At 42.7% G+C, this 66,353-nt stretch overlaps 2 protein-coding genes and 1 pseudogene across 4 annotated transcripts; all 3 read left to right on the top strand.

The window, feature by feature from the left end:
- Positions 1–31,968: 31,968 nt before the first annotated feature.
- Positions 31,969–64,187, top strand: LOC311625322 (glutathione S-transferase A2-like; the record flags this gene model as incomplete). Of its 2 annotated transcripts, XM_084889476.1 has the most annotated exons (7): positions 48,717–48,765; positions 51,662–51,766; positions 54,680–54,731; positions 56,831–56,963; positions 59,485–59,626; positions 62,915–63,046; positions 63,914–64,187. In XM_084889476.1, 6 exons carry the CDS (start codon positions 51,680–51,682, stop codon positions 64,034–64,036), a joined length of 669 nt encoding a protein of 222 aa, XP_084745602.1. In that variant the 3' UTR covers positions 64,037–64,187. The 2 variants fall into 2 exon arrangements, with proteins under 2 accessions (XP_084745603.1, XP_084745602.1); XM_084889477.1 differs by lacking the exons at positions 48,717–48,765; positions 51,662–51,766 and adding an exon at positions 31,969–32,055.
- Positions 36,186–40,797, top strand: LOC311625325 (glutathione S-transferase A2-like). The gene is made up of 4 exons (XM_084889480.1): positions 36,186–36,310; positions 36,914–37,055; positions 39,522–39,653; positions 40,526–40,797. Exons 1-4 carry the CDS (start codon positions 36,189–36,191, stop codon positions 40,646–40,648), a joined length of 519 nt encoding a protein of 172 aa, XP_084745606.1. The 5' UTR covers positions 36,186–36,188; the 3' UTR covers positions 40,649–40,797.
- LOC311625249 (cytochrome c oxidase subunit 5B, mitochondrial-like) lies at positions 50,542–51,035 on the top strand (annotated as a pseudogene). Its single transcript has one exon. The product of its transcript is annotated as a cytochrome c oxidase subunit 5B, mitochondrial-like (transcript).
- Positions 64,188–66,353: the final 2,166 nt, after the last annotated feature.

The following is a 66,353-nucleotide window of genomic DNA, read 5'->3' as shown; positions in this document are numbered from 1 at the left end:
GATGGAGGCTGGGGCCCTAGAGGCCTGGGGCCTCTCTGCCATGAGACCCTGGGATGCAGAGCCTGACCAGCTTGCCCTCCCATGTTGGGACTTGAGCACTCCAGCTAGTGAGCATTTCTTTTCTATAGATTATAACGTTATAGACTATAACACTCCCATTTAAGTTAAAGCCTGTGTGTGTGTGTGTGTGTGTGTGTGTGTGTGTGTGTGTGTGTACACAAATAGTTAAAACCTGGGCAGTGGCCTCATAATGACCCCTCCTAACTTGATGGGGCTCATGAATCCTCCCTTTAGACTCCAAACCCGCGATTGCATGAGTTTCTGGGCACAGGCTAAAGGGAGAAAGGGAAGACAGGGTCAGAGATGTTTGTTCCCACTGATCACAAGCCCTGAGTAAAGTTAGGAGCCAGAGATTTGGTTTTGGTTTTGGCCTTTGAATTGGGGGTGGGGCTGTGATTGGTGATGATAGTTGTTGCTTTATGCTGGGGCATCACCCTCTCATGGGGTTAGTGATAAAAAAGTCTTGTCAAGTGTCAAACAAGAAGACTGGAAGAGATGCTGGAGTTAATTGAATCCCATGACATGCCCAGAGACATATCTCTTCATGGGGAGAGATCCTCCCAGTCCCTCTCGCTGTGGCCCCAGACCAGCCGCATGCACAGCAGCTGGGAGTGTGTTAGAAATGCAAGGCCACAGGCCCTGCCCCAGAACTACTGAGTCAGAATCTGCGTTCTAACAAGATCCCCTGTGACCTGTGCGCCTGTTGAAGTTTTCAACATGGCTTTGTATTATTACTCAGCTTTCCAAGCAAACTCAGGCGTGACTCTCCACGTTGAAAGCCATCCTCCCCATGTGTGAAAATGTTCTATTTCCTTCCTGCTGGAAAACGAATCAGTTTCACTAAAAAGAGATGTTGACAGGAAGCCAGGAAGGCTGGTCAACAACCTTAATTGCTCTAACCACTCACCCTTTAGTTGAGACATTGTTAGCTGAAGCAGCCTCCACCTTGTTTGTCCCGTGTAAGTTTCTGTTATATCCTGCCTAAGGCCTACATGTAAATTTCTGTTTATGTTGCCTAAGATGTTTTCCCCAAAGCCTCAATAAAAGGGATGGCAGGGCCAGGGCAGGAGAAGTTCTCCCACTAGAGTTGGACTACCGCCTGGCCCCCCATATCGCCAAGTTGAATTTCTTCAAGTATCAAGTCTCTTCATTTGTGTGCGGCCCTTCTCCAGAACCAGAAATCTGAATTGGAACTCTTTCCACGCGGGCCGTGAAAGAGATTCCTATACCTTCCATCTCCTACTTGCTGTCTGTACAACGGACTCTGTCAAACATTTACTTTCAGGGGAAACTTCAAGGCCCTGCCTCCAACTCAAAGCAATCAGATACAAAAGGCACTCAAGAATAGGGTTGCTAGATTTAGCAAAAATTAAAAAATAAAAATAAATAATCAAATTAGCATTTCAGATAAGCAATAAATAGTTTTTAGTATAAGTAGGTCCCAAATGTTGCATGTATCCTGTATTTTATCTACGCAGGAGCCAAAGTCCTGGGTTGCCCTTTCCATCTCCTCTCCCCTCAATCTCTTCCTGCTTAATGTTTAAGACCCTTACATATGTGTTTCCAATGTGGTGGCTTGGGCTCATTCTTCCTTCAAGCCCCATATCAGACTTTGCTTTCTCTTTTGTACTGTAAGTGAGAGGCAGGTGGTGAAGACAGCTGAGACTTTGGCCTGGGATCTGGCCAGCGAGGTGAGTGGGCAAGTTTAATCATTCTGAATCTGATTCTTTATCTGTAAAACAAGGGTACTGGTAAAGCCATATATTGATAGATAGTGCCTGGCACAGAGCACATCTGGCTGCCCTTGTTATCTCTTGGTAACTGGATCCTCAGGCAGCCCTGGCGGTTGTTGTCTTGGGTCCATATCCTTGTCCAGTATTAACTCCAGAGATCTGGAGCCGAACAGCACTTAATGATACGAGTCAGTACTGTCCTTCCATAGCATCTGTTACTGTTTGACCACGAACTCAGCTCCAATTTAGACAATTCCTGAGTTGCAAATTTAAAGTGAGAGCCTTATTCAAGTTGCTTCAAAGCAGAGTGCGGTAACGATATATATGGTGGTTATTTTTGCAACGATAGCTGCGTTTGGTTTGAAAGGAAACGGTGTTTCACCGTCACCAAGCAATGAGTTCTCCTTCAGGTGGTCTAAATTACGTTGCTAACTAAAACATATTTGGGGGTACTGTAAATGTCATGCCTTCCACAAAGAGCACGTACATTCCCCCTCTTTGGTCCTTTAAATCACTACTTTGACACCACTAGAGGTCAGCAGAGACAAGAAGGTACATTTTATTCAAATGATAGGACATGGCATTTTTCTGTAGTATATTTTTTCCCCTCCAAATTGAGGAAGGGAGTGGGAGGGGGGAGTGAAATTGATGTACATATTTAATTTTTATTTTCCTTAGGCTTATTATATAAGTTGTATATACATTTGAAAATTGAGGTGGATGTCTTCTTGAGGGGATTTTGAAATCCATCTTAATACTTGAGGACTCTGATTCATTTTAAAATAAAAGTGTGGATTAATAAGTGGAGTCTTAAAAATAAAAACTAAGAAGAGACTGAAACAAAAAGATTGATTACTCTGCTAATAAGCAAAGGGGAGGGGTGGCATTAAATGATAAAAGAACTCTAAGAACTTTCTGTAGATCCAGGATTGCAAAGTCACAAAGCTTCAGGGTGCCTGTGAGTGCCTGTGGAAGTGCCTTTGCTCAGGAAGTTTTGTGGGTGGCGACAGGCAGTGGACAGGGCTCAGGGCCTTTACCAGATGGTGGTCACTGCTCTGCTCCAGCCCACAGCTGACGTGTCTGAGCATGCCCAATTGTTCCAGTTTCTCTGAAGTTTTACAAAAGAAACTGGATATCTAGATGTTTATGTGAAATCACCTCATTTTCAGTGTTGGCTTCAATGTTCAGAAAATAATGGGCAAGTCAAATAGATGTGTACCCATGGATTACCATTTAAGAGTCTATCTCTTATACTAAAGAGTCTAATTTTTTACTAAAACTGGAAGATAGATTAATGGGTCCTAGGGTAGACTCAAATTTTGAACTTCCTAAGCCCAGGTTTCTTGCCTGTAGAGTGAGGAGGAGGTTGGTTAGTATCAATATCAAAGGAGGGTTGTTAGTATTAAATGGGACGCCATAAAAAAGCAATTAGCACCATCCCTGGCACAAAATCAGTTACTTAATAAGTCTTAATTAGTATAAATATTTTTTAACATTTATTCATTCATTGAAGAAATAGTTTTTAAATGGTGCTACTATGGTGAATGCTGGGCTGACTATCCAATGGAAACTAAGGTAGACACGGTCCTTAACCTCATGATGCTTATAGTCTAACAGGGAAGATAATCAAAGGATTGATGATGATGATGATGATGATAGGGACAGAACAGGTTCTTATGGGGATTTATAACTGGAGCTGGCAACCCAAAGGGCATTGGGAAGTCATAGCATTTAAGCCAAGCATGTCAAACTCAAAGACTAACATGAGCCAAATAAACAAGATTTAAGTTTATGTGGGTCGCAAAAAAAAAAAAAAAAAAGCTTCCATTTTCATAGAAACATAAGTTTATTTCTATAGAGACATGCTGAATAGAAAGGGCCAAAATAAATGAGTAATCATTAACATAAAATAATGGAATATTTTAATAAACATTAATATTTTTATTGAACATTAACTTAGTAGGCACTGAATAATTGAATAAATAAGCATAACACAAATAAACCAATTTTTCTTGTTCTCTGAAAGCAAAGTATTTCCTGTTGTATATCACCAAACAAGTCAGTACAAAACTAATGATGTGGCAATCAGCTACTAAAATATTTGCTGCTAGTATTAGTGGAGAGAAATGGTTCACCTGTGCCTAAGGTGCATATGGGAAATGAATGCAACACAATTATAGTGATCAGTCATTAGCAAATGTTGTAGTTCATTATTAATAATTATTTATAACAGAATATTTTAAAAATTAAGTTACAAAATTTTTATTAGAACATTTCTTACATACCTGTGGTTGGCAAACTGCGGCTCTTTAGCCACATAAGTGTGGCTCTTCCACAAAATACCATGGCCTGGGCGAGTCTATTTTGAAGAAGTGGCATTAGAAGAAGTTTAATTTTAAAAAATTTGGATCTTAAAAGAAATTTCAATAGTTGTACTGTTGATATTTGGCTCTGTTGACTGAGTTAGTTTGCCAACCACTGTTACATACCATTATATTGGCTGGGCCACAAAAAATTTGTTGTGGAATGCATGTGGCCACAAGTTTGATATGCTTGATCTAAGCCCCGATTGGCTATATATTCAGGTTTTCAACTAGAGATTAACAGGCTTTTTCTAATGTTTTGTATTATTCCCTCTACACCTACAACTATACCATCATTATAACTTTTCGTAACCCTAGAGATAGACGCGAAAATCTCTTCTTGTAGCCTGTACAAAAGGTTTAAGAACTAGGAGAAAGCCTAGCCAATTACCTAAATATTTGCTAAGCTTGGGAGATTGACTGATTACTAGCAAAGTTTGCCTAAGATGTTTTCCCTTAGGGTCAGAATGGTATGAAAACTAGCTGGCCCAGTTGAGGCTGACCAGACACTTAGATGGCCTCTGTGTTAACTTTTCTCACTAAATTCTAAAATCTTTCCCAAAGTGGGGTTTATCTGCCATTTCCTTTTCATGTGATGTAAGTATAGCCATGTCTGTTTACTGGGCATGCTCATCTCCAACATACATCAACATGCTATGATGTAGGCAACTAGCCCTATAAGACTAAGTGGTCTTTTGTACTCAGGGAGGTACTGCTCAGGGAAGGATCCTCCAGTGTACTCATTGATCACTGGCTTGCAATAAATTTCCTACTAACAAAATAAACTTAGAGTGTTCTTTTGCCTGACACCTACCAAGTGGCCAGACCCCGTTTTGGGTTGGTAATAATCTTATAAGGGCTGTACTGTCATTGCCTAAAACTCCATTTGACCAAATCTTAACCCCATAAAACTTAATTCCCACCCAACTGTACTTCTGCTCAACTTTCTTCCATCATCTTGAACTCCTTCCTCTCTTTTATTCTGTTGTTGCAACTGGTTCATCAATCAAAATGTTTTAAATTATTGAAAGCTCACTTTATGCCAGCCAGCATCATGGAAGGCATTGGGAACTACATCGATTAATAAGATAATACACATTGTCTCAATGAGCTTATGTTTAGCAGAGGGAAGACTCATTACATTAAGAGGCAACTACTAAGATAGTCTGCAATAGTGTTATAAGAGTAAGGTGATGTAAAACACATTTAACAGTGGGTTTGGGGAAGGGTAGAGACCAACTAAAATGGATACCCAATCAATCAGAATGGTACGCAGCCCTACACAACCACTGAGGTGGTTTCTGCACTGGATAGATAATAGCCTGGAATAGGACTTTAATGAGTGATATTTAGCCCAATCTTGGGTAAAAGGGGAGAGTATCTCTTCCAGGTGGGTCTTGTCAGTGTTAGCATGAGAATAAAGGAGTAGGAGTGCTGGCATGGGCTGATTGGTTGATATTGTGTAAAAGTATCTTGAAGTTTTGTATTCATGAAGTAGGAGGCTTAAGTTATGCGGAGCTCCTGAAGGGCTCTAATATGGAATAGGTCAGATTTGCGTTATAGGGGTGAATTTTGTGCAGAGGGGGTTGGTAAGGAAGGTGAGGGATAGCAGGCACAGTTGGTTGCCCATTTCAACAGTTTTGCTGGGGCATCACCCTCTCCTGGGTTAGAGAAACTGGCCCCGTCTCAGTCCCACCAGTGAATTTTCATTAAGACAATGTGGTCAAGTGTTTATGCGTCGGCATGGCATGCAACCTTGACTAAGGACCCAAAACAGGAGTCAGCCAAAGAGCTGAGGAGACGAAGGTTGTGGCAGTCATTGTGAGGCCAAGGTCATGACCCTGATAAGTAGCCAGCATACTTGCAGAGTCCTTGATGACATTGTTGTGTTGCAAAGTCAATCACATCATCTCTAGAGGTGCTTCTAGATTTCTTACTGAGATATATTACTTGCTACTAAGATGCTTTTGTTTGAATTTTCTCTTGCTTGAAGCTTAAAGCATCTTTAATAGGTAGACAGAAAGAGGGGGCAGGGAATCTGGGCAGGAGCTTCTGTAAGGACCCAGCTGAGTGATGATGCGGCCAATACTACGGCAGAAAGATGTAAAGACAGAGACGAGGAGATAGATTCAAAAACATTGAAGAAAACCAGCAAACTTAGTGTATAATTGGGTGGGAGTGAGGAAGACAGGGGAAGCCCAGGACTGCCAGTCAGCCTCTGACGTCTTTCTTCCACAAAATACCAGTTGTCATAGGAGGAGTCAGGAATGCTGGCAAATTTCCATTTTGCACAAACTGAAGCTCACTAGATTGTTTTGTAGGTTCGTAGCTGCTTTGTCTCTGTTTTTATGACATTTTGTTGGCATACTGAGTCCTTGGTCAGTAATAAAACGTACACATATGACACAGTTCCCAGAGGAAAATATGCTCTGATTTATGTGCTTTAGAATATAGTTTCTAGAACCACATTCTTATGAAAATGTGCCTCCAGTGTCTGACAGCAGTCTGTCCCTTTAAGGGCCGGGCCCCAGAAGCTGCACTTTTTAAAAAAATACATATTTTATTGATTTTTTACAGAGAGGAAGGGAGAGAGAGATAGAGAGCTAGAAACATCGATGAGAGAGAATCACCAACCAGCTGCCTCTTGCACACCCCCTACGGGGGATGTGCCCGCAACCAATGTACATACCCTTGACGGGAATCGAACCTGGGACCTTTCAGTCTGCAGACCCACGCTCTACTGTTCAGCCAAACCGGTTTTGGCAGAAGCTGCATTTTTAAGTCTAGCAATATTGACTGACCTCCCCACAATGGAATCGTTGTTTATCAGCCTAAATGATCTCTAGTTTTGTGCTTATTTATGTTTCCTTTGGCTCAGAACTTGCTTTAGATTGTACTTCCGATAACCGAATCTTTGTTTCGGCCCAGACTCTCCTTTTTGTGAAATTCCACCTGCAAAGTCTCTCTTAGCATTTCAAACACTCCCCATCTATCACCAGCTTCCCACCACCACCACTTCAACCTCACAAGATGAGATTCCTGCAGTTGGGGCCCTGCTAGCACATATAGCTCCTCTCTATCCATACAAAATTGCACACACATGATGATGATGATGATGAAGAAGATGATTATTTTGAGTAATTATATGTCACTATTTTAGACACATTTTGACCGCACAATAATCTATTGAGGTAAGTATTACTATCTCTATTCTACTGATGAAGAATTAGGCTCTAAGATGTTAAGAAACTTACCAAGTTTGGGAGTTGGTAAGTGGTTCAGCTGGGTTTTGAACCCGATTTCGAAAGCCCACGTTCTTCCTGTAAGGTACTATAATTGATGTGATGCAAGAAGGCACTAAAACTTAAAGCTTATGCCAGGCTGGGCCATGCCAATGCAGGTTCTGCTAAACACTCGTACTCTCCAGTGTGATCCAGTGCAATGCTGTGCCATATCACGTAGTGCTGTCAACCTAAATAAATAGTGCTGTCAACTTAAATGAATTTTGCTCTCTTTCTTCCTTTTATTCCTCCCTCCCTCTTTCTGCTTTATAGGGGAAGTTCCCTTTTGCTTCATATCTGTTCTCCTGATTTTAATTAATTTAATTTCTTAAAAAATGATATTACATTAAAATTCTAGTATGTTATTTAATTGAATTTATTGGGGGTGAATTAATTAGTAAAATTATGTAACTTTCAGGTGTACAATTGTATATTGTATTGTGTGTTCACCCTCCAGCCAGGTCTCCTGCCACCATCATTTATCCCCCACTTTACCCTCTTCAACCTCCCTCCTCTTTCCCTCTAGTAAATGACCAAGCTGTTGTATATCTATGAGGTATTTTTTGCTTAGTCCCTTCAACTTTTTCTATTTTGTTTGTTAGTTTATTTTGTTCATTAGATTCCACAAATAAGTGAAACTGTGTGGTATTTGTCTTTTCTCTGACTGGCATATTTCACTTAGCATAATACTATCCAGGTCCATCCTTCTTTTTATGGCCAAATAATATTCCATTGTGTAAATGTACCATTGCTTTTTATCCACTCAGCAACTGATGGGCACTTGGGCTGCTTCCAAATCTTGGCTAATGTAAATAATGCTGCAGTAAACAGAGAGGGGCATATATTCTTTTTTTCCTTTTGAGTTAATGTTTTCGGTTTCTTTGGATATATTTTCAGAAATGGAATCACTGGGTCATATGGAAGTTTCTTATTTATTTATTTATTTATTTATTTATTTATTTATTTATTTATTTACTATTGTCCATTCTTTTTATTAAGTCTTCCTTAAACAATGCAGAGATTTTACTACAACAAAGAGCATAACATTTAATGGTTTTTATTTAGTCCTTCAATGAGAACTTTGGGATAAAGGAAGTATAATTTCAAAGTAGTCAAGCCAACTCTGGCAGTTCCATTTTTAATTTTTGAGTAAACTCCTTACTGCTTTCCACAGTGGGTGCATCAATCTGCATTCCCATCAATAGTGCATGAGGGTTCCTTTTTTTCCACATCCTCATTAATTTTTGTTGTTTGTTGATTTGTTGATGGTAGCCATTTTGGCAGGTGTGAAGTAATATCTCATTATGGTTTTAATTTGCATTCCTCTGATGAATATTAATGTTTAGCTTCCTTTCATATGTCTCTTGCCCATCTGTATAGCCTTTTTGGAGAAATGTGTATTCAGGTCCTTTGCTCATTTTTTAATTGGATTGTTTGAATTTTATAAGTTTTTTAATAAATTTTGGATATTAACCCTTTATCAGATATATCATTGGTGAACATGTTCTCTCATTCAGTGGTTTGTCTTTTCATTTTGTTGATGGTTTCCTTTGCTGTGCAAAACCTTTTTAGTTGCATATAATCTCATTTGTTTATTCTTTCTTTTGTTTCCCTTGCTCAAGGAGATATATCAGAAAAAAATACTGCTATAAGAAATGTTTGAGTTTTTACTCCCTATGTCTCCTTCTAGGATTTTTATGGTTTCAAGTCCAACATTGAAGTCTTTAATCTATTTTGAATTTATTCTTGTGTATAGTATAAGAAATTGGTCTAGTTTCATATTTTTTGCACATATCTGTCCAACTTCCTGAGCACCATTTATTGAACAAGTTATCTTTATCCCATTGTATGTTCTTGCCCCCTTTCTCAATTATTAATTGACCCTAAAGGTGTGAGTTTATTTCTGGCCTCTCTATTCTGATTCATTGACTTATATGTCTGTTTTTATATCAGCATCATGTGTTTTTTTTTTATTGCTATGTCCTTGTAGTATATTTGATACCAGGTAGCATGATTCCTTCAAATTTGTTCTTCTGTTTCAAGATTGCTCTGGCTATTAGGGGTATTTTTTGGTTCCATATAAATTTTTGCACTATTTGTTTTAGTTATGTGAAATATGCTAGTGGTATCTTGATAGGAATTGCATTGAATCTATAGATTGCTTTGGACAGTTTGGACATTTTACTGTGTTAATTCTTTATATCCAAACATAAACATGGTATATGTTTCCATTTATTTGTATCTTCAGTATATGTTATAAATTTTTTTAGTACAGTGATTTTTTAGTACATCAAAGGTTAAATTTATTCTTAGGTATTTTATATTTCTGAGGCAGTTATAAATGGGATCATTTTCTTAGCTTCCCTTTCTGATAGTTCATTATTGGTGTATAGAAATGCAACTAATTTCTGGATATTTATTTTGTATTCTACCACTTTAATGAATTCATTTATCAGTTCTAGTACATTTTTTTTGGTGGAATCTTTAGGATTCTCTGAATATAGTATAATGTCATCTGCAAATAACTCTAAGATCTACCTCTGCCAAAGAAGTTTTACTTCTTTTCCAGTTTGGATGCCTTTTATTTTGTATTCTCGTTTGATTGCTGTGGCTAAAACTTCCTGTATTGTGTTGAATAAAAGCTGTGAAAATGGACATCCCTGTCTTGTTCTCAATCTTAGGACGGATGCTCATAGTTTTTGCCCATTAAATATGGATGATGTTAGCTGTGAGTTTGTCATATATGGCCTTTATTATGTTGAGGTATGTTCCCTCTATTCCCACTTTGCTGAGGGCTTTTATCATAAACAGGTGTTGGATTTTATCAAATGTTGTTTTGTTTTTTTTTTCCTGTATCTATTCACATGATCAAGTGATTTTTATTCTTTGTTTTCTCTTTTTAAATTTTATTTTATTGTTTAAAGTATTACACATAGTAGTAGATATATCTTCTTTTTCCCCCTATTGACCTTCCCCCGATTTCCCTTACCCTTTGTCACATGCCTCATTTCCTCCACCCCCCACCAGTGTCTGTGTCCATTGGTTGCACTTATATGCATGCAAACAAGTCCTTTGGTTGATCTCTTCCCCACCCCCCCCCAACCTCCCAACATTTCCCAGCCTTCCCGCTGTAATTTGACAGTTTGTTCGATGCTTTACTGCTTTTGTATCTATCTTTTTGTTCATCAGGTTATATCTTTGTTTTCTTAATGAGGTGTATCACATTTATTGATTTGGGGATATTGTACCAACTTGGCATCCCCAGAATAAATCCCACTTGACAACGGTGTGTGATCTTTTTAATGTATTGCTGGATCCACTTTTCAAATATTTTGTTGAGGATTTTAGCATCTATGTTCATCAGAGATATTGGCCTATAACATTCTTTCTTTGTAGTGTCTTTACCTGGTTTTGGAATTAGGGTAATGCTGGCCTCATAAAATAAGTTTGAAATTCCTTCCTCCTCTTGAATCTTTTGGAATAGTTTGAGAAAAATAGATGTTAGTTATTTTTTATTTATTTATTTATTTATTTATTTATTTTTTAATTTTATTTTTTTATTTATTTATTTTTTTAAATCAATCTTTATTGTTCATATTATTACAAAGGTTCCTCATTTCTTCCTCCCTCCACCAGGTTCCCACCCCACCCTCTGCCCCCTCCCCATCCCCCATTGTCCTCATCCATAGGTGCACAGTTTATGTTCAGTCTCTTCCTCCCTCCCTTTCCCCGATAGTAAATCCCTTTTCAGATAGTAAATCTGTTACTTAGCATTTTCTCATATCAATAATACCTCCACATGCCCAATGATACACTTCACACAAAAGACATTTTCAAATAGGTCAACCAGCCTCATCCAGGCCCCACCCAAGGCACTCACAGATCAACACCCCAGCGCTATACTAACTCAACACATCCAGATCTAAGCCTTCATCACTTGATTCAGCAGACCCTCAAGTTCCCGCAAAAGTTTCCAGCCATGTCTGAGAGGCAGCCGTGGGCAGGTACAGGTGAGGAGCAAGCTGTTTCGGGCCTGGCTGCTCCGGGCCTGGCCTCTGTTGCTCTGGTTCGTTCCACAACCAGCTGCTCCGGGTCTGGTCACTGCCACTCCCGACCTAGTTGCTCTGGACTTGGCTGTTGCTGCTACAGGCCTGGCCGCACCCGACCCGGCTGCTCTGGGACCGGTTGCTCCAGTCCCGGCCGCTCCGGGCCTGGCCGCTCCCAGCCTGTCAGCCGCTGCTCCGGGCCTGGCTGCTCCCAGCCTGGCAGCCACTGCTCCTGGCCTGGCCGCACCAGACCTGGCTGCTCCGGGCCTGGCCGCTCCCAGCCTGGCAGCCGCTGCTCCGGGCCTGGCCGCTCCCAGCCTGGCAGCCGCTGCTCCTGGCCTGGCCGCACCAGACCCGGCTGCTCCGGGCCTGGCCGCTCCCAGCCTGGCAGCTGCTGCTCCGGGCCTGGCCGCTCCCAGCCTGGCAGCCGCTGCTCCTGGCCTGGCCGCACCAGACCCGGCTGCTCTGGGCCTGGCCGCTCCCAGCCTGGCAGCTGCTGCTCCGGGCCTGGCCGCTCCCAGCCTGGCAGCCGCTGCTCCTGGCCTGGCCGCACCAGACCCGGCTGCTCCCGGCCTGGCCGCTCCCAGCCTGGCAGCCGCTGCTCCGGGCCTGGCCGCACCAGACCCGGCTGCTCCGGGCCTGGCCGCTCCCAGCCTGGCAGCCGCTGCTCCTGGCCTGGCCGCACCAGACCCGGCTGCTCCCGGCCTGGCCGCTCCCAGCCTGGCAGCCGCTGCTCCGGGCCTGGCCGCACCAGACCCGGCTGCTCCGGGCCTGGCCGCTCCCAGCCTGGCAGCCGCTGCTCCTGGCCTGGCCGCACCAGACCCGGCTGCTCCGGGCCTGGCCGCTCCCAGCCTGGCAGCCGCTTCTCCAGGCCTGGCCACTCCCAGCCTGGCAGCTGCTTCTCCAGGCCTGGCCACTCCCAGCCTGGCAGCCACTGCTCCGGGCCTGGCCGCACCAGACCCGGCTGCTCCGGGCCTGGCCGCTCCCAGCCTGGCAGCCGCTGCTCCGGGCCTGGCCGCTCCCAGCCTGGCAGCCACTGCTCCTGGCCTGGCCGCACCAGACCCGGCTGCTCCGGGCCTGGCCGCTCCCAGCCTGGCAGCTGCTGCTCCGGACCTGGCCGCTCCCAGCCTGGCAGCCGCTGCTCCTGGCCTGGCCGCACCAGACCCGGCTGCTCCGGGCCTGGCCGCTCCCAGCCTGGCAGCTGCTGCTCCGGGCCTGGCCGCACCAGACCCGGCTGCTCCGGGCCTGGCCGCTCCCAGCCTGGCAGTCGCTGCTCCGGGCCTGGCCGCTCCCAGCCTGGCAGTCGCTGCTCCGGGCCTGGCCGCACCAGACCCAGCTGCTCCGGGCCTGGCCGCTCCCAGCCTGGCCGCCGCTGCTCCGGGCCTGGCTGCACCCGACCCAGCTGCTCCGAGCCTGGCCGCTCCCAGCCTGGATGCTCTGTGCTTGGCTACTGCTGTTCTGGGCCTGGCTGCTCCCAACCCGGCTGCTCTGGACCGGGCTTCTCCGGGCCCAGCCACTCCGTGTCTGGGTGTTCCTGGACTGGCCACCCTGGGCTTGGCCGCCTCTGCCTCAGGCCTGGCTGCCACTGCCCCAGGTCTGGCTGCTCCAGTGCTGGCCATTGATGCTCTTATTCTGGCTGCTGCTGCTCTGGGGCCTGGCCACTGCTGCTCCGGGCCCAGCTGCCACTGCCTTGTGCCTGGCCACTCTAGGCCTGGTCGCCGCTGTTCCAACATTCTGTCCCTTTTTTCTCCTTTTTTTTTTCTTTTTTTAAAAAAAAACAAAACGCATTTATGTTGCAATGTTGGCTGGTGCGTTGAGTTCTGACTTAGTCTTTGATTTTTCAAGATCTTCTTTGTATTCTTTCTTAAGTAATTTTACTATCATTTGCTCTCACTTGATTTCTTCACATTGAGAACTTCTTTGGTTTCTTCCTCCTTGTCCTGGGAGCTCAGCAGGTTGGCCTGTGGCACCCCTTTGTTCTCCGTGGGCTCCCGCGCTGCTCCAGCCTGTTGCCGGGGTCGGCGCCGCCCAGGAAGCAGCCCCCGTCCTTGGCTCCGTTGCCAGCGCTCAGCAGTCGAAGGCTCAGGGGCACCCCCCCCACTGGGGGCCCCGTCGCCCGGCTCCTTGCTGGCGCCCGGCTGGCCGGTGTCCGGCAGGGGCTCCTGCTCCTCGTGGCGTTCCTCCAGTCTGGAGCTTTCTTTCTCCCTCCCACTAGGGGAATCCAGGATCAAAGTCAACAGACTGTCCTCTGCACACAGTGTGCGCGACTCCGGGGGCTCGGCCTTTCGCCGCGCTCCCAGGACTCCACCTCACAGCCCCGTCTCCCCCTGCCCGAGCCTGGGTCCCCAGGGACTGGCCCAGACCTGGAGTTCGGGGCGGTCTGGACTGAGGCTCAGAGCTGCCGCCGGAGGCTTTGTTTCTTCCGGCTAGGGTAATCCAGCATCAGAGTCAACATTCAGTCCTCTGCGCGCCATGTGCGCGCGACTCCGGGGGCCCCGCATTTCGCCGTCCCCCGGGATTGTCTCCCCCTGCCGGAGTCTGGGTCCCCAGGGTCTGGCACATAACTTGGGGCTCAGCGCTGCCGGTTCGGGGGTTCAGCCCAGGCTGGGGGTTCTATTTCCTTCCTGCTAGGGAACGCCAGGCAGCACCCAGCCCTCTCCTCCTCTCCGGCTGCGACCTCTCCGCGCGCGCGTGCGTGCGAGCGCGCAGCATGTCTCTGTACCTTAGGCTTTTTTTCAGCTCCTCTGATTTTCCTTCTGGTTTTCTCCCTCCTTCCTATTGTAGAGTTTTCAGTCAGTCGACTACCTGTAGCTCTGGGCAATGTCCACTCTACATTTTAGTTGTATTCCCTTGAAATTGTTGTGAGCTGCTGCGGCTAGGTGTATACCCGAGCAGCCATCTTGGATCCTCTCCCCGATGTTAGTTATTTTTTGATGGTTTGATAAAATTCTCTTGTGAAGCCATCTGGTCCAAAACTTTTGTGTGTTGGGAGTTTGCTTGTTTTTTCTATTTTTTTTTTAAAATCACTGCTTTAGTTTCATTAGTTGTAATCTGTCTATTCAAATTCTCTGATTCTTCCTAATTCATCTTTGGAAGATTGTATGTTTCTAGGAATTTACCCATTTCTTCCAGGTTATACAATTTTTTGTCTTATAGTTGTTTGTAATATTTTATTACAATCCCGTGTATTTGGTGTCAGTTGTTACTTCTCTTTCACGTCTGATTTTATTATTTTGAATCCTCTCTCTTTTTTCCTCGATGAGGCTGGTTAAAGGTTTGTCAATCTTGTTTCAATTTTCAAAGAACCAGCTCCCTTGTGTGGGTCCTCCTGCTGTAACGGAGGCTTGATTGCTGTTGGCCTGCTTATGCATGGGGTCCAGGCTGGCTGACTGTGAGGATCAACCCTGACCACAGTGTATGAACTGTGTTGGTGCTGACCACATGGAGTAGAATTCGCCTCAGTGGGTCTTGTGCCTGCTTAGATCTCCCTTTGGATATACTGCTTGTAAAGCTCATTGGATCCTGCTCTGATGTTGTCTGAAGCTGGCCACTGGGTGTGTTGGTCCTGGGACCTCTTGGGAGGGACTCTGGTGCAGCCATTGTCAGACACTATGTGTGACTAGCCCTGTGCTTCTGCTGGGCCTGGGTGTGTGCAGGAAGGATCAAGCTGTGCACCAAAGCTGGCTTTTATTAGCACTAAGCATGGGAGTAGATTAGCAAAAATCCCAATAAACTCTGAGATCTGCCTCTGCCTGCCTCTGTCTTCAAGCTGCCTGTTAGGCTCAGTCACTGAAAGAACTTCTGGCAATTCTCCAGTTGCAAGAGGTATGTTCTCAGCAAGTCACTAGGTAGCAGTGAGTGGTGTTCACAAGATCAATACAGGTTCAGACTTGGTGCCGGTGCTGAGCCTGAGGCCACTCAGTAAATAGCCCAGGGTATACTGGTTAATCTGCCACCTGCAAGGCGCTTACATACCTTTGTGGTGGAGCAGGGTCTCAGGGAGTCACCAGGGTGAGACTAGCAGAATTTGTCAGGCCCAAACAGACCATGATTGCCCTATGAAGGGAGGCTCTGCACCATTTGGGCCTACAAGGGAAAAACCTTCTTCCTCCTAGAGCCACACAACCCAATCTGTTCCAGATTCTGCCAGGAGCCCAACTTCAACAAAGCAGAGCCTCATGGAGTCAGGAGAGGGAGAGATGCCAGCTAGGATTAGGAAAAGGTGTGTGTGTGGGGTAACTCCTGCCCCAGAGCCACACAACTCAGTCTGACCCATATTCTGCCAGACTTTGGCAGGTTAAAGCCACCAGGAGTAGGGAAGGTAGGGCCTCTGGAAGTCCAAAAAGTGGGGCTAGCAGATTTCCCATGAGGGAGGCACCGGTCAGGTTCAAGGAAAAGCAGGGGGAATGGCCCCTGCCCCAAAGTTGCAACACTCAGTCACTGACACCCCATGAATCTGCTCAGAACTCTACAGCCCTGCCAGGCAGTTGATTCCGCAGTAGGATTGAACTCTGAAGCATGGGCAACAGGAAGTCCAAAGGGTGGGGCTATTGCATTCCCCCAGGCTGATGTTGTATAAGACCCAAGAAAGATGACATCTATGGTATGGGAGGGGGACTCAGCACAGGGATCTTGGCAGCTGTTTCTTCAGCTCTCTCCCTGGAGCCACAAACCCCAGTCTCTCCTCATAGGACTCTAGTCCACTCTGCCCTCCCTCCACTGGAGCCCAGGGTGAGTGCCTGCAAAAGAGATTTTGTGGGTTGCCCCTTTAAAAGGGCACCTGTGCTTTTAGCAGACTGCTTCTCTCCCTTGAGGACAGAATCCCCGCTGATTTTCAGAACCAGATGTTGTGTGGGTGCCTCTTCCAGGAGCTCTGGGCTGAGAGCCTGGTGTGGGGTTTGACCCCATGCTCCTCAGGAAGAACCTCAGCAACTGAGATATCACTCCAGAACATCAGGTGCCATCTGTGCGAGTGAGGCCAGCCTTTTAAAATTGTCTTGTTAATCCTCACCTGAGGATATTTTTTCCATTGAATTTTTAGAGAGGGTGAAAGAGAGGGAGGTAGAGGGAGAGACATCAATTGGAGAGAGACACACCAATTGGTTGCCTCCAGCTGCTCAGTGCCTTTTGGCAGTGTGGGAAGGCGGAAAGGCAGCTCTGGGCCTGAGTGGAAAGGTGGCTCTGGCCAGCGCGAAGGTGGTGCTGGCATTCAGCGGAAGGAAGGCCCATTCTTGCATGAATTTTCATGCATCGGTCCTCTAGTTTACAATAACCAAGACATGGAAGCAACCTGAATGTCTGTTGATAGATGAATGGATAAAGATAATGTGGTGCATACATACAATGGACTAGTACTCAGCCATAGAAAAGAATGAAATCTTACCATTTGCAACAACAGAGATAGACCTAGAGGGTATTATGTTAAGTGAAATAAATCAAGTCAGGCAGAGTAAGACATACGATGTGACTTCATTTGTTTGTGGAATTTGAAAAACAAAACAAATGAACAGACAAAAAAGAAACAAACTCTTAGACACAGAACATATTGATGGTTGTCAGATGGGAATGGACCAGATGGGTGAAAAAATTAGAAATACAAATTTCCAGTTACAAAAAATAGTCACGGGAATGTAAAGGACAGCATAGGGGATATAATCAATAATGCTGTCATTATGTTATGGTGTCAGATGGGGTAGCAGACTTATGGCGTGATCACTTCATAAATTATATAACTGTGTAATCACTATATTATACACCTGAAACTAATACATACTATGGCATATAAACTCTAATTGAAAAGTAAAATTTAAAAAGAAGCATAGATATAAATAGAAATAAATTAAAAAAATCTCTTTTACAAAGTAACCTCATCTTGGGTCATGTCCATACCTGATCCACTCATTATAAGAAGTTTCCTTGAAGATATGGTTCTAATCTCTTGGACTAGATAACTGAGGACAAGATAGCAGTTTGGTTGTTAGGTTAATTTAACAATCCCTGCTTTGGGAGAGGGCCATGGCAAAACTGCAACAAAATAAACAGGAGGCTCCCAAGTGAGATTGCATGTGAAAGATTATCTGGGCAGACACAGACACTGCAAGTGTAAGATGTAATCATGCTTGACACAGGAACCAGGAGAACATAAACTACAAAACACCCTTAAGCCTGACAGTCCCTGGCTAGGTGGTAAATAACGTGAGGCCTTTTAGAATGGCCTTTCTTAGGACAAGGCACAGAATGCAGCACAGTGTAACACTGGCAGAATTGCTGCTGCAGAAAAGACAATCAAAATCCTGGAGACAGCCTTGGACACCTGGACACCTAGGAAAGCATGTGCAAGACTCCAGAAGAAAGCAAGAGCTTGGGCTGTAGGGAGACTGCGTGTGGTTGCCTCCTGCATGCATCCCAATTGGGAGTGGGGATCAAACCTGCAACCCAGGTGCATGCCTTTTGGTGCATAGACCAACACTCTAACCATTGAACACACCATTGAACACACCAGCCAGGGCAGGGGGCAGCCCTTTTTGCATCTCTGTCCATCCCAGTCTCAATGTGGCTTCTTTTGTAACTCCTTGGTTATAAGGCCAGACGTTGGCAGGTTTGGTTATTCAGGTTGATAGCTCTATATTTTAGTTATAATTCCAGTTTGTTCTGGGAGGAAGTGAGTGTAACATTTACCTACTCCACGGTCACCTTGGATCCTCAGTCCCAGAACATGTGACAAGAAAACATATTAACCCACAATCTCGGAACTCCAATGCACATTATTTTTCTTTACTTTTGTTCTTTTCATTTTTCCACATACACATAAATCTTATATATTTGCAACCATAGTGTAAAAATAACTGAGTATTCTGATTCTTTTAATTAACCTATCTAAAATATTATATTAAACTAGAGGCCCAGTGCACAAAATTCGTGCATAGGGGCAGGGTCCCTCAGCCCAGCCTGCACCCTCTCCAATCTGAGACCCCTTGAGGGATGTCCGACTGCCCGTTTAGGCCCGATCCTAATGGGATCGGGCCTAAACGGGCAGTTGGAAATTTCTCTCACAATCCGGGATTGCTGACTCCCAACTACTCACCTGCCTTCCTTCCTGATTGCCCCTAACCACTTCTGCCTGCCAGCCTGATCACGCCCTAACCATTCCCATGCCAGCCTGATTGATGTCTAACTGCTCCCCTGCAAGCCTGGTTGCCACCAACTTCCCTCCTCTGCTGGCCTGGTCACCCCTAACTGCCCTCCCCTGCAGGGTTGATCGCCCCCAACTGCCGTCCCTTGCAAGCCTGGTGCCTCCCAACTGCCCTCCCTTGCTGGCCATCTTGTGGTGGCCATCTTGTGTCCACATGGGAGCAGTATCTTTGACCACATGGGGGCAGCCATCTTGTGTGTTGGAGATATGGTCAATCTGCATATTACTCTTTTATTAAATAGGATTTTTCTAGATTTCAAACATAGTACAGGCTTAATGCACAAAACCTGTGAAAGACAAAATACAGGTGTCCCCCCTCACATCACTCATTTCGTAATACAAAGATAACTATTGTAATCATTAAATGTATGTGATTTCATATTTTCTTGTGTACATCCTGCAATCTAATGGGATTTAAAGGTGAAATTAGGAAGCATTGTGACAAGGGGCAGAAATGTGATGATTAGAGCTCTTTTATTATCAGGCCCCGACCTAAGCACTTTACATTTAACCCTCACAATATGTTGTACTCCAGAAACTAACATAACTTATGAGGTTGGTAGTATAGTCTTATTTTGAAGTTGGGGAAACTTGAAGCCCCAAAAGGGGAAACCATTCACCCCAAGTCACACAGTTTCAGGTGCCAGAGCCATGATTCACACCAACCCAAGCTCGTACCCAGCCCTGGTCTGTGGGACTATGTCAGGGGAAGCTTCTAGCAGCAGCGACACTCCAACTTGTCTACAAGGCAAGGAGGAAGTAGCCAGGAGAAGTGGGGAGGCTGAAGGCAGATAGGAGGAAGGGTGTGGGAACAAATACATATGAACAAACACTCTCTGTGAATGCCGGAGGCAAAGAGGTGGAAAGGAAGTTCTGAAGGGAGGAAGAGTGGCAGAAACAAGGCTGGGCTAGAGTGTGGGAATGTGGAGGGCTTTATCATTTCAGTGCAAGAGTCTGAACAGCAAAAATCGCTAATTCAGCAGTTTTAAAGCAGCAGAAGGTGACAGGCTTAAATGTGCTTCTTAGACAAACCCATTTGAGGGCATTATGTTAAATGAAATAAGTAAGGCCGAAAAAGACAAATACCGTAGAGTTCATATTTGGAATCTAAAAACAAATTGCTGGATGCTAGCAGTGGAAGTGAGCAACATGGGTGAAGGGAATCAAATGTACAAACTTCTAGTTACAAAATAAATAAATTCTGGAATGTCATTATGTACAGTGACTACAGTTAATCTGCATATTATATTTGCAAACTTTTAAGAGAGTAGATCTAAATAAATCTCATCACAAGAAACCACATTTGCAACTATGTGTGATCATGGATGTTGACTTGACTTATTGTGGTCATCATTTCACAATATATACATACATATGTTGAATTAATATGTTGTACTCCAGAAACTAATATAATGCTGAAGGTCAATTATATCTCAAAAAGAAGAGAAAAGACAAACCACTTTGGCTGCCACATGGAAGTTAGAATACTGCACCACAGGGACCAAGTCTGGACACAGAGTCTGGAATGCAGGGTTCTATGGAAATTGCATGAGAGATGACAGCAGCCTGCACTGGAAGAAGGGTCAGTGTGGAGAGAACCAGCTGGGTTGGAGGAGAGTGAAGGGGAAATGGAGATTTGCAGGGAGAGAGCAGGTTATGGATATGGCAGGCTTCCAGTCTGGGCAATGGTGAGGGCCAGCAGGGCCAATCTCAGAATGGAAACACGATTTCTGTTTGGGGTTTGGTTACTTTGAGTTGCCTGAAGGGCAGCTGGATGGATGTGTCCAGAAGGCAGAGGTACACTGGTCATGTGCCAGGAGAAAGGTCTGGGAAGAACTCCCCCTGAATCAGTTCAGTTGCTGATTTCACCGGACCCTACTGGTCCCCTGTGAGGGAGCTGCCTGCTCTTGGTCTGCTTCTGGGTGAAGGGGGCATGATGTCCCAGGGAAGGAGGATGTGAGCTGCCTCCAAGTTGACAGGAACTTATCCCATGTTATGAGTAAGATGGACCTGTATTACAGGATCTTTCCTTCTCCCTCTGGGAGACCTCAGGGCTTCCTTCTCCTCTGTTGACCGAGGGAAAGCATGCTCCAAGCTGGGTACACAGCCCTGCCCCTGCCTCTCCTCCCTCCCGATGGTTACCTTATTTCATGCAGTTCAGAAGCCACAGGGTTTTGCTCCTGACAGCCACAGCTCATCTCCAGCATCTTATTCCTCAATCCCATCAAACTCAGCTTCTTAGAAACCAGACTCAGAGTCTGCTCCACAGGCTCCTCCTCGTCCTCTCTGTTTCCTCCCTGGAGCCAGAGCAGCGCTGCCAGCCCCTCTGAGGTGTCCACACAGCAGCTTTGCCTCTCCTTGCCCACCCCCTGGATGAGACAGAACCATGGCCATGCAACTCCCAACTGCCATGCACAGCTCTCTCTTCCATTGCCTGAGATGAGGCCTCATGATTTCTCACCTCCATCACTACAATAACCTCCCCAACTGCAGCTCCACTCCTCTGATCTGCTCTCTACTTGCAACCAGAGGGGTTTGTAACCATGCAGAAACTTCATTTCTTTCCCTTTGATTCAAACTGGCCTTATCCAGCACCCTGGCTCACCCACCTCTTTCTCCCCTGCATGTCCATTCCCCTAATCAGTAAGTCCACCAAACAATGAGGTTCTGGTTGGAATCAAACCATCTTAGGAACAAAGCCTCTCCTGACCACAGAGACAGTGTCAGCCAAACTAGAGATGACATCTAGGTCTCAGTTGGGATTCAGCTCCAGACCCAGAAAGCAGAACCAACCCACCAACCACTCCCTAGTGAAAGCAGACAGAGCAATACTGCAGGGTTTTGCCCCTGACAGCCTACAGATCATCTCCAGCATCTTCTTCCTTGATCCCCTAAATTGGGGTAGAGGAAACACAAGATAACCTGAAACATCTTTGGGACAGAAAATTATGGAATTACCCATAAAGGGAGGAAACTTGTTTTAAAGGACATAGGAGCTGACATCAGGACCAGATGCATTGATAAATACCCTAGCATCGACCAATCATTAGAACCATGACTATGACCACAACCCTAACTCGCTTATTCATCATGATTAATGATTTCTTCCCCTTCATAATGTTTCATTAGAAGCCATCAGGAGCCAGGTCTTTGAGCATTTGCTCACCTGTGGCTCTGGGCTTGGCGCCATTTCCTCAATTAATAAACCTGCTGCATTTGATTGGGCTTTGATGCACACAGGCAAATGAATGTCTTTAGTTCACTAACAGTTTTCCTAAGATGCAAATCCGATGATCACCTTCTTCTTTAAAAAAAAAAATATATATATATATATTTTATTGATTTTTTTACAAAGAGGAAGGTAGAGGGATAGAGAGTTAGAAACATCGATGAGAGAGAATCATCGACCAGCTGCCTCTTGCACACCCCCTAGTGGGGATATGCCCGCAACCAAGGTACATATCCTTGACCAGAATCGAACATGGGACCTTTCAGTCAACAGGCAGACACTCTATCCACTGAGCCAAACCAGTTTTGGCACCTTCTTTATATACATAAACTGAACAATAAAGATTTATTTATATATATTAAAATTACAGGTGTTTATTACAGGTCTTCCTCTTTTTTGCCAGTGTCTTCATCCATAGGTGTAAGATTTTTGTCCAGTCTTTTTCCCACACTCCTCACACCCCCTTCCCCCTGAGAATTGTTAGTCAGCTCCCTTTCTTTGTCCCTGATTCTATTATTATATTCATCAGTCCATTCTGTTCATCAGATTTTTTTATTCACTTGATTTTTAGATTCACTTGTTGGTAGGTATCTATTTGCTATCTTTTTGTTGTTCATAGTTTTTACCTTTATCTTTTTCTTCTTCTTCCTCTTCTTAAAGAATACCCTTCAGCATTTCATGTAATCTTGGTTTGGTGCTGATGAACTCCTTTAGCTTTTTCTTGTCTGTGAAGCTCTTTATCTGACCTTCAATTCTGAATGATAGCTTTGCTGGGTAGAGTAAGCTTGCTGTTCATCACTTTGAATATTTCTTGTTTCTCCCTATATGTGTCTTGGTCCTGCAGAGTCATGCCAAAAACTGGAGTTCAGAGCAAGCAGGAGCTTATATCTTATTCCCGATTAAAAGAGCATCACATCCAGGTGCCAGCACTTTCTGCGCTTCCACACCTCTTACCAGTCTCAATGTGCTTTATTCACCTCTCTAGTTGTGGAACTTGCACTCAGCCAGCTTTCCCGTGGTTCTCCATGGTAGTTGTTCTGCCTTTTAGTTGTAATTTTTATGTGGTTGTGAGAGGCAGCAAGTATAGATGTTTACCTGTGCCACCATCTTGGTTCTTCAAGATAGCTCTTTCTTACAAGAGAATTTCAATTACTCACTGTAGAAGGAATGAGGAAAATCACCATTAAGCAAACACTATGGTAACATTTGCTCTAGGCAAGATCCATAATGAAGGTTAAAGTTGCCAGGTGAAAGCTCATTTAGAAACAGAATATTTGCATAGTCACAAACTACTTCCCCATAAAATAAATTTTAATTCCAAATAGGAACATTATAGCTGACAAGACTGGCAGACACTACTTGCATCAAAGGATCAAGATTAGCTTCATCATTAATAAGACATATTTTGTCTTGGGTATGATGATATGTCTGGAAGTGATCCCTCAGGATAGGAACAGCATAACTTCCATGATATTCTTGCAAAAAATATATATATAACTTCAATCAAGCCATGAGGAAACGTCAGGCAGAGCCATATTAAGGGACATTAGACCAGTGCTTTCCGAAAGACCCAAGGTTGGCAATTAGGGAAAGACTGAGGAATTGTCATGGATTGGAGTAGACTATGGCAACTAATCGGTGTGAAATCCAGGACTGGAAAACAGACACTGGTCGAAAAACTGCTGAAACCCATGTAAAATCTGGAGTTTTGTTAATAATATCAATATAAAATTCCTAGTTTGATCATTTTACTATGGTTGTGTAAGATATTCATAATAGGCAAAACTTGGGGAAGTGTATTTGGAAACTCTGTACCACTTGCAATTTTTCTGTAACATAATTTCACCAACGTTTAAAAGATATATGTTAAATTATTTATTGAAGCAATACAATGGAATTTGCTTCAAAACATTGTTGACAATTATTGTGGTAATCTAATGGGTACATTAAGACCCACTATATTTGTCATTCTGCATTTATATCTGTTAGAAAATTTTCATTAGAAAAAGATACATTATACATATTTATATGTATTTATTTTTGCTTATGAAGTCTCTTCCATGTGATGCCAGGCACTATAGTCAGTCATGGGCACTGGGCAGGTCTCAGTTAATGAGGGTATGGGGTGAAGAAAGACACACAGATATTAAACAGATAAGGTCATAATTACTTGACTGAGGAAGCACAGGATGCCTGACAGTACAACAGGAGAGTGTTCCAATCAAAAGAAACAGCACATGCAAGGGTCCTGAGGCTAGAGAGAAATGCTGAAGTGTAGTCACTAAGGAAGGGGTCTAACATGGCCCAGGTAAGGCAGCTGAGTTTCTCCTGCCCACTACCAGGAAATTCAGACAGATTCTTTGGGTCTAGAGTAGGGGTGTCGAACTCAATCAGAGAAGGGGCCAAAATCTAAAATCCAGCCTAAATCGCGGGCCGAATGGTTTACTGAACAGTCATAAACTGACAATGTCATAAACTGACAGCGGAGTGCAGTGATGACAGCACGGTGCGGGCCACATTGCAAGGCCTGGCGGGCTGGATTTGGCCCGCGGGCCTTGTGTTTGACACATGTGGTCTAGAGAATTTGGGTTGCAACAGTATTCATCATTCAGTCCTTTTTACGAATTTAGATTGCCATCTCCCTTTGTTTTCTATCTAATCTTCTTTTCTGACACTACCCTCCTATGATACATTTTCCCAGAAGACTTTTCCATTTTTACAGCAAATATCATTAAATCCTACATAAGCAGCAGTGTTAATAGAACCTGTTGGGCAACCAAATAAACCTGAAATCCATTCTTTGTGCATTTATGGATAATCTTGGAATGAAACATTGCTAAGCTGTCGTTTGCTTTCATGTCTAGTATTGAACTCTGTGGAGGCTGGAGGCTGTGGGAGTGACTGCTCCTTATTGTACCCCACCCCCTTAGGAGGGAGAGGTTTGTCAAGATATTTAAGCATCTAACACAGATATTAGGCAGTGACCTTGAGGAGCTGAGCAGAGAGACAGCGTGAACTTAATAGGTTAGTACTGAACTTACACATCTTTATAAATTTTCTTGTGTCTGTTTCACTCAGAAAAATTTTATTTTTTAATTTATTTTATATATATATATATTTTATTTTATTTTATTTATTTTTAAAAATAAATCTATTGTTCATATTATTACAAACGTTCCTCATTTTTTCCCCCTCCACCAGGTTCCCACCCCACCCTCTGTCCTTTCCCCACCCCCCGTTGTCCTCATCCATAGGTGCACAGTTTATGTTCAGTCTCTTCCCTCACCCCCCTCTTCTCTTTTCCCCGAGAATTATGAGTCCACTCCCTTTCTGTACCTCTGATTCTATTATATTCAATGGTTAATATTATTCATCAAGTTTTTTAATTCCCTTGGTTTTTAGATTCACTTGTTGATAGTTACATATTTGTTGTTTATAATTTTTATCTTTATTTTCTTCCTCTTCCTAAAGAACCCCCTTCAGCAATTCATATAATTCTGGTTTGGCGGTGATGAACTCCTTTAGCTTTTTTTTATTTGTGAAGCTCTTTATCTGGCCTTCAATTCTGAGTGATAGCTTTGCTGGGTAGAGTATTTTTGGCTATAGGTTCTTGTTATTCATTACCTTGAATATTTCTTGCCATTCCCGTCTGGCCTGCATGGTTTCTGTTGAGAAATCAGCTGATAATCGTATGGGTGCTCCTTTATGTAACTACCTGCTTTGCTCTTGCTGCTTTTAATATTCTCTCTTTGTCTTTTGCTCTTGGAATTTTAATTATGATATGTCTCGGTGTGGTCCTCTTTGGATTCCTTTTGTTTGGGGTTCTGTGTGCTTCCTGGACTTGTAAGTCTATTTCTTTCCCCAGGTGGGGGAAATTTTCTGTCACTATTTCTTTCAATATGTTTTTGGTATTTTGCTCTCTGTCATCTTCTGGGACGCCCATAATTCTGATGTTGGTTTGCTTGAAGTTGTCCCAGAGGTTTCTTACACTATCTTCAATTTTCTGGATTCTCTTGTCTTCTTGCTTCTGTGGAGGAGTGTCCTCTGGCTTTTTGTGTTCCAAGTCTTTGACTTGATTCTTGCAATCTTCCATTCTGTTTTTAGGACTCTGTATAATATTTTTTATTTCAGAGAAAGTATTCTTTATTTCTTGTTGATCCCTTATTATTTCTAGTTGATCCTTTATTATTTATTATTATTGATCCCTTTTCATATCTTCATTAGGTCTTGTTTATTTTATCGGCCTTTTCTAGGAGATTCTTGAAAAACCTAATAAGCGTGGTTTTGAACTCTATATCCAGTCGCTTTTTGTCCTTCATTTCTTTCATTTGTGATCTGTTTCCTTGTCTCGGCATTTTTGCTGCTTCCCTGAGTTGGTAGAGTAGGGGGATCAGCTGAATCTATGCCAGGAGACAGCCTTATTTGACTAGACTTGGAAAACTGCAAGAGCCTCTGTGTTCAGCTTGGATGGGGCAGAGTTTCAGGGTGGAGCCTACAGCCTTGGCTTCTGGTTAGCCCTGCCCTATGAGGTTCCTGAGTCTCAGTGTTCCTCAGTGTCCTTTGGTACTCACTGCAAGCACCTCTGAGAGAAAGGTGCCCTAGAGTTTCGCCCGCTACCAGACAATTTAGTCTCTCCCCCAACGAGCCTGCAACTGGGGTTCAGTGCAGTTGGAAGTGGGGTTAAGAGCAGTCCGGAGCTTATGTCTCCCTCCAGCTAGGGCAATCCAGTGACTCAATCAATAGTCTGTCCTCTGCGTGAAGTGTGTGCGACTTGGGGGTTCTGCCTTTCGCCACTCCCCCGCGCTTCCGCCTTACAGCCCAGATTCCCTCTGTATGTGTCTGGATCCCCAGGGTCTCGCTCAGAACTGGGGTTCAGCATAGTCCAGAGCTTTTATCTCCTTTCTGCTAGGGAAAACCAGCCAGGCATTCAGCCTCCCCTCCTCTTCGGCTCCGTCCTCTCTGTGCATGCAATGTGTCTCCGTACCTTAGGCTTTTACAGTTCCTCTGATATTCCTTCTGGTTTTCTCTTTCCTTCTTGTTGTAGAATTTTCAGTCAGTCAACTTTCCTGTAGTTCTGGATAATGTCCACTTTATATTTTAGTTGTATTTTTTGAAATTGTTGTGTGAGGCTGCAGTTAGGCTGTTATGCCGCCATCTTGGTTTCTCTCTCACTCAGAAAAATTTTAATAATGTGTTATTTTATGTAGGTACTCTATGTTCTTATTGTGCCTTTCTTGTGTGTTCAGGAGACAATTCCAGCATTTTTATTTATTTATTTATTTATTTATTTATTATTATTTATTTATTTTTAAAAATATATTTTATTGATTTTTCACAGAGAGGAAGGGAGAGAGATAGAGAGCTAGAAATGTTGATGAGAGAGAAACATCAACCAGCTGCCTCTTGCACACCCCCTACAGGGGATGTGCCCACAACCAATGTACATGCCCCTGACTGGAATCGAACCTGGGACCTTTCAGTCTCCAGACTGACGCTCTACCACTGAGCCAAACCGGTTTTGAGAAGCATTTTTTTTTTTTTATTAGTTCCTCAAGGCCAGGTCTTTAAAGGAAAATAATAACCAATAATTTTGAAAATGAAAGCAGAGAACTTGATGATATGGGAAAAGTGAAGATTATTATTATAGATAATGAGAAAACACAACATTTTTGTTTTAGGGAGAGCATGTGAGCTTACACTAAAGTCACTTTCGCCATTATAAATGATGCATTAGTGTGTTCACACAGTAGTCAATACACAATGGTACTGAATTTAAATTTGACAGGGTCACATATTGAGCAATGAGAAGAAAATATATGACAATGGTTATGTGACTCTTGAACCAACACCTCCTGTTGGGAAACCAATTCTTATACTATTAGCTTGTTGTTCTTATGAGTTACTTTGTGATTAAACACATATCTGTCTCCTCTTTCTCTTCCTGCTCCTTTGTCCTCACCCCCACCCCAGCTCTCCATTTTCCTCTCATTCTCCTTCCTCCCCTTCCTTGTTTAATGGTTTTAGACAAAAGGTTATGAAGGATTTCTTAGAAAGAAAAGATTCAAACTGACTAGTGAATTTAAATGTATAGGGATTTTAGACTAGGAAGTCAAGTGCCACTGGTTTACTTCTTAGGCAAACTTAAGAAAATAATGGCCTTCTCTTGAGCTGTGAGGTTCCCAGTCTGACAGAGGATTTGCAAATCCCTTCTATTTGCCAAGTTAAATATTCCTCTGCGCTACCTTGCCAAAGCTTTTTGGCATAATCATTCTGTTTCTACTATGTGGAAAGTTCTATTGCTAGATATTTCTATTTAAATGGCACAATGTTGGGTTTTATAATCAGGATTGGCTACTTCACTCCATGATCCCAGCTTATAATTTAATCCCTCCATACTGCTATATTGTAAAAATATAAGAAGCCTTATGAGGGAAATCCTAAAAGAACAAAAAGTGTGGCTTTTGAGGAATCTACCCATGCCACGTCACTTGGAGAGTGTACAGAACTTCTAGCAATCGGCCTATTGAACAATGAACTGTGCTGAATACAATGTGTGCTACAACAACTTCTCAGGAAGCTCACTAATTTAGTGGGGGACAAAGACACTAATTTCTGCAGGCTGTGAAAATTCAGCAACAAAGAATAATAGGAAGAAACTAGTCTGAATGCCAGGAGAATTGGGATCTAATTTAGACTTTATCACTAACTAGCTAGTTGGCAAGCCATACCCTCTCTTTGTTATGTAGCATATTCCTCATACCGTTGAAGAACTAGCCTACTTCTCAGACCCTCTCTGGGTCTATAATTTGGGAAGTCTTGAGGGGAGAGCATCATACATCAAGGGAGCACTAGTTTTCAGAAGGCACATGAAGTCACTCAGTAGGGTGCAACCTAATGAGAGTCAGTAGTGCCCTGGAAAAAGCACTACTCAACATAAGAGCAAAAACAGGGTTCTCATTCAGGAAAGCCTCATTATTCCAGTTGTCAGCAAGGCTATTTTTCTGACCAGACTTAAGTCCCTTAAGGGGAAGGAAGAAATCAGACTTGTTTCTTGTTCCCAAAGAGCCATTATTGCTTGATGCATGAAGCTACTCCAGTTAGTTGGAGAAGTTTGAATGAAATGCCCCAAAAAGAGAAACTATATTGCATGACAGAAATCCAGAAACAAGGGTTCTAAGAAGCAAATAATAAATAAATAAATAAATAAATTAATTAATTAATTAATATCCTTTAGAACATTTAAACTCTTTTTTTGTAATAAAATCCAGATTTGGTTGCCTTTGCAATGAGAGCCAATCTCATGACACAGGTGTGGTGAAAAAGAAAAGAGGTTTATTTGAGTGCTGGCATCCTGAGAAAATGGGGGACTTTTCTCAGTCCTCAAAAACCACCTTGAGATCTCAGTGCTGACGGAGGTTTTATAAGGGGGACAGGGACTGTACAACAAACAGATCAGGGGGAGGGGAATGGGAAGTGCTGCTTCTCCTAAGAAGGGGGAGCATGGGAAAGGGTGGGGCTTCCTCCCCTACTGGCAGAGTTCTCTCTCTTCAAACTGGAATTTGCAGTTTTACTGAGGACACCTGTGGCCTCAAGCATAGTTCTCTAAACTGTAAAAAAGGCTAAATAGGGAATGACAATACAGGGCTTTATTTACACACTTTAAGAAAACAGAGTGTTGGCTGCAGGCCTTGAGAAAAGGCAAAATAGAACACAGCATTTATCGCTTAATTGCAATGTTAATTTATGGTTACCTTTTGACATATAAAAAATTCAAATTTCATTTACCTTTTAAAAACATAACTATTGCGTGAAGACATATATGTTTTGCTAAGAAATTAACCACAAAATCTTGCAAAAAAAAAAAAAATGCTTACAAACATTTTCTGATGTCTAGTGACTAAGAATGGGACAGTGATTATCCCCCGCTAAGTCTAGGCCAGTGGTTGGCAAACTCATTAGTCAGCAGAGCCAAATATCAACAGTACAATGATTGAAATTTCTTTTGACAGCCAAAGTTTTTTTAAACTTAAACTATTTAGGCAGGTATTTTGTTATTAACTTAATTAGGGTACTCCTAAGCTGACCTTTGCTAAAAATGTCCTCAATCTGATTGAGGCATGTGGCTTGTGAGCATTGGAGGATATTTACTTTAGCAGCATCCCTGACCTCTACCGCTGTTTGCCGCCCACTGGTCTAGGCAATTGAATTCTTGCCTGAGCACACCTACCAGCTCCACATTGTAACAACTGAATAGCATACATAGCTTTTATAAAATGGCATACCACTTATTTTAGGTCATTTGCTTAACCTCTATAGTCATCTGAACCCCCAACTATAAACTTAGAATAATAACAAGATCTACCTCAAGTCATTTTTACCAAAATAAAATAAGGATAAAAATTAGAAAATGTCCATTATGTGGTAGACACTAAATATGTTAGTTCCTTTCCATGTACTATAAAGGTAATCACTAACTTCCCTTTTTCTAAATGGAAAATAAAACTCATCCTGCAGTGGAAAAAAAATATAGAATTCCAGTAGATAATAGAAATGAAACCCTTCCTGTGTGGAGAGAACTTAGAAGGTGTTGGTGACTATTAGACCAGGACTAAGCCCCACTACACGCATTTGCACAAGGGCAGTATGGCAACCAAAGAGCAGAGGACTAACTCTGCCCCCTTCTCCTCCTCCCTGTGGTTAAGTCCTCTGGTTTCAAAGTCCCTCACTGGCTTGTTTCACCTGTGTGGGAGCCAGGCTACTCTGTTTATATTCTGACTAGAGGCCTGGTGCACGAAATTGGTGCTTGAGGGGTGTGTGTCCCGCAGCTCAGCCTTCACCACCTCCAACCTGGGACCCCTAGACAGATGTCTGACTGCCCATTTAGGCACAATCCTACTGGAAGGATGGGGCCTAAACAGGATGTTGGACATTGGTCTCACAATCCAGGACTCCTGGCTCCAAACTGCTCACCTGCCTGCCTTCCTGATTGCCTCTAACCGCTTCTGCCTGTCAGCCTGATCACCCCCTAACCACTCCCATGCCAGCCTGATTGATGCCTAACTGCTCCCCTGCCAGCCTGTTTCCTCCTAACTTCCCTCCCCTGTAGGCCTGGTCACCCATAACTGCCCTCCTTTGCAGGCCTGGTCCTCCCCAACTGTCCTTCTCTGCAGGCTTGATTGCCCCCAGCTGCCCTCCCTTAAAGTTCTGGTCCCTCCCAACTTCCCTCCCTAGCTAGCCATCTTGTGGCAGCCATCTTGTGTCCACATGGGGGCAGCCTTTTTGTGTGTTGGAGTGATGGTCAATTTGCATATTACTCTTTTATTAGATAAGATAGAGGCCTGGTACATGGGTGGGGGCCAGCTGGTTTGCCCTGAAGGGTGTCCTGGATCAGGGTGGAGGTTCTCTTGGGAGGGGGCAGCCTGGTGAGGGGCCTGTGGTGGTTTGCAGGCCAACCATGCTCTCCAGCAACCCAACCAGGGGCCATGGTATCTGTGATTTATTTATCTTCTATAATTGAAACTTTATAACCTTGAGTAGAGCCAAGCCTCCTGCTCGCTCCTTGGCCTTAGCCATTTTTGTTGGGATTTATTTATCTTTTATAATTGAAACTTTGTAGCCTTGAGTGGGGGCCTGGGCTAGCCAAGGTATGCAGAAAGCTTGACTTCCTCCATCACCGGGGAAACCCAAGCCTCCTGCTCTCTCAGTAGCTGCAATCATCTTGGTTGGGTTAATTTGCACGCTAGCTCCTGATTGGCTGGTGAGTGTGGCTTGTGGTTGTAGCAAAGGTATGGTCAATTTGCATATCACTCTTTTATTTGATAGAATAGTGAGCATAAATGGCAACCAACCTGAGACTTACTTGGTGCAATTTGACACCAATGGCCACTATTGGGTGAGGATATGGGCAAAGGAAGACCTCATAGGACTCCACCTGTTCCACCATTAACAAAGCAGATACTTTACCCTTCTGTCCAAATGTGCACCATAAAATACATTTTGATTCTATGGTTTCATTCATTCATTCATTCACTCGCTCATGTTTATAGAAACCAGGAGACTGAATCATGGCCGGGAAGCCCAAGCTTCACTATATGAATGCACGACTTCGAATGGAGCCCATCAGGTGGCTCCTGGCTGCAGCTGGAGTCGAGGTGAGTTCTGAGTTCTGTCATCTTAAGTTGAGACTAAAATTGAATGTATTAGAGTACTTTCTTACATAAGTGAGAAAACTTTCATACTAGATGGCCTGTGAATGGTTTTGCCTCAAATAAAAATATCATGCATATTAGGAAAGAATTGGACTATTTGATCAATAAAATTATTAAAAATCCTACCGTTGTAAGAGTACAGAAAAAATTAAAGGAAATTTTTAAAGGAAACAAAAGAAAAAGCCACAAGACAAAATTTTTGGACCTTATTTTGATTTTAATGATCAGTAAAATATTTATGACACATATACAACTACTGATTGAATATTAGAGGATTTTATGTGTGATATTGTGGTTATTTTGATAATAAATGTAATGTTTTAGAAATATAAATTAAAGAGTTAAGTATTAAATGATACTGTATATGGAGTTGTTTCAAATTTTCACAAGATAGGGAGTGTGGGTGGGCATATAGATGATGCAAGATTGGCTTGTGTGATAATGATTGTAGCTGGGTGATGGATACAAAGAGGATCTTTGTACTTTTATTTTATACATGCTAAAATTTTTAAAACAAAAGGATAAAAACGATAATATTAGAATGTAATGAAATTAAAATTAAGATATAACCACAAAAGTAGAGAGGAGCAGATTGTAACAAACTGCCTGCTAAAGACTTAAGGCTTGCACTCAGCAATGATTTTGTTGAGTACCTTTAAGTGCCAGATTCTGTGCTTGGTTCTGGGGATACATGGATGAACAAGACAGACAAAGTCCCTGCCCTCAGGAAGCTTACATTCCAGTCAGGATGCAGACAAGTGAATAGGTGATTAAAAGAAGAATGGGAGCATCTAGAGGACATCCAAGCATTTGCAGCAAACATGTCAAACTCCTGGCCCACGGGCCACATGTGGCCCACAATGAATATTGTTGTGGCCCAGCCAATATAACGGTATGTTAGAAACGTTTTAATAAAATTTCAAAACTGAATTTTTACAATATCCTGTTCTACATAATTATTAATAATGAACTACAACATTCACTAATGACTAATTTCCCTTAGGTGCCTTACCCGCAGGCACACCATTTCTCTCCACTAATACTAGCAGCGAATACTCTAGCAGCCTATTGCCACGTCATTAGTCTTGTGCTGACTTGTTTGATGTGCACAATAGGAAATATATTACTTTTGGAGAACAAGAAAAATAGGTTTATTTGCATTATGCTTATTAATTTGTGCAGTTATTCAGTGTCCGGTAAGTTAATGTTCAAGAAAAATATTAATTTTAATTAGAATATTCTATTATATTTCTTTATGTTAATGATGACTCATTTATTTCAGCCTTTTGTATTCAGCATGTCTCTATGGAAATAAACCTAGGTTTATATGAAAAAGAAAGCTTTGGTTTTTTTGTGGCCCACATAAACTTAAACCTTGTTTATTTGGCCCATGTTAGCCTTTGAGTTTGACATGCTTGATTTTCAGTGGCAAAATGCCAGATTCTGCATGGAAATTTGGTAGGTTTCTGTGGCAGTCTGTTGAGCTCTCCCTCTAGAGGTGTCAATGAGAAAAACACATCTCTCTCAGTCCACATCAGAGTGACTCAGCAACTCTGAGGGTTTTCAGGAGAGGGAGTCATGGATGAACTCAGGAAACTTTGTCCCACAAATCAGAGCAGTAAAGGAGGGTGTCAGGTGAGGGACACAGGAGTTTTAATGTGCTCCCTTCTGTGTCATAACAACATGTTTACCTGAGCCAGGATTATACTTTCTTCATTGGTTCCAGAAGGCATGGGGACTCAAGTCTGGCTCTTTCTTAATTTTATGAGTCAGGAAGTACACAAAAAATAAAAATAGTGCCATGCAGCCTTTTTTTTTTCTTTCTTTTTCTCCATCAACCTACCCCGAGTTCAGCTCTGGGGTTCAGGAACGTGTTCAGAGCCTGTGAGCAGGATGAGTTCAGCCTAGGGGGTAACTAGGAGGTAATATGGAGAACATCTTAGGCTTCCTCTAGTCCATCCCAGCTTTACTGAAGAGGGCATGGGGTAAGGCTCTTGGCCAGGATTCCTGGGTTCTCTGCTCCCAAAAGTTGATCTTCACAATCATTTTCATCTCCATTAGCCTCATAAGCAACATCACACCAGCCAATGCTATCCTGCCTTAGCCACCCTCCCTTGGTGACCATCCTCCATCCTTTATGTTTGTCATGAACTGGAAGCTTTATAAATTACTGCACACATAACTCACTATCTATCTGCTCTTCCCCTATCGAATTATGTAGGTTCACAATTGATTGTTCCACAGAGTAAGCTAGTCCAAACCCTTTATTATACTCAAACACTCAAAGATCTTTTTTTTTTTTATTGTTTAAAATAATACATATGTCTCCTTTTTGACTGATTCACCCCCACCCCCACTCCCAGGACAGGCCCCCATAACCCCACATCCATGTCCATTGCATAAAATAATCCTTTTAAATTATAAAGAAAATCAAGTAATGTAATTGTCACCTTGGTGACAGCATCTTAGATGGTTATGGGCCCAAGGATACACCATGCTGGGGGACACACTTTTCTGGCCTGTCTCATCTGGAGAGAATGGCTTTCCTGAGATATTAAAACTCCATAACTAGAAGAACTTCCCAGTCCCTTCCCCCCAATAACACTCCCCTCCAAAATCATGACCTGACCATTGACAGATGTAAAAGTAGGTGGAGGTGAATGGAACCTCCAAGTGTGAGCAGTTAAGTGCTGAATGCCATGCTCTGTCCTCTTTTTAAAATATCTTTATTGTTGAAAGGATTACAGATGTTTACTCCCCACCCCCATGCACATAACCCTCCATCCTGCTCCTGCATAGTCCCCAGGCCTTCCCAGCACTATTGTTTGTCCATGGGCTAAGCATATGTAAATTCTTTGGTCAAACACTTCCAGCCTCCCCACCTCCTGCCACTTCCCTCTGAAATACATCAGTCTATTGCATATTTCAATGTCTGGATCTGTTTTGTTCATCAGTTTATTTTGTTCATTAGATTCTACACAATCATGTGCTACTTGTCTTTCTCTCACTGGCTTATTTTGCTTCTTGCTCTGTTCTTGATGGCTCTAATCTGAATTTCCAAATGGCATGATTGTGTTCCTCTGTGTACCATGCCAAACTCAGAAATCTTACCTGCTCCCTATGATGTATCAGGCAGAGGTCATTTAAGGTTAAAAGTTCTGTAATGCTATGGAATGAATAACAAGAACTCCTTTATTCTTTCTGGTTCTAGTTTGAAGAGCAAATTTTGGAAAGTCGAGAGGACATGGAAAAATTGATAAATGGTAAGATTATGTATCTAAATTGCTCCGATGATGGAATCTAGAAAGTCAATAGTGAGAGTTGAACATCAGGCAACGTCTATGTGTGTGTATAGTGGGAGCTGGAGGGTGGGTGAAGGAGGAAGAAAAGTAGTTCAGGTGTAAGGGTGGGGCTTCTCTAGCAGGTCTCATCACTCACTCAGGGCTAAGAAGGGCTTGAACTCAGAGTATTCACCAACAAATCATCCCTTGTGACCTGGAATGCTGGCTCCTTGCTTCTCCTTTCTGCACGAACTGTGAGGAGCTATGTGGACTCAGGATTTCACCGAAACTCCAACAAATGCATTAGGGTGAAGAGAGTAGAAATTGGCCTAGCAGTTGCTTTGAATTATCTCTATGGTTTGTTGCAAGATAACATCTTAGCAGTATTGCAGATGTTGAAGTCAGGGAAAGAGATCCCTATGTAAAAATCTCCAAAACTGCCTTAAATGCCATGAACACCATGAGAGTTCCTGTGGGAACTTCCCATCTGGCTGGCTGCCAGCTGCAGCCTCTCTCCAGCTTCTTTTTAAATATCCACAAAGATATATCAAATGGAAAAAAAATACAGGCAGCTACCATGTATCTGATGGGAAATAAAAAGGTAAATAAAATAATGCGTTAAAAAATAAGAAAAAACAGATTGATAAAAAAGACTATAAATAACTTAGAACAAAATGCCATTTTGTTGAAGTATTACCTGATAATTTCAACAAACTTGTTTTCCACTTAAAAGACTGTGATGCAGGAGACAGTTTACTCTACCCTGTCTTTCTTCTTTCACTAGATGGGTCTTTGATGTTCCAGCAAGTGCCCATGGTGGAAATCGATGGGATGAAGCTGGCACAGACCAGAGCCATTCTCAACTACATTGCTGCCAAATACAATCTCTATGGGAAAGACATAAAGGAGAGAGCCCTGTAGGTATTTTTTCTGTGTTTTAATAAACAATTAATAACATTTAGATTCTTTCTTGAATGATCAGGATTGTGTCGGGGGATCATGACCAACAGCAGCAAGAGCCTTGGAGGAATGGACTGAGGTCCAGTCCAGCAGAGAGAATGAGGAGGAGAGATTCCACTTGAAGTGGAATCAAGCAGTGAGATTAGAAAAGAAGACTCGTTCACAGAGGTAGCACAGGGAGTGACAGAGTTTTCTAAACACTGGGGAACTACCTTGTTTTCCCGAAAATAAGACAGTGTCTTATATTAATTTTTTCTCCCAAAGTTGCGCTAGGTCTTATTTTCAGGGGATGTCTTATCTTTCCATGCACTAGGTCTTATTTTCGGAGGATGTCTTATTTTCGGGGAAACACGGTATGAAGCCAGGAATCATGACTCCAAGTGCTCAGGCCTTTAAAAAAAGACTGGGAAAGGAAAGGACACAAAAGGGCTCATTCTCAAGTTCCAGAAATTATAGAAATAGTTACCAGGAACCTCCTGATACCCCATTCTCTTAAATTTTTAAACTGTAACATGTAAAGGCAAGTGACAGTTGACAATTGGATCATTTTTGTCTTTCAGGATTGATATGTATTCAGAAGGTATTGCAGATTTGTATGAAATGATAATGCGTTTACTACTATTCCCACTTGATGAACACGATGCCAAGATGACCCAGTTCAGAGAGAGAACAACAAATCGTTATTTCCCAGCCTTTGAAAAGGTAAGTGGGTTGTTCAGTGTTTGGGGCACTGAGATTAGAGGACAAAGAGGAATGGTGCCTGGGAAGTCCCAGGACATTGACCTTCACTTCCATTGGGGCCTCCTGACTACTAATGGGGCACCCTGGCTCTCCAGGGATGTTATCAAAATCAGCTGTGGAGAAGAGACAAAATGGTGGAAGAAAAGATAGGCAGATTCTGAGCCTTGTCCTGTAGTAGAAAGAGAGAGCAGCTGAGGGTCTCGTGCTGTGAGTGTTTATTAGCAAGCCAAGAGACAGTTGAACACCAGAAGAAATTGGGGGGCTGCTAACCAGGGTGGCCCTCACATGGAAGCACCGACTGCCGGACTAGGTCCCTTCCTGGAGCTACCTACCTACCGGCTTGGACAGGAAAATCTCACCATCTTGAAGGGAAATTCTATCGTGTCAGAGGCCTGACTATCCACATCCGCAGCAACTACCAAGCAGCTGTGATCCCCAGAACACTGATCCCAGGTGACTCGAACACTTGGACTCACAGGAGTGCCCCACTGCAGGGCGAAAAGGTCAGACTTCCCGGGGAGAGGGTGAGTGAGTGCTCTCGGAGAAGACAAAAGCCTACCACACAGGGCGTGCAGAAACTGGAGGACAGGGGTGGTGATTACAAGCAGAAGCCCCGGCTGTTGAGCGGGTGTCACACGTGAAAGTGGATGGGGCTCCTAATAGGGGAGAGATCTAAAGAGCAACACATTTGGATCTGATTCGGAAGGATATCGGAGAATCACAGGAGATTACAGTTGGCTCGGACTTGCCCCCTTCCCCCTGCTAGAGAGGCTTTAGAGCCTGGGAAGTCAACCTAGAAACACTGCCACCCAGAGGCTAAATCACAAATTGACCCGTGTAATAAAATCAAAGCAAGACCTGCTTAAAAATCAGGATTGGATTACAACAATAGAGGAAGTGAATGACCTTCATTACTACAAATTTTATTTAAATTTTTTTTAATTTTATTTTTTAAAATTTTTTAATTTTTGTTTTTTAATTTTTTTTCATTATTTGCAACGTTTACTCAAGAAACTATTTTTTTTCTTTTTCCTCACTTGATTTTTACCTTTTTAATTATTACATTGTATATGTAATCAACATTATTACTACTACTATTTTACCTTTTTTATCTTATTTTCTTTTGTTTATTTTTATTATTTTTTAAAAAAATTTTATTTCAGGATTACTGTTCTACAGTCTATATTTATCTTTTCTTCTCCAATGCTTTATTCTATCTCAACCCTACCTTTATGCCTTCACTCTCTTCCTAACCTTTTCCTTTGGTGCCCTGTTTATCTTAACCCTTTCCTGCTCTAGATTTTCCCCATTCTTTCTGTTTACCCCCTCCTAAAATTTCACCCTGTCTTCTTTTGAAAAGTATGTCTTTAGGTTTGTTGCCCATTTTTTGATTGGATTGTTTATCTTCCTTTACTTAAGTTGTACCAGTTCCCTGTAAATGTTGGAGATTAAAGCTTTATTGGTGATAACATTGTCAAATGTGTTCTCCCATGCAGTGGGCTTTCCTGTTGTTTTGTTGATAGTTTTTTTTGCTGTGCAAAAGCTTTTTATTTTGTAGTCCCACCTGTTTATTTTCACTTTAGTTTCCATTGCAATAATTTTAATAATATTTATCCAATATTTAATTATAAAAAACAGAAACAGAAAAGTTGAAAGAGATGTACAAAAAAATCATATATATTAACAACCTAGATTTAAAATTAACATTTTATAATTATGTTTGTTTAATCATATATCACCCCATCCCTCTCTGCTGTAATCAAACAGTATTTTTTTTTTTAATGCATTTAGAAGTAAGTTACAGACAAGTGCAGTCACCCTTAAGAAGTTCACATGTGAATTATAGCAAATTCTCCCAATGTTATTGAGAGGCACAGGTGGCTTAGGAGTAGGAGACAATGTTGTAAGAGAAATGGTGAGTTCACATTGTTCCAGGATTATTTCAGGTCCTACATAGGTAGACCAGGAGATGAGACGAGCAGACAAGAGGAGAAATATAGATCCTGAAATAGTGTTCTCGGATTGAGGAAGGATGTCATGAAGATGGAGTCTTTACCCAAAGGAGAGAGAGAGAACAGCCTGGAGAGGCAAGTCCTGAAATCTCAGAGCTGCTGAGGCTCCAGGGCATGTAGCACACAGAAACACAGTGCAGCCAGTGCTAGCCCGGGACCAGACCAAGATGCACAGAGATATGGGGATGGGGAAAGGAGATGGTTGCCTGGGCGAGCTGAGGGGTAGGGAAAACAAACAGCAAAGACCTGCTTCTCTCTGTCTCACTGAGTCAGGGAGATTAATGTGGTCTGATGCTCTGCACCTGTCCAGAGAGTAAGCACAGGTAGGAAGTCAGGGTAGAGAGACCTGGGCAGGAGCAGGGGGACCCAGCCTGAGTGCACCTGTGTTCATAATCTGCTCCTACCAATGCACCAGGTGTTGAAGAGCCATGGACAACACTACTTGGTTGGCAACAGGCTGAGCAAAGCTGACATTCACCTGGTTGAACTTCTCTACAATGTTGAAGAGATTGACCCCAGTCTTCTGGCCAACTTCCCGCTGCTGAAGGTGACCCCTTTCACAGCCCTAGGGAGGGAACCCACACTCCCCATCTTGGAATCCAATATCTGGGCTTTTGGACTGGCGATGTTATGACATCATTGTCCAGGTTCCCTGCCACCAGGACTTCAAAATTTTCTTTTAGGCCCTGGTCTGAGGCAGAAAAAGAATCTTGTTTTGCCAAGTAAACTGGAGGTGGATGCTGCTCCACTGAGAATAGTTTGTCTTTCACAATGAGAGAGGCCAAGGGTTTAGCGTCTCTGTCCTCAGCCCTCTTCCATGCAGTTTCTGTCCTCATTTTCTCTGGGATTCCCTTCTTCCCAAGGGTGTTGTCGTCTCTCTTACCTGAGTCTGTGTGAGCAGGTCTTCTTCCTCTGATTTCCTTCCTTCAACTCCTGCTCCTTCTCTCAGACTTGTGTGTTATTTTCCCCACAGCCTCTTCTCTCTTTCTGTCTTTCTGTCTCTCTCTCACAGGGAAGATTGCTTTTGACTGTCCTATATTTTGACATACTATATTTTCTACCTTTCATTCCAGCCCTGCCCAGTTGTCTCACATATTTATTTCTCCAGTTTGGAGCCTTTCCCTGTGTTGCTCTGACAGACTCATTAGTCTTCCTTGTCTACATAAGAGTGAGAATCCACCGGGTTTGCATGAGGGCAAGAAGACTGTGAACTGAGCCCTGTCTCTGGGGAAAGTGCTGTTGAGCTGTGTTTCCTTCCTCTTATCTTCTTGTCTTGCTGGGTGTCCCTTTCCCAGCTCCCTGCTGGTGCTGATGGAAGGGACTCCTTTGGTCCTGTTAGGAGGGTCTCAGATTCCCTGGCCTGTGTAATGACGGTTGGGTGTTGTTTCTCCACCTGAGGCTGTGCTTTGTGCATTGCAGGCTCTGAAAACCAGGATCAGCAACCTCCCTCTTGTGAAGAAGTTTCTGCAGCCCGGCAGTCAGAGGCAGCCTCCCATAGACGCAAAAGCAGTAAAAGCAGCCAAGGAGATTTTCAGGATTTAAATAAAGCAGGCATGGATTCCCTAGCACATGCAGGAGCAGCCTTTAGAAGTTGTCCAACAGTGAAATGCTCTATCTATTATAGATATACACCTTGGATCTTGTGAGAATAAGTTTTTCCCAAGTAATCAAATAATAAAATTCTATGAGCTGATATTGTGTATTTTGGTTCATTAAGACCCAATATGAAATCATATTTTCAGTCTCTTTTGATTGCATCTCTAGATTATGGAGGGCTTTATCATCTCTGTGCAAGAGTCTGAACTTCACTCTGATGGCAACAACGCTAATTCAGCAGTTTTAAAGCAGCAGAAGGTGACAGAATTAAATGTACTTCTTAGACAGGCCCATTTGAGGGCATTATGTTGAGTGAAATAAGTGAGGCAGAAATAGACAAATACCATAGAATTCATATGTGATATCTAAAGACAAAACAAAAAAACTTACAGCTACCAATTGCAGATTGCTGGTTGCTAGAGGTGGAGGCGAGCAACATGGGTGAAGGGGATCAAAGGTACAAACTTCTAGTTACAAAATAAATATGTCCCGGTGACTATAGTTAACAATTCTGCATATTATATTTGCAAACTGTTAAGAAAGTGGATTTTAAAAATTCTCATCACAAGAAAACACATTCACAACTATGTGTGGTCATGGATGTTGTCTTGACTTATTGTGGTCATCATTTTACAATATCCTATATAATAAAAGTCAAGCCACCATAAGTGTAATGACCGGAACAATCAGAGATCAGAATGGCCATGGCCCCTCGCCAGGCTGGCCCCACCTCCAAGCAAGCATTTAGGGGCGATCAAGCAGGCAGGCAGAGTGGTTAGGAGTGATCAGGTAGACAGACCAGTGGTTAGGAGTGATCAGATAAGCATGCAAATGGTTAGGGGAGATCAAGTAGGCAGGCCAGCAGTTAGGGGCAATCAGATTGGCAGATGGCCCCTTGCAGGACTGGCCCCACCCCCCAGCAAAGAAAGAGGGAGGCCGAGGCCACTGGTGGTGACTCTGTGGCAGGTGTGTAGCCTACATGCTATTGTGCACAGAGGGAGGCCCAGGCCATCCAAGCCATCACACCCCAACCTGAAGAGAGAGGCCACCGGTGGAAGGGGATGGGGGCAGGGGGGAAGGCAGTGCTGCACAGACGGCAAGCAGTGGTAGTGGTAGAGTTGGAGCCAGCTGCCTGCTTCCAGGGGATGGAAAGCCCTGATAGGCCCTGATCTCAGGCTAGGCCTATAGACCCTACCTGAGGGGTCACAAATTGTGAGAGGGTGCCGGCTTGGCTGAGGGACCTCCCCATGTCCCCCCCCACCCCCCACCCACCCATGAGTGCACAAATTTTTGTGCACTGGGCCTCTAATATACATATAATGAATCATTATGTTGTACTCCAGAAAGTAATATAATGCTGAAGGTCAATTATATCTTAAAAAGAAAAGAAAAGCAAAACTACTTTGGCTGCCACCTGGAAATTGGAATATAGCACCACAGGGACCAAGTCTAGACAAGAGTCTAGAGTGCAGGGTTCTATGGAAATCGCATGAGAGATGACGGCAGCCCACAATGGAAGATGGGTCAGTGTGGAGAGAAGCAGCTGCGTTGGAGTGAGAGTGAAGGGGAAATGGAGATTCACAGGGAGAGAGCGGGTCAGGGATATGGCAAGCTTCCAGCCTGGGCAATGGTGAGGGCCAGCAGGGCCAATCTCAGAATGGAAACACGATTTCTGTTTGTGGTTTGATTAGTTTGAGTTGCCTGAGGGGCAGCCGGATGGATGTGTCCAGAAGGCAGAGGTACACTGGTCATGTGCCAGGAGAAAGGTCTGGGAAGAGCTCCCCCTGAATCAGTTCAGTTGCTGATTTCACCGGACCCTACTGGTCACCTGTGAGGGAGCTGCCTGCTCTTGGTCTGCTTCTGGGTGAAGGGGGCATGATGTCCCAGGGAAGGAGGATGTGAGTTGCCTCCAAGTTGACAGGAACTTATCCCATGTCATGAGCAAGATGGACCTGTATTACAGGATCTTTCCATCTCCCTCCGGGAGACCTCAGGGCTTCCTCTCTCCTCTGTTGACCGAGGGAAAGCATGCTCCAAGCTGGGTACACAGCCCTGCCCCTGCCTCTCCTCCCTCCTGATGGTTACCTTATTTCAGCTCAGAAGCCGCAGGGTTTTGTTCCTGACAGCCCACAGCTCATCTCCAGCATCTTATTCCTCAATCCCATCAAACTCAGCTTCTTAGAAACCAGACTCAGAGTCTGCTCCACAGGCTCCTCCTCCTCCTTTCTGTTTCCTCCCTGGAGCCAGAGAAGCACTGCCAGCCCCTCTGTGGTGTCCACACAGCGGCTTTGCCTCTCCTTGCCCACCCCCTGGATGAGACAGAACCATCTTCCAACTCCCAACTGCCATACACAGCTCTCTCTTCCACTGCCTCAGATGAGGCCTCATGATTTCTCACCTCCATCACCCCAATAACCTCCCCAACTGCAGCTCCACTCCTCTGATCTGCTCTCTACTTGCAACCAGAGGGGTTTGTAACCATGCAGAAACTTCATTTCTTTCCCTTTGATTCAAACTGGCCTTATCCAGCACCCTGGCTCACCCACCTCTTTCTCCCCTGCATGTCCATTCCCCTAATCAGTAAGTCCTCCAAACAATGAGGTTCTGGTTGGAATCAAACCATCTTAGGAACAAAGCCTCTCCTGACCACAGAGACAGTGTCAGCCAAACTAGAGATGACATCTAGGCCTCAGTTGGGTTTCAGCTCCAGACCCAGAAAAGCAGAACCAGCCCACCAACCACACCCTAGTGAAAGCAGATAGAGCAATACTATGGCTGACATCAGGACCAGATGCATTGATAACTACCCTAGCATCGACCAATCATTAGAACCATGACTATGACCACAACCCTAACTCGCTTATTCATAATCATTAATGATTTCTTTCCCTTCATAATGTGTCCATTAGAAGCTATCAGGAGCCACGTTTTTGAAACATTTGCTCACCTGTGGCTCTGGGCTTGGCGCCATTTCCTTAATTAATAAACCTGCTGTATTTGATTGGGTTTTGATACACACAGGCAAATGAACTCCTGTAGTTCACTAACCGTTTTTCTAAGATATAAATCTGATGATCACCTTCTTTACCTCCTTCAGTGACTCCCATGCCAGCACAAGTGCCTCCTCACATCCCTCCTCACCCCAAGCTCTAGCCCAATTACAGCCTTGGGCATAGAGGGTCTCTTGCCTTCCTCCTGGGCACATTCATTAGGTCTGCTTGATCAGTCCAGATTGCGGTAGAGGAAACACAAGATAACCTGAAACATCTTTGGGGCAGAAAATATATGGAATTACCCATAAAGGGAGGAAACTTGTTTTAAAGGGCATAGGAGCCAATCCGAAGTAACTCCCAAAGGCCAAAGCTGGGATAATTTAAGCAACAAAATGTGTATTAACAGTATTAGATCAAAACCCTTATGATAAAATATCCAGAAGTCCATGCTGCTATAAGTAAATAATTGAATAAATAAATAAGGGAGAAGAGATAAGCACTTAAAAAAAGTCTTTATTGTTCAGATTATTACAGATGTTCCTCTCTGTTCCCCCCATAGCTCCCTTCCACCAGGTTTCTACCCGACTCCAGGACTTCCCCACTGACCTCATCCATGGGTGTAAGCTCTTTGTCCAATCTCTTCCCGCATCCACAACCCCTATCCTCCCCACGTCCCGCCACCTGAGAATTGTCAGTGAGCTCCCGTTCCAAGTTCCTGATTTTATTACATTCACCAGTATATTCTGTTCATCAGATATTTTATTCATTTGATTTTTAGACTCACTTGTTGATACCGTATTTTCCAGCATATAAGACGACAATGTGTTCTAGTAAAAAGCCTGCTCAGATTGGCCAGAATCAGAGAGGTGGTCTATTAAAAAAAGAACTGGTGTTGCCTCGGAAGTGGGGGGTAGTCTTATACAGCGAATATAGGCCTAAACCTATGTTTTAACTGTAAGATTAGGGGGTCGTCTTATACCCAGAAAATATGGTAGATATGTATTTGTTGTCACTTTGTTGTTCATAATTTCTTTAAAAATATATTTTATTGATTTTTTACAGAGAGGAAGGGAGAGGGATAGAGAGTTAGAAACATAGATGAGAGAGAGTCATCGATCAGCTGCCTCTTGCACACCCCCTGCTGGGGATATGCCCACAACCAAGGTACATGCCCTTGACCAGAATTGAACCCGGGATCTTTCAGTCCGCAGGCCAATGCTCTATCCGTTGAGCCAAACCGGTTTCGGCTGTTGTTCATAATTTTTTTATCTTTACCTCTTTCTTCTTCTTCCTCTTCTTAGAGAATACCTTTCAGCATTTCATAAAATACTAGTTTGGTGTTAATGAACTCCTTTAGCTTTATCTTGTCTGTGAAGCTCTTTATCTGACCTTCAATTCTAAATGATAGCTTTGCTGGGTAGAATAATCTTGGTTGTAGGTTCTTGCTATTCATCATTTTGTATATTTCTTGCCACTCCCTTCTGACCTGCATAGTTTCTGTTGAGAAATCAGCTGACAGTCGTATGGATACTCCCTTGTAAGTAATTAACTGTTTTTCTCTTGCTGCTTTTAAGGTTCTCTCTTTGTCTTTTGCCCTTGGCATTTTAATTATGATGTGTCTTGGTGTGGTCCTCTATGGATTCCTCTTGTTTGGGGATCTCTGTGCTTACTGGACTTGTAAATCTATTTCTTTTACCAGGTAGGGAAGTTTTTTGTCATTATTTCTTCAAATAGATTTTAAATATCTTTCTCTCTCTCTTCTTCTGGCACCCCCATAATTTGGATGTTGGTATGCTTGAAGTTGTCCCAGAGGCTTCTTACACTATCTTCATATTTTTGGATTCGTTTTTCTTTTTGCTTTTCCGGTTGGGTGTTTTTTGCTTCTTTTTATTTCAAATCTTTGATTCTTGGGATCCTCTAGTCTGCTGTTGAATATCTGTATATTATTCTTTATTTCAGTCAGTGTACGCTTAATTTTATTTCAGTCAGTTATGCTTAATTTCTGATTGGTCCTTTTTCAAATCCTGAGGGTCATACCATTTCTTGGAGGTTTCTAGAAGATTCTTGAGTAACCTTATAACCGTGGTTTTGAACTCTATATCCAGTATTTTGATTTCATCCATTTATTTCCTTTGTGACTTGTTTCTAAGTGTCTGCATTTTGGCTGCTTCCCTGTGTTTGTTTCTATGTACTGGGTAGCTGCTAAATCTTCTTTAGTTGATATTGTGGCCTTGTGTGCTAGATGTCCTATTGGGCCCAGTGGCTCAGCATACCTAGTCATAGACGCTCTTGGTGCACCCCTTTGTGGGCTATTTGCACAGTCTTGTTGTAGTTAATCCTTGATTGTTACTGGGAGGAATTGACTTCCAGACCAATTGGCTGTGATGACCAGCTGTGTCTACATTGGAAGACCAGTTGCACAGGAGACATCCTTATGGGGCAAGACTTGCTTCAGTGGGGCTTTGGTGCTGACTGAGTCTTCCCCTTGAGTGTGTCTTTTATGGATGTGAAGAGTTGTAATCCACTATGATCTCAAATTGACCACTGGGTACACTGGATCCTGGATCTCCAAGAAGGTGCAAAGTCAACCACTGTCTGAGGCTGCCTAGCAGGAGCTACAGAGACATCTTCAAATTTCTCCTCTTCGTATGGGGTTTGGAAGTGCCCAAATGAGGCCCAGCTGTGAAACAAGGCCAGCTGATGCTGCTCAGCCTTGGATCTTTTTGTGGAAGCTCTCTGACCCAGCAGCAGTTTGACAGGCTTTATGTGGAGAAAGGACAGGCCATTTATATGCAAAAGCTTATGCCCACAGATTGTATGGGGTTGTAAATTGGGTGGTGCAGGGTCTCTGGGAATCACCAGGGTGGAGCAAACAGCAATTGCTGCCAGTCAGCCCTGCACCAGAGAGGTCTCTGGGTCCCCACATCCCACACCCCCATGCAGGAATGATCACTGTGAGTACCTCTGAGAGAAAGTCATATGTTCCTGTCCCCATGCCAGACAGTCCAGTTTCTCCTAATATGTATCTGGGTCCCCCAGAGTCTTGCCCAGAACTAGAGTTCAGAGCAAGCAGGAGCTTATATCTTATTCTCGATTAAAAGAGCATCACCTCAAGGTACCAGCACTTTCCACACTTCCACACCTCTTACCATTCTCAATGTGCTTTCTTCACCTCTCTAGTTGTGGAACTTGCACTTAGCCAGCTTTCCTGTGGTTCTGGGTGGTAGTTGTTCTGCCTTTTAGTTGTAATTTTTATGTGGTTGTGAGAGGCAGCAAGTATAGGTGTTAACCTCTGTGACCATCTTGGTTCTTCAAGATAGCTCTTTCTTACAAGAGAATTTCAATTACTCAGTGTAGAAGGAATGAGGAAAATCACCATTAAGCAAACACTATGGTAACATTTGCTCTAGGCAAGATCCATAATGAATGTTAAAGTTGGTGGGTGAAAGCTCATTTAGAAACAGAATATTTGCATAGTCACAAACTACCTCCCAATAAAATAAATTTTAATTCCAAATAGGAACATTATAGCTGACAAGACTGGCAGACACTACTTGCATCAAAGGATCAAGATTAGCTTCATTGTTAATAAGACATATTTTGTCTTGGGTGTGATGTTATGGTTGGAAGTGATGCCCCAAAATAGGAACATAAGGTCTGTGGTATTCTTGAAAATAAATAAATAAATAAATTATATATATATATATATATATATATATATATATATATATATATATATATATATATCTTCAATCAAGCCATGAGGAAATGTCAGGCAGAGCCATATTGAGGGACATTAGACCAGTGCTCTCCTAAAGTCCAATGTCGGCAGATAGAGAAAGACTGAGGAATTGTCATGGATTGGAGGAGACTATGGCAACTAATCGTTGTGAAATCCAGGACTGGAAAACAGACTCTGGTAAAAAAAAAAAAAAAAAAAAAAAAAAAAAACCTGCTGAAACCCATGTAAAATCTGAAGTTTGGTTAATAGTATTGTATTGATATCAAATTCCTGGTTTAATCATTTTACTATGGTTATGTAAGATATTCATATTAGACAAAACTGGGGAAAGTGTATTTGGAAACTCTGTACCACTTGTACTTTTTCTGTAACATAAATAATTTCACCAAAGTTTAAAGCTATATGTTAAATTATTTATTGATGCAATACAATGGGATTTGCTTCAAAATATTGCTGATAATGTGATGGGTCCATTAAGGCCCTTTATACTTGTCATTCTGCATTTCTAATTATCTGTTAGAATTTTTTCATTAGAAAAAGATACATTATGCATTTTATATATATTTATTTTTGCTAATGAAGTCTCTTCCATGTGGTGCCAGGCACTATAGTCAGTCATGGGCACTGGGGTGGGGGGTGAAGAAAGACACACAGATATTAAACACATAAGGTCATAATTACTTGACAGAGCAAGCACAGGATGCCTGACAGTACAACAGGAGAGCGTTCCAATCAAAAGAAACAGCACATGCAAGGATAGAGAGAAATGCTGAAGTGTAGTCACCAAGGAAAGAGTCTAACATGGCCCAGGTAAGGCAGCTGAGTTCCTCCTGCCCACCACTAGAGAATTCAGACAGATTCGTTGGGCCTACAGAATTTGGGTTGCAACAGTATTCATCATTCAGTCCTTTTTACAGATTTAGGTTGCTATCCCCATATGTTCTCTTATCCTTTTTTCTGACACTATCCTCCTATGATTCATTTTCCCATAAGACTTTTCAATCTTTACAGCAAATTTCTGAAATCCTATATAAGCAGCAGTGTTAATAGAAGCCTGTTTCCATGGACCTTTTTGGGCAACCAAATAAACCTGAAATCCTTTCTTTGTGTATTTATGGATAATCTTGAAATGAAACATTGCTAAGCTGTCGTTTGCTTTCATGTCTAGTATTGAACTCTGTGGAGGCTGGAGGCTGTGGGAGTGACTGCTCCTTATTGGACTCCACCCCTTTAGGAGGAAGAGCGTTGTCAAGATATTTAAGCATCTAACACAGATATTAGGCAGTGACCTTGAGGAGCTGAGCAGAAAGACAGCGTGAACTTAATAGGTTAGTACTGACTTTACAGATCTTTATAAATTTTCTTGTGTCTATTTCACTCAGAAAATTTTTAATAATGTGTTATTTTATGTGGGTACTCTATGTTCTTATTGTCCCTTCCTTGAGTGTTCAGGAGACAATTCCAGCATTGTTTTTTATTAGTTCCTCAAGGCCAGGTCTTTAAAGGAAAATAATAACCAATAATTTTGAAAATGAAGGCTGATGATATGGGAAAACTTAAGATTGTTATTATTACAGATAGTGAGAAAATACAACACTTTTGTTCTAGGGAGAGCATGTGAGCTTACACTAAAGTCACTTTTGCCATTATAAATGATGCATTAGTGTGTTCACATAGTAGTCAATACACAATGGTACTGAATTTAAATTTGACAGGGTCACATATTGAGCAATGAGAAGAAATTATATGACAATGGTTATGTGCCTCTTGCACCAACACCTCCTGTTGGGAAACCAATGCCTGCCAGTCAGAATCTGAACTTACACCTCCATAGGTGAATTCTTATATTAGCTTGTTGTTCTTATGAGTTACTTTGTGACTAAACACATATCTGTCTCCTCTTTCTCTTCCTGCTCCTTCTTCTCTTTCTCCTCATCCCCACTTCAGCCCTCAGTCTTCCTCTCAGTCTCTCTCCTCCCCTTCCTTGTTTAATGGTTTTAGACCAAAGGTTAGGAAGGATTTCTTAGAAAGAAAAGATTCAAACTGACTCGTGAATTTAAATGTATAGGGATTTTAGACTAGGAAGTCAAGTGCCACTGGTTTACTTCTTAGGCAAACTTAAGAAAATAATGGCCTTCTCTTGAGCTGTGAGGTTCCCAGTCTGACAGAGGATTTGCAAATCCCTTCTATTTGCCAAGTTAAATATTCCTCCAAGTTAAATAGGGTGCAACCTAATGAAAGTCAGTAGTGCCCTGGAAGAAGCACTACTCAACATAAGAGCAAAAACAGGGTTCTCATTCAGGAAAGCCTCATTATTCCAGTTGTCAGCAAGGCTATTTTTCTGACCAGACTTAAGTCCCTTAAGGGGAAGGAAGAAATCAGACTTGTTTCTTGTTCTTAAAGAGCCATTACTGCTCAATATGAAGCTGCTCCATGAGTGTTAATTGAGGAAGTTTGAATGAAATGCCCCAAAAAGAGAAAGTATATTGCATGTCACCCAGAAACAAGGGGTCTAAGAAGCAAATAAATAAATAAATAAATATCATTTGGAACACTTAAATTCTTTTTTGTAATCAAACCAGATTTGGCTGCCTTTGCAACGAGAGCAAAACTCACGAGACAGGTGTGGTGAAAAAGAAAAGAGGTTTATTTGAGTGCTGCCATCTTGAGAAGGTGGGGGACTTTTCCCAGACCTGAAAAAACCACCTTGAGATCTCAGTGCTGACGGAGGTTTTATAAGGGGGACAGGGACTGTACAACAAACAGATCAGGGGGAGGGGAATGGGAAGTGCTGCTTCTCCTAAGAAGGAGAAGCATGGGAAAGGGCGGGGGGCTTCTTCCCCTACAGGCAGAGTTCTCTCTCTTCAAACTGGAATTTGCAGTTTTGCTGAGGACACCTGTGGCCCCAAGCATAGTTCTCTAAACTGCAAAAAAGGCTAAATAGGGAATGACAATACAGGGCTTTATTTACACACTTTAAGAAAACATAGTGCTGGCTGCAGGCCTTGAGAAAAGGCAAAATAGAACACAGCATTTATGCTCAATGGCAATGTTAATTTATGGTTACCTTTTGACATATAAAAAATTCAAATTTCATGTACCTTTTAGTAATGGGCGTGATGGCTTCAAGGTTACTTCGCGGAACTGGAGCGTTGGTGGGAACTGGAGCGTTGGTCGCGCAGGCCCTGAGGGCCCGCGGCCCCAAGCCATGGCCGAGGTGCGCTCCATGGCGTCTGTAGGTGGTGTTCCTACTGATGAGGAACAGGCGACTGGGCTGGAGCGGGAGGTCATGTTGGCTGCACGGAAGGGACTGGACCCATACAATATGCTAGCCCCAAAGGCGGCTTCAGGGATCAAGGAAGAGCCTAATTTAGTCCCTTCCATCACAAACAAGCGAATAGTGGGCTGCATTTGTGAAGAGGACAACAGTGCTCATCTGGTTCTGGGTGCACACAGGCGAGACCCAGCGATGCCCTAGCTGTGGAACCCATTATAAGCTGGTGCCCCACCAGTTGTCCCACTGAGCTCCTGCACTAACTCACTCAACATGTGCTGTAAAGTTTCTTGTTTCAGATAAAGATTAGCCATTGCTTTGGCTCCTCCCCCCCAAAAGAAACAACAACAACAAAAAACCCACAAAACAAAACAAAACAAAACAAAACAAAAAAACAAACACATAACTATTGCGTGAAGACATATATGTTTTGCTAAGAAATTAACCACAAAATCTTGCAAAAAAATGCTTACAAACATTTTCTGATGTCTAGTGACTAAGAATGGGGCAGAAATTGTCCCCCGCTAAATCTAAGCCAGTGCTTGGCAAACTCGTTAGTCAGCAGAGCCAAATATCAACAGTACAATGATTGAAATTTCTTTTGACAGCCAAATTTTTTAAACTTAAACTATTGAGGCAGGTACTTTGTTATTAACTTAATTAGGGTACTCCTAAGCTGGACTTTGCTAAAAACATCCTCAATCTGATTGAGGCATGTGGCTCAAGAGCCGCGGTTTGCTGCACACTGTCTAGGCAATTGAATGCTTGCCTGGGCACACCTATCAGTTCCACCATTGTTACACATAGCTTCTATAAAGTGGCATCCTTCAGATACATGGTGGCTTTTCGAAAATGTCAAATTGCACATTGTCCAAATGTACACCATAAAATACAGTTTGTTTCTATGGTTTCATTCATTCATTCATTCATTCACTTGCTCATGTTTACAGAAACCAGGAGACTGCATCATGGCCGGGAAGCCCAAGCTTCACTATATAAATGCACGACTTCGAATGGAGCCCATCAGGTGGCTCCTGGCTGCAGCTGGAGTCGAGGTGAGTTCTGAGTTCTGTCATCTTAAGTTGAGACTAAAATTGACTGTATTAGAGTACTTTCTCACATAAGTGAGAAAACCTTCATACTAGATGGCCTGTGAATGGTTTTGCCTTAAGTAAAAATATTATGCATATTAGGAAAGAATTGGACTATTTGACCAATAAAATTATTAAAAATCCTGCCATTGTAAGAGTACAGAAAAAATTAAAAGAAATTTTTAAAGGAAACAAAAGAAAAAGCCACAAGACAAAATTTATGGACCTTATTTTGATTTTAATGATCAGTAAAATATTTATGACACATATACAACTACTATTAGAGGATATTGAAAATCATTGTTAATTTTTACTTGTTATTTTATGTGTGATATTGTGGTTATCTTAAAAGTAAATGTAATGTTTTAGAAATATAAATTAAAGAGTTAAGTATTAAATGATACTGTATATGGGGTTGTTTCAAATTTTCACAAGATAGGGAGTGTGGGTGGGCATGTAGATGATGCAAGACTGGCTTGTGTGATAATGATTGTAGCTGGGTGATGGATACAAAGAGGATCTTTGTACTTTTATTTTATACATGCTAAAACTTTTTTTTTAATAAAAGGATAAAAACTGTAACATTAGAATGTAATGTAATGAAAATGAAGATATAACCACAAAAGTGGAGAGGAGCAGATTGTAACAAACTGCCTGCTAAAGACTTAAGGCTTGCACTCAGCAATGATTTTGTTGAGCACCTTTAAGTGCCAGGTTCTGTGCTTGGTTCTGGGGATACATGGATGAACAAGACAAATAAGGTCCGTGCCCTCAGGAAGCTTACATTCCAGTGAATAGGTGATTAAAAGAAGAATGGGAGCATCTAGAGGACATCCAAGCATTTGCAGCAAACATGTCAAACTCTTGGCCTACGGGCCACATGTGACCCACAATGAATATTGTTGTGGCCCAGCCAATATAACGGAATGTAAGAAATGTTTTAATAAAATTTCATAACTTAATTTTTACAATATCCTGTTCTACATAATTATTAATAATGAACTACAACATTCACTAATGACTAATTTCCCTTACGTGCCTTACCCGCAGACACACCATTTCTCTCCACTAATACTAGCAGTAAATATTCTAGCAGCCGATTGCCATGTCATTAGTCTTGTGCTGACTTGTTTGTTGTACACAATAGGAAATATCTCACTTTTGGAGAACAAGAAAAATAGGTTTATTTGTGTTATGATTATTAATTTGTGCAGTGATTCAATGTCTGGTAAGTTAATGTTCAAGAAAAAATATTAATTTTAATTAGAATATTCTATTATTTTATGTTAACGATGACTCATTTATTTCAGCCCTTTGTATTCAGCATGTCTCTATGGAAATAAACCTAGGTTTATATGAAAAAGAAAGCTTTGGGTTTTTTTGCTGCCCCCATAAACTTAAACCTTGTTTATTTGGCCCATGTTAGCCTTTGAGTTTGACATGCTTGATTTTCAGTGGCAAAATGCCAGATTCTGCATGGAAATTTGGTAGGTTTGTGGCAGTCTGTTGAGCTCTCCCTCTAGAGGTGTCAATGAGAAAAACACATCTCTCTCAGTCCACATCAGAGTGACTCAGCAACTCTGGGGGTTTTCAGGAGAGGCAGACATGGATGAACTCAAGAAACTTTGTCCCACAAATCAGAGCAGTAAAGGAGGGTTTCAGGTGAGGGACACAAGAGCTTTAATGTGCTTCCTTTTGCCTCATAACAACATGTTTACCTGAGCCTGAGCCAGGATTATATTTTCTTCATTGGTTCATGAAGGCATGGGGACTGGAGCCTGGCTCTTAATTTCATGAGTCAGGAAGTACACAAAAAATACAAATAGTGCCATGCAGCCTTTTTTTTTCCTTTCTTTTTTTCCTCCATCAGGCTACCCCGAGTTCAGCTCTGGGGTTCAGGAACGTGTTCAGAGCCTGTGAGCAGGATGAGTTCAGCATAGGGGGTAACTAGGAGGTAATATGGAGAACATCTTAGACTTCCTCTAGTCCATCCCAGCTTTACTGAAGAGGGCATGGGGTAAGGCTCTTGGCCAGGATTCCTGGGTTCTCTGCTTCCAAAAGTTGATCTTCACAATCATTTTCATCTCCATTAGCCTCATAAGCAACATCACACCAGCCAAGGCTATCCTGCCTTAGCCACCCTCCCTTGATGACCATCCTCCATCCTTTATGTTTGTTTTGAACTGGAAGCTTTATAAATTACTGCACACATAACTCACTATCTATCTCCTCTCCCCCATGGAATTGTGTAGATTCACAATTGACTGTAGTACAGAGCAAGCTAGTCCAAACCCTTTATTATATTCAAACACAGCAGAGATCTTTTTTTTATTGTTTAAAATATTACATATGTCTCCTTATTGCCTGATTCACCTCCCCCTAGTACAGGCCCTACCACCCCACATCCATGTCCATTGCATAAAATAATCCTTTTAAACTATAAAGTAAATGAAGTGATGTAATTGTCGCCTTGGTGACAGCATCTTAGCTGGTTATGGGCCCAAGGATATCCCAATTCTTTAGTCAAACACTTCCAGCCTCCCCACCTCCTGCCACTTCCCTCTGAAATACATCAGTCTATTGCATGTTTCAATGTCTCTGGATCTGTTTTCTTCGTCAGTTTATTTTGTTCATTAGATTCTACACAATCATGTGCTACTTGTCTTTCTCTCACTGGCTTATTTTGCTTCATGCTCTGTTCTTGATAGCTCTAATCTGAATTTCCAAATGGCATGATTGTGTTCCTCTGTGTACCATGCCAAACTCAGAAATCTTACCTGCTCCCTATGATGTACCAGGCAGAGGTCATTTAAGGTTAAAAGTTCTGTAATACTATGGAATGAATAACAAGAACTCCTTTATTCTTTCTGGTTCTAGTTTGAAGAGCAAATTTTGGAAAGTCGAGAAGACTTGGAAAAATTAATAAATGGTAAGACTATGTATCTAAATTGCTCCAATGAGGGAATCTAGAAAGTCAATAGTGAGATGTGAACATCAGGCAATGTCTATGTTTGTGTATGGTGGGAGATTGTGGGTGAGTGAAAGAGGAAGAAAAGTAGTTAAGTGTAAGGGTGGGGCTCCTTGAGCAGGTCTCATCACTTACCCAGGGCTGAGAAGGGCTTGAACTCAGAGTATTCACCAACAAACCATCCCTTGTGACCTGGAATGCTGGCTTCTTGCTTCTCCTTTCTTCACCAACTGTGAGGAGCTATGTCCACTCGGGACTTCACTGAAACTCGAACACATGCATCGCAGTGAAGAGAGTAGAAACTGGCCCAGCAGTTGCTTTGAATTATCTCTATGGTTTGTTGCAAAGTAACATCTTAGCAATATTGCAGTTGTGGAAGTCAGGGTAAAAGACTCCTATGTAAAAATCTCTCCAAAACTGCCTTAAATGCTATGAATACCATGAGAGTTCCTGTGGGAACTTCCCATCTGGCTGGCTGCCAGCTGCAGCCTCTCTCCAGCTTCTTTTTTAAAATATCCACAAAAACTGGGAGCAGCCAGGCCCAGAGCAGCCAGGCCCGGAGCAACAGTGCCTGGGCCTGGAGCAGCAGCAGCCAGGCCCGGAGCATCCAGGCCCAGAGTGTTGTGGGGTCGAACCCTGAGTTCAAAATGAAAGGAAAGAAGGAGCAATGCAGCCAATTCGGGTACCAGAGTGTTATGTCCATCATCACAATGGACTCCGAGAAGCTCCTGTGTCCCTTCACCCCAAAGGATTAAGAGTTGCCCAGACGACAGCAAAGTGGGAGAAGAAAACTGAAGGCTATGCAAGGGACTGAGTTGCCAACATGGAGTCATCTGAAGAAATTAAAGACTGAAATGGAAGCTACTCTTTAATCATGTTCCTGCTCATGCTAGCATCTGTTAACTTCCAGTCTTCTGCAAAGTCTTATGCAGCAAATCCAAGGACTCTGAGTAAATCTACACCAGCAACAAAAGAGACTCATTTAGTAGCTAAAAATATTAATATGTCCATAATTCTGATTTCTCATTTTGTTGTTTTGCATTGGCATCATTGATATTATTTAATAGCCAGAGTTTTGCTCTTGACATTCAAGTTTTGAAAATAACATGTATGTGGTTTAGTTTTTGCATTGGCATTGTTTGCAATTGTTTTTAATTTTAGAGCCCTATTATTGATGTTTAAATTTTATTTTAATTAGTAAAAAAGTGTGAGATGTAGAGAGCCACCTGAGAAGGCACATGGACATTCTTTTAATTCTTATCAGCTGAGCCCGAGGGCACTGGCAGAATACTCTTATTAGTACTGATTTCTTAATCCATGTGCTTGGAATGAGGAACAAATAGGACCTTGACTCGCCCAGGTCTCAATATGCTAAATCTTCTACCAAAAAATAAGGAGCTTACCCAGATTTTGATGAATAGGATCTGGGCACAACCAAAACTCCTTTTGACCTTAAACTCCCCTTTTGAAGCCAATAAAAATAAATAAATAAATAAATAAATAAATAAATAAAACACCAAGGGAATTTAAAAAAACCTGATAAACAATATTAACTGTTGAATAGAATAGAATCAGAGGTATGGAAGGGGAGTGGACTGATGATTCTCTGGGAAAAGAGGAGTGGGGGGTGTGGGAAGAGACTGAACATAAACTGTGCACCTATGGATGAGGACAATGGGGGGTGGGGGGGGGGTAGAGGGTTGGGTGGGAAGCAGGTGGAGAGGGAAAAATGAGGAACTTTTGTAATAATATGAACAATAAAGGTTTATTTAAAAAAATAAATAAAAATAAAAAAATAATAAAAATATCCACAAATATATATCAATTGAAAAAAAAAATACAGGCAGCTACCATGTATCTGATGGGAAATAAAAAGGTAAATAAAATAATGCGTTAAAAAATAAAAAAGCAGATTGATAAGAAAAAAGACTATAAAAAACTAAGAACAAAGTGCCATTTTGTTGAAGTGTTACCTGATAATTTCAACAAACTTGTTTTCCACTTAAAAGACTGTGATGCAGGAGAGACTTCACTCTACTCTTTCTTTCTTCTTTCACAAGATGGGTCTTTGATGTTCCAGCAAGTGCCCATGGTGGAAATCGATGGGATGAAGCTGGCACAGACCAGAGCCATTCTCAACTACATTGCTGCCAAATACAACCTCTATGGGAGAGACATAAAGGAGAGAGCCATGTAGGTATTTTTTCTGTGTTTTAATAAACAATTAATAACCATTTAGATTTTTCCTTCAATGATCAGGATTGTGTCGGGGGATCATGACCAACAGCAGCATGAGCCTTGGAGGAATAGACTGCGGGCTGGTCCAGCAGAGGGCATGAGGAGGAGAGATTCCACTTGAAGTGGAATCAAGCAGTGGGATTAGAAAAGAAGAGTCAGTCCACAGAGGTAGCACAGGGAGTGACAGAGGTAACACTGGGGAACTATGAAGCCAGGAGGATGGTGGAATCATGACTCCAGGTGCTCAGGCCTTTAAAGAAAAACTGGAGAAGGAAAGGACACAAAGGGGCTAATTCTCAAGTTCCAGAAATTATAGAAACAGTTACCAGGAACCTAACTCAACAGCCCATTGTGTGGACTGGCCACTTGCCAAGGTTTACCAGAGGCAGGTTTTCAAGAGGCCAGTGTTACTTGGAGCATTATTTTCAGTACTTAAGCAGCCAGATTTATTCAATACAGCTACATCTGGGGAGGAGTTCCTTTTGAGATGGAACCACATGATTGAAACTAAAATATGTAAGGAACTGGTAGCACTTACTCGAAACGTTAAACCTAGAGTTATCCTATGTCAGCACCTCCACCTCTTAGGTATGTACCCAAGGTAATAAAAAATACACTAAACCTTGTGCTATGGCTTCATAGGCCTCCTTGGGAGCCATCAGGTGAAATCTGAAACTGGTTCCCATCTGTGAAGGGCAGGGAGAGACTGAAGAAAAAGACACTCCAGTCCTTATTGGTAGGTGGCAGGTTTAATAAACAAGGACATTTGTTCATGACCACAAGATGTGAGGCTTCTGATTTCACCTCCAGAATCTTAAAATCTTATATAGAGGCCTTAACTAGGTCACACATCAAGTCCAGATGGTCTTATCACTGCATTCCTATCTCAAGGCTGTGTCCCTGGGAAGGCATATGGAGAGCACATTCCAAGCACAGGGGAGGGAGTGGGGAGCCTCTAATTGCCCAGGCCCAGCTTGGGGGTCAAGTGACATTCACATCTCCTTGATGACCTTCCCCAACGTGCACACAAATGTTCATAGCAGCGTTCTCATAGTATTTGAATAGTGGAAAGAATAGAATTGTCCAACTCGTGAATGAATGAACAAAGAATGAGATATTTACACAATGGAATGTAATTTAGTCACAGAGAGGGCAACATTTTGATGTTGGTGACAACATGAATGCACTTTAAAAATAGTACACAAAATGAAAGAAACCAGACACAAAAAGCCATATATAAAATGATTCCACTCATATGAAATGTCCAGACATTCAAATCCATATAAATAGAAAGTAGTTTTATGATCTCCTGGGGAAGGAGTTTTGGGGGAATAGGGAATGAAAGTTAAGAGTACCGAATTTCTTTTGGGCATGATAGGAAATGTTCTGGAATTAGAGAATGTGATGATGATTTCAGAATATACTGAAAACTATAGAATAGTATACTTTACGTAAAGGGTGATGTTTATGGTATGTAACTACAGTATTTCAATAAAGCTGGTATATTTATAAGTATTGTAGAAAACTCAGTTTAGAACAAAAGAAAAAACTCCTTTCTAATATGCACTGGTTGGAATTATTAAAGGATTGCACCCTTTCAGGGGATGTTTCAGGTGGCGTCTTGAGCAGTGCAAACAGGGCCAACGTTTAGAATCAGCACATGGAACAGGTTGGGAACTGTATTCTATGGGAACTGTATTCTATGGGGCTGTGTTCTATGGAGACTGCGTTCTATGGGAACTCACTGGAAGAATTGCTAATGTTGGGCATATAAAGGGGCCTGGGTGGTGTTACAGGATGAGAGAGGGAGAGGGACATGACTTAGGTGTCTGTGTCAGGGACTCCCTGCAGAGTCCTCAGGTGGCAGGCCTTTAGCCTTATGGATCACATGGAGTTTGTGCCCAGAACCAACCAAAACAGACATGGCAAAGCTTAGGTAGCATCTCACTGGGAACCTGTAGTGACTTCACCATTTCTCCCTGCCTGTGACTCTGGACACCTCACTGATGCTCTCTGTCAGGATATTTGATTATGGGCATAACAAAAATTTTAGACGTAGATATATATATATCTTGATACGAAATGTTAAAAATTAAGTTAAAATCATAGGTGAATCACTGGTATATAAAATTTCACTCAGCCCTAGACCATTTTGATCAGTGGATAGAACATCGGCCTGGGAAGTGAAGGGAACCAGGTTCACTTTAGGCCAAGGGAACATGCCCAGGTTTGTGGGCTCTATCCCCAGTCAGGGGCGTGCAGGAGGCTGCCGATTGATCTCTCTCTCTCTCTCTCTCTCTCTCTCTCTCTCTCTCTCTCTCCCTTCCTCCCTGAGATCAATAAAGAAATACATTTTTAAAAATGCACACAATGAAGGTGAATTACTTTGCCACCTCCTGATACCCCATTCTCTTAGATTTTTAAACTATAACATGTAAAGGTGACAGTTGACAATTGGATCATTTTTGTCTTTCAGGATTGATATGTATTCAGAAGGCATTGCAGATTTGTATGAAATGATCCTGCGTTTACCAATATTCCCACCTGATGAACAAGATGCCAAGATTACCCAGATCAGAGAGAGAACAACAAATCGTTATTTCCCAGCCTTTGAAAAGGTAAGTGGGTTGTTAAGTGTTTGCGGCACTGAGATTAGAGGACAAAATAAAATGGTATCTGGGAAGTCCCAGGACATTGACCTTCACTTCCAGTGGGCCCTCCTGACTACTGATGGAGCACCCTGGCTCTCTAGGGATGTTATCAAAATCAGCTGTGGGGAGGATATGTAGCAGTTATACTCAAGTTATAATCTGTCAGTAAAAGTTCAGCTTACTGGGCCCCGACATAGAATTCTCTATTTGATGGCATTTCATGGCCACAGTTAGAGCCACACGAGAGATTGGAGTAGATGCTGCAGAACACCATGCAGGGGCTTTTCATCCAAGAGGAGCACGAGGAAAACAACTCATTGGAAAATATGATGGCAACACGCGTAGGAAACATGATCCCAACTGCCCACCAGGAGGATATGGTAGTGTGTCTGGGATGGATGAGATGTATCTAAACAGAGAGAAAGGTGGTGGGATGGAGAGGAAGAAACAGATAAAAAGATGTTAAGGAATAAATAATCTACAAATTTTGTGGACATGGCTCTCAAACTTTTGAGGAAAGTCATGCAAAACTAAGGAAATAAAGTCCCATCAATAAAATAATACCTATATTAGTTAATACTTCTCTTTGAAGGTAAAAGATGAATATTTCAGATTAAAACACCCTGAAAGCATGCTAAATAAAAATCATGAACAACAACCAGATTGTGAGGGATACAGGAGGCTTACATAGAAATAAAAAGATTAATACGGAGGAACTTATTTATATTAAGTATTAAGTCATTCATTCACTCAAATGTTAATTTGTTGCTTATGTGTGAGGTTCTATTCAAAGAGCAAAGGATTATTTGGTATTAATCAGGGCATACTAGTCCACTCTCCTGGTCCTTGTGGTGCTAAGAGTTTAGGCACATTTCACATGATGAGAACCAGGCTTTGCAATTTAGGTGTATCTATACTTTGAAAATAAAGAGTTCCATGATAACATGAAAATAAAGAGCCCTATGATCAAGTGAATGCAAAATGCATATAAAAATATAGCATTTGAGCCCTAACTGGTTTGGCTCAGTGGATAGAGCATCAGCCAGTGGAATGAAGGGTCCCAGGTTCAATTCTGGTCAAGGGTACATGCCTGGGTTATGGGCTTGATCCCCAATAGGGGACATGCAGCAGGCAGCCAATCAATGATTCTCTTTCATCATTGATATTTCTATCTCTCTTTCCCTCTCCCTTCCTTTCTGAAATCAACAAATATATATATATATGTATTTTTAAAAAAAAACAGCATTTGATATTTTATTATAGTCATTACTTATCCAGTCATATCTATCTAGTCTAAGAGCTTATTTGCCAAAATGTTATCTTTAGTCAGTGGTCCATGTGTGTTTTTTTCTCTATGATGTCCACATTGGTGTAATAATTTTTTAAATTTCTTTATTGATTAAGGTATTACATATGTGTCCTTACCCCCCCCCCATTACTCCCCACCCAACCCCCACTCATGCCCTCACCCCCTTGTTGTATGTGTCCATTGGTTAGGCTTATATGCATGCATACAAGTCCTTTGGTTGATCTCTCCCCCTTACTCCCACCCTCCCCTACCTTCCCTCTGAGGTTTGACCATCTGATCGATGCTGACCTGTTTTTGTTCATCAGTTTATATTGTTCATTGTACTCCATAAATGAGTGAGATCATGTAATATTTATCTTTCTTTGCTGGCTTATTTCACTTAGAATAATGCTCTCAAGGTCCATCCATGCTGTTGCAAATGGTAAGAGGTCTTTCTTTTTATACAGCAGCATAGTATTTCATGGTGTAGATGTACCACAGTTGTTCAATCCACTCATCTGCTGATGGGCACTTAGGCTATTTTCAAATCTCAGCTATGGTGAATTGTGCTGCTATGAACTTAGAGGTGCATATATCCTTTCTGATTGGTGTTTCTAGTTTTTTGGGACATATTCCTAGAAGTGGGATCACTGGGAGTTTCATTTTTAGTTTTTTGAGGAAACTCCATACTATTCTCCACAGTGGGTACACCAGTCTGCTTTCCCACCAGCAGTGCACGAGGGTTCCTTTTTCTCCACATCCTAGTCAGCACTTGTCATGTGTTGATTTGTTGATGATAGCCATTCTAACAAGTGTGAGATGGTACCACACTGTTGTTTTGATTTGCATCTCTTGGATAATTAGTGACTACAAGCATCTTTCCATATGTCTTTTAGCCTTCCTTTTGTCTTCTTTCAAAAAGTATCTCTTTAGGTTTGTTGCCCATTTTTTGATTGGATTGTTTATCTTCCTTTTGTTAAGTTGTATGAGTTCCCTGTAAATGTTGGAGATTAAAGCCTTATCAGTGCTAACATTGGCAAATGTGTTCTCCGAGGCAGTGGGCTTTCTTGTTGTTTTGTTGATGGTTATTTGCTGTGCAAAAGCTTTTTATTTTGTAGTCCCATTTGTTTATTTTCTCTTTAGTTTCCATTGCAATAATTTTAATAATATCTCTCAAATATTTAACTATAAAAAACTGAAAAAGACACGTTGAAAGAGATATACCAGCAAACTCATATATACTGACCACCTTGATTTAAAATTAAAATTATGTTTGTTTAATCATATATCACCCCCATCTCTCTCTGCTGTAATCAAACATTATTTTTTGATGCATTCAAAAGTAAATTACAGACAAGTGCAATCACCCCTAGGCAGTTCACATGTGAATTATAGCAAATTCTCCCAATGTTATTGAGAGGCACAGGTGGCTTAGGAGTAAGAGACAATGTTGTAAGAGAAATGGTGAGTTCACATTTTTCCAGAATTATTTCAGGTCCTACATAGGTAGACCAGGAGATGAGACGAGCAGACAAGAGGAGAAATATAGATCCTGAAATAGTGTTCTCGGGATTGAGGAAGGATGTCATGAAGATGGAGTCTTTACCCAAAGGAGAGAGAGAGAACAGCCTGGAGAGGCAAGTCCTGAAATCTCAGAGCTGCTGAGGCTCCAGGGCATGTAGCACACAGAAACACAGTGCAGCCAGTGCTAGCCCGGGACCAGACCAAGATGCACAGAGATATGGGGATGGGAAAAGGAGATGGTTGCCTGGGCGTTAGCTGAGGGGTGAGGAAAGAACAGCAAAGACTTGCCTCTCTCTGTCTCACTGAATCAGGGAGATGAATGTGGTCTGATGCTCTGCACCTGTCCAGGGAGACATCACAGGTGGGAAGCCAGGCTGGAGAGGAGCAGGGGGACCCAGCCTGAGTGAAACTGTATTCATAACCTGCTCCCTCCAATGCACCAGGTGTTGAAGAGCCATGGACAGCACTACCTGGTTGGCAACAGGCTGAGCAAGGCTGACATTCACCTGGTTGAAGTTATTTACTATGTTGAAGAGATTGACCCCAGTCTTCTGACCAACTTCCCGCTGCTGAAGGTGACCTCTTTCACAGCCCTGGGGAGGGAACCCACATCCCCCATCTTGGAATCCAATATCTGGGCTTTTGGACTGGCGATGTTATGGCATCATTGTCCAGGTTCCCTGACACTAGGTCTTCAAAATTTTCTTTTAGGCCCTGGTCTGAGGCAAGAAAGAAAATCTTGTTTTGCCAAGTAAATTGGAAGAGGATGCTGCTCCACTGAGAATAGTTTGTCTTTCACAATGAGAGAGGCCAAGGGTTTAGCGTCTCTGTCCTCAGCCCTCTTCCATGCAGTTTCTGTCCTCATTTTCTCTGGGATTCCCTTCTTCCCAAGGGTGTTGTCGTCTCTCTTACCTGAGTCTGTGTGAGCAGGTCTTCTTCCTCTGATTTCCTTCCTTCAGCTCCTGCTCCTTCTCTCAGACGTGTGTGTTATTTTCCTCACAACCTCTTCTCTCTTTCTGTCTGTCTGTCTTTCTCTCACAGGGAAGATTGCTTTTGATTGTCCACATCGTTAACCTTCTATATTTTCTATTTTCAGTTTCAGCCCAGTTCTCCCACATATTCACTTCTCCAGTTTGGAGCCTTTCCCTGTGTTGCTCTGACAGACTCATTAGTCTTCGTTTTCTGCATAAGAGTGAGAATCCATAGGGTTTGCATGAGGACAAGAAGACTGTGAACTGAACCCTGTCTTTGGGGAAAGTGCTATTGAGCTGTGTTTCCTTCCTCTTATCTTTTTGTCTTGCTGGGTGTCCCTTTCTCAGCTCCCTGCTGGTGCTGATGGAAGGAACTCCTTTGGTCCTGTTAGGAGGGTCTCAGATTCCCTGGCTGTGTAATGACCGGTGGGTGTTGTGTCTCCATCTGAGGCTGTGCTCTGTGCATTGCAGGCTCTGAAAACCAGGATCAGCAACCTTCCACCTGTGAAGAAGTTTCTGCAGCCCGGCAGTCAGAGGAAGCCTCCCATAGACGCAAAAACATTAGAAGAAGCCAGGAAGATTTTTAAGATTTAAATAAAGCAGGCATGGATTCCCTAGCACATGCAGGAGCAGCCTTTAGAAGTTGTCCAACAGTGAAATGCTCCATTTAGATGTAGACATTGGATCTTGTGAGAATAACAAGTTTTTCCCAAGTAATCAAATAATAAAATTCTATGAGCTGATTTAGTTATTGTGTATTCTGATTCATGAAGATCCAATATCAAGTCATATTTTCAGTCTCTTTTTATTGCATCTCTAGATTATAGAGGGCTTTGTCATCTCTGTGCAAGAGTCTGAACTTCACTCTGATGGCAACAACGCTAATTCAGCAGTTTTAAAGCAGCAGAAGGTGACAGAATTAAATGTACTTCTTAGACAGGCCCATTTGAGAGCTTTATGTTGAGTGAAATAAGTGAGGCAGAAATAGACAAATTCCATAGAATTCATATGTGGAATCTAAAAACAAAACAAACAAACAAAAAAAAAAACAGCTACCAAGAGCAGATTGCTGGTTGCTAGAGGTGGAGGCGAGCAACATGGGTGAAGGGGATCAAAGGTACAAACTTCTAGTTACAAAATAAATATGTCCCAGTGACTATAGTTAACAATTCTGCATATTATATTTGCAAACTGTTAAGAAAGTGGATTTAAAAAATTCTCATCACAAGAAAACACATTCACAACTATGTGTGGTCATGGATGTTGTCTTGACTAATTGTGGTCATCATTTTACAATATCCTATATAATAAAAGTCAAGCCACCATAAGTGTAATGACCGGAACAACCAGAGATCAGAACAGCCACGGCCAGGTTGGCCCCACCCCCAACCAAGCATTTAGAGGCGATCGGGCAGGCAGACAGAGTGGTTAGGAGTGATCAGGTAGACAGACCAGTGGTTAGGGGTGATCAGATAAGCAGGCAAGTGGTTAGGGGCAATCAGATAGGCAGACGGCCCCTTTGCAGGACTTGCCCCGCCCCCCAGCAAAGAAAGAGGGAGGCCCAGGCCACTGGCAGTGACTATGTGGTAGGTGTGTGGCTGGCATGCTATCACGCACAGAGGGAGGCCCAGGCCAGCCAAGCCATCACACTCCAACCTGAGGAGAGAGTCCACTGGTGGCAGGGGAGGAGGGTGCAGTGCTGCACAGAAGGCAAGCAGTCGCAGTGGTGGGGTTGGGGCCAGCTGCCAGCAGCCAGGGGAAGGAAAGCCCCGATAGGCCCTGATCTCAGGCAACACCTAGGGACCTTACCTGAGGGGTCCCAAATTATGAGAAGGTGCAGACCAGGCTGTGGGACCTCTCCCCGCCCTCCCCCCCTCCAGAGTACACAAATTTTGTGCACTGGGCCTCTAGTATACATATATTGAATCATTATGTTGTATTCAGAAACTAAAATAATGCTGAAGGTCAATTATATCTCAAAAAGAAGAGAAAAGCAAAACTACTTTGGCTGCCACATGGAAGTTGGAATATAGCACCACGTGGACCAAGTCTGGACAGAGAGTCTGGAGTGCAGGGTTCTATGGAAATCGCATAAGAGATGATGGCAGCCCACAATGGAAGATGGGTCAGTGTGGAGAGAAGCAGCTGCGTTGAGCGAGAGTGAAGGGGAAATGGAGATTCACAGGGAGAGAGCGGGTCAGGGATATGGCAAGCTTCCAGCCTGGGCAATGGTGAGGCCAGCAGGGCCAATCTCAGAATGGAAACACGATTTCTGTTTGTGGTTTGATTAGTTTGAGTTGCCTGAGGGGCAGCCAGATGGATGTGTCCAGAAAGCAGAGGTACACGGGTCATGTGCCAGGAGAAAGGTCTGGGAAGAACTCCCCCTGAATCAGTTCAGTTGCTGATTTCACCGGACCCTACTGGTCCCCTGTGAGGGAGCTGCCTGCTCTTGGTCTGCTTCTGGGTGAAGGGGGCATGATGTCCCAGGGAAGGAGGATGTGAGTTGCCTCCAAGTTGACAAGAACTTATCCCACGTCATGAGTAAGATGGACCTGTATTACAGGATCTTTCCTTCTCCCTCCAGGAGACCTCAGGGCTTCCTCTCTCCTCTGTTGACCGAGGGAAAACATGCTCCAAGCTGGGTACACAACCCTGCCCCTGTCTCACCTCCCTCCTGACTTGTTACCTTATTTCAACTCAGAAGCCACAGGGTTTTGCTCCTGACAGCCACAGCTCATCTCCAGCATCTTATTCCTCAGTCCCCTCAAACTCAGCTTCTTAGAAACCAGACTCACTGAATCTGATCCACAGGCTACTCTGTTTCCTCGCTGGAGCCAGAGAAGCACTGCCAGCCCCTCTGTGGTGTCCACACAGCGGCTTTGCCTCTCCTTGCCCACCCCCTGGATGAGAC

This window comes from Pipistrellus hanaki, assembly GCF_964339955.1.
Source record: "Pipistrellus hanaki genome assembly, chromosome: 7".
In the NCBI taxonomy this organism is placed as follows: Eukaryota; Metazoa; Chordata; class Mammalia; order Chiroptera; family Vespertilionidae; genus Pipistrellus; species Pipistrellus hanaki.
The sequence above is the reverse complement of the archived record's forward strand: the minus strand, read 5'-3'. Positions and strand labels throughout refer to the sequence as shown.

Excerpts from the sequence above, each read along its gene's own strand:
- LOC311625325 (XM_084889480.1), top strand. The coding sequence starts at position 36,189 with ATGTTCCAGCAAGTGCCCATGGTGGAAATCGATGGGATGAAGCTGGCA. Across the intron at positions 37,056-39,521 it reads ATTTCCCAGCCTTTGAAAAG|GTGTTGAAGAGCCATGGACA; the intron begins GTAAGTGGGTTG and ends CCAATGCACCAG. Across the intron at positions 39,654-40,525 it reads CCAACTTCCCGCTGCTGAAG|GCTCTGAAAACCAGGATCAG; the intron begins GTGACCCCTTTC and ends TGTGCATTGCAG.